Source organism: Gymnoscopelus microlampas, assembly GCF_963454915.1.
Source record: "Gymnoscopelus microlampas genome assembly, chromosome: 9".
Classification (NCBI taxonomy): domain Eukaryota; kingdom Metazoa; phylum Chordata; class Actinopteri; order Myctophiformes; family Myctophidae; genus Gymnoscopelus; species Gymnoscopelus microlampas.
Window position 1 is genome coordinate 9,914,308 of NC_139946.1, and position 71,878 is coordinate 9,986,185.

The 71,878-nt window shown below is 40.8% G+C and overlaps 5 protein-coding genes across 6 annotated transcripts in view; 1 reads left to right on the forward strand and 4 right to left on the reverse strand.

Moving 5' to 3' along the window:
- Positions 1-23,628: 23,628 nt before the first annotated feature.
- On the reverse strand, positions 23,629-37,268 carry timm44 (translocase of inner mitochondrial membrane 44 homolog (yeast)). The gene is made up of 13 exons (XM_084066370.1): positions 37,216-37,268; positions 35,993-36,094; positions 35,173-35,346; positions 34,961-35,041; positions 34,715-34,843; positions 33,662-33,798; positions 33,201-33,286; positions 31,108-31,200; positions 29,616-29,740; positions 29,132-29,182; positions 28,810-28,899; positions 28,145-28,255; positions 23,629-26,068 (listed from the first exon to the last, which is right to left on the reverse strand). Exons 1-13 carry the CDS (start codon positions 37,243-37,245, stop codon positions 25,949-25,951), a joined length of 1,329 nt encoding a protein of 442 aa, XP_083922496.1. The 5' UTR covers positions 37,246-37,268; the 3' UTR covers positions 23,629-25,948.
- Positions 37,269-38,449: 1,181 nt separating this feature from the next.
- hnrnpm (heterogeneous nuclear ribonucleoprotein M) lies at positions 38,450-47,701 on the reverse strand. 2 transcript variants are annotated; one of them, XM_084067945.1, is made up of 16 exons: positions 47,406-47,701; positions 46,094-46,275; positions 44,381-44,433; positions 43,675-43,682; positions 43,120-43,213; positions 42,646-43,005; positions 42,322-42,475; positions 41,656-41,705; positions 41,471-41,531; positions 40,783-40,911; positions 40,656-40,700; positions 40,065-40,136; positions 39,868-39,969; positions 39,160-39,740; positions 39,003-39,054; positions 38,450-38,873 (listed from the first exon to the last, which is right to left on the reverse strand). In XM_084067945.1, the coding sequence occupies exons 1-16, from the start codon at positions 47,477-47,479 to the stop codon at positions 38,710-38,712; spliced, it is 2,181 nt and encodes a 726-aa protein (XP_083924071.1). In that variant the 5' UTR covers positions 47,480-47,701; the 3' UTR covers positions 38,450-38,709. The 2 variants fall into 2 exon arrangements, with proteins under 2 accessions (XP_083924071.1, XP_083924070.1); XM_084067944.1 differs by lacking the exons at positions 40,656-40,700; positions 46,094-46,275; positions 47,406-47,701 and having other exon boundaries at positions 43,675-46,076.
- Positions 47,702-51,102: 3,401 nt separating this feature from the next.
- On the forward strand, positions 51,103-53,935 carry LOC311052073 (ras-related protein Rab-11B-like). The gene is made up of 5 exons (XM_084066876.1): positions 51,103-51,238; positions 52,479-52,674; positions 52,796-52,989; positions 53,083-53,163; positions 53,268-53,935. Exons 1-5 carry the CDS (start codon positions 51,199-51,201, stop codon positions 53,411-53,413), a joined length of 657 nt encoding a protein of 218 aa, XP_083923002.1. The 5' UTR covers positions 51,103-51,198; the 3' UTR covers positions 53,414-53,935.
- A 5,065-nt stretch (positions 53,936-59,000) lies between these two features.
- marchf2 (membrane-associated ring finger (C3HC4) 2) lies at positions 59,001-68,969 on the reverse strand. Its single transcript, XM_084067823.1, has 5 exons — positions 68,798-68,969; positions 66,677-66,989; positions 60,385-60,580; positions 59,901-60,110; positions 59,001-59,482 (listed from the first exon to the last, which is right to left on the reverse strand). Exons 2-5 carry the CDS (start codon positions 66,856-66,858, stop codon positions 59,324-59,326), a joined length of 747 nt encoding a protein of 248 aa, XP_083923949.1. The 5' UTR covers positions 66,859-66,989; positions 68,798-68,969; the 3' UTR covers positions 59,001-59,323.
- Positions 68,970-71,012: 2,043 nt separating this feature from the next.
- LOC311052690 (ras-related protein Rab-11B-like) overlaps positions 71,013-71,878 on the reverse strand; it is a 3,691-nt gene continuing 2,825 nt past the window's right edge. Inside the window, exon 5 of the mRNA XM_084067804.1 lies at positions 71,013-71,878. This exon is cut by the window's right edge and continues 511 nt beyond it. The gene's annotated coding sequence lies outside the window, so the exon portion shown is untranslated.

Genomic DNA, 71,878 nt, shown 5'->3' on the forward strand with positions numbered 1-71,878 from the left:
GAATTCCTCTGCTCTATTTGGAAGTCAATTGAAATCTCAGATGAATGAAAATTGGACTCACCATCATTTTCTATGGCTTTAATGATAACAATTAAACATATATCCGCAATTAGGATTTCTTAGGACTTTTAGTATGGTGTTCTGGTGACTTCATAGAAATAGTCTGTGAAGAAAGAAATCCTGTTACTATCATTGTAGGACTTTTTGACAGTAATTGGCGTCTATTTTGGATTGATGCCAATTAAACATATTTCCGATTTCTCTCTCTGTGTATTTGACTGTTTACTGTGTCTGCCTGCTTGTCTGTTTTCCGCCCTGCCCAGTCCCTGCTCACCCAGCTTTCAGTTCCTTGCCCCAGTCCTGTTCTGTCCTGCCCTGTCCCAACCTGTCCAGTTCCTTGCCCTGTCCTTGCCAGTCGAGTTGTTTAGTCCTGTGCCCCAGTCTTATTTCTCTAGCCCCTGGACCCTTGCCCCAGTGTCCCTCCTCCTGACCCCAGCCACCCACCCTGCTCGACGTTCCTTGTCAATGGTGTGGGCTGTCTGGAAGCCATCCCTTAAGGGGGGGCACTGTCACAATCTGTGTCCTTTCTGTATTCCTGTTGTGTTTTCTAGTGTTCCTTGTTTCCTAGTTTTAGTTAGCGTTATGCTTTTCAGTTGTGTCCCTTTAATTTTGAAGTATTGTGTATTCCTTTGTTTCTTAAGAGCTAAGCATCCTTCACATACCTGATTGGTGAACAAAAATCACAATTACAGTTAAGACACATTACATTGTAGAACTCCTGAATATGGTGTTGATGCAAATTACCCGAGTCTGAAATCACTATGTTTTGTATAGAAATTGATTTACAGGGCCATTTTACTGTGCAGGATACTTTCAGTGCTTCAATTAGTTCCCTATGGTTTCACAGAGTGCTTTGTCTCTCCTTATTGTCTGCATTCACCCTCTCTCTTTCACACTCCAGCTTCCGGCTCCAGCAATAAATCACCTTACCTGTCCGTCTCTATGACCCTGACCTTGATAACTATTGATGAACGGATGGAACTCTTTATTCACCGCCTCATCTACCTGTCACTCTGATGGGAAATGAACAGCAATCCAGCCACATTGTGCAGACAGAGGTGCAAACACACACACACACACACACACACACACACACACACACACACACACACACACACACACACACACACACCACAAATACAGTAGATTTAGGCACCCAACAGAGTGAGTGACAGAGACATGAATGGGTGATAAAGGAATAGAAATAGTTAGATGGTGACCTAACAAATAAAGACAGCTCAGGAAGAAAACAACAGGGTAGAAAGAGAGAGATAGAGGGGAATAGAGTCAGTGAGCAGGAAGAGCAGACAGAGGTGCCCTGAGGCGACCTCTAATTCCTCTCAGGACAATCATGTTTAATTTATACTCTGTCGTACAATGGTGTCGCTTGCCAAAAACAGCAGATCTGCAAGCGTGTTGCATCGCATTCGCATCGTGTTCTGAGTTTGCAGATGTGCTATTTAGTATAAATCAGGCTTAACCACTTAAATCCTATATACTTTTGTTTTGTGGGAGGACCAGTGATTGTCCCCTAGTATTGCCACAATGTCAATACAACAATATCTGGTCAAGGCTATTGTGACATAATGACCTTGTCTATATCGACCGGCCCTGAATTGTTTTGTGTTTTTGTCTGTTTAAGTACGTTTTAGACGCTTCTACAAGTGACTGTGTGTTTGGATGTATCCATGTACATCCATGTACATACCATAGCGCCACTTAACAAGACTTAAGGCAGTAGGGAGTCAGTAATAAGGCAGCATAAGGCAGTAGGGACTGGGAGTCAGTAATAAGGGAGCATAAGGCAGTAGGGAGAATAAAGCAGTAGGGAGTCACTAATTGAGGCAGTAGGAAGTAGGTAATAAGGCAGCCGTAGGGAGTCAGTAATAAAGGATAAGGCAGTAGGGAGTCAGTAATGAGGGAACATGGGCAGTAGGGAGTCAGTAATGAGGGAACATGGGTAGTAGGGAGTCAGTAATGAGGGAACATGGGCAGTAGGGAGTCAGTAATGAGGGAACATGGGCAGTAGGGAGTCAGTAATAAGGGAACATGGGCAGTAGGGAGTCAGTAATGAGGGAACATGGGCAGTAGGGAGTCAGTAATGAGGGAACATGGGCAGTAGGGAATCAGTAATAAGGGAACATGGGCAGTAGGGAATCAGTAATAAGGGAACATGGGCAGTAGGGAGTCAGTAATGAGGGAGCAAAATAAACTCATCAAAGGCAGCACTTACTTTACACTGGGTGTGATCTTTCTTTGTCTATATGCTTTGTTGTACGTCAATAGCAAAATTAGCCAATCTACAAGCTTGCAACACATTGTGAGATAGATTGCAGAGCTAACAGTGCTAACAGTTCGCATATTATGACATGCCCAGAATAGTGTCTCATAGTGATTAGTAATCCATTGCTTCCCATATGCTGACACTGTGACAACCGTTTCCTCCCTAGCATGTGTTTTCTCTGTGGCCTTTCCCAGTCCTGACTAATAGAACACTGTAGCAGTGTGTAAAGTTAATTTAACTGGGCCTCCATCATCATTAGTGTTATTGATAAGATGCTGAGAGCAGGGCAGGATGGGTGATGGGGCAGCTCTCTGGCCCCAGCTTTACTCTGATTTACCCCTATGGATTAGCTGTCACCTTAAACCATCGTTAGGGTAGTGTGTGTGTGTGTGTGTGTGTGTGTGTGTGTGTGTGTGTGTGTGTGTGTGTGTGTGTGTGTGTGTGTGTGTGTGTGTGTGTGTGTGTGTGTGTGTGTGTGTGTGCGTGCGTGCGTGCGTGCGTGCGTGCGTGTGTGCGTGTCTGCCACCGGGGGTGGGGGGGGGGGGGGGCACTGGAGGTGAGACGATCTGTCACGAAATCCATCCATGGAGGGCCGGCGAGAGAGGAACAGAGACATAAAGAAGAAACATGTATGACTCATATGATGTACAAACAGGAATTGGCTCACTTTGTTACCCTTTGAACTGTGACAAAGTCACAGTTTCACACGGTGAAATATGACCTCTCTTCTGCTCCTGTCATAAATTTCTGCCACTACACATCACTTCATGCCACGAGACAAACACACAACTCTGTCACCATATGCATACAGCAGGACATGAACTTGATGAGCAAATTGTCGGCACTGCCTAGTGCTGTCTACTACCAGTAAGTCTTAAAGTGTAACGGCCATTTACAAAACAGCATAACTTGTGAAGCCTTTGTGTCTTGCGAGGCTTCGCTTTGTTGTTTTGCTGAAACTCTTCCCTGCAGAGGCTGATATAAGCACTCAGGCCATTAAATCTTGTGACATATCAGGCCTCTGAACAGCAGCAAGAGAGCAGGCTGGAAGGGGGGCGGGGGGGCTGAGTGATCAATAGAAACAGAATTTGCTTCCATTGTTTTTCTTCCCCTCAGCAGAATCACAGATTCTCATAAAGAATCCGCCTGCGCAATTAGAGTGGGTTGGCTGACCGTGTCTGGGTTGGACGGGTGATTAGATTTAGAGAGGGAGAACATAGAGAGACTGAGAGGAGAGAGGGAAAGGGAGGGAGTCAGAAAGAGAAATGGTGATAGGGAGAGAGGGCGTGAGAGGACAGAGCAGCAGTGTGGGGGGAGAGAAATGGTGAGAGGTAACGTATGAGAGAGGAAAAAGGAGGTGGGGGTGGTAATAGTGTATAGATACTATAAATAAGAGTGAATGGAGGGAAATATCATGAAATAAACAACAGACAGAACGATAAAGGATAAGAAGAGGGAGATGCTGCCTACAAATGCTGAGAGAGAAAGAGAGGCCTGACCTGGGAGGGTGCTGACGGAGTGGGATCTCTTGAAGCTTGGTGAGAATTTCTGATGGCCATCATATGCGGACGCACAGAGCTCCACCCGTACTGTAAAGGCCTCTACCCCCATGTCGAAGCTCTAATGCTGGGCCTGGAAGTTCCAGCACGTCCGCCTGATCTCCAGGTCTCTGGGTGTACACAGCTGGGAGATAGAGAGGGGTCTGGTCAGAGCACGCTCCCAGCCTATTACTGGCTGAACAGGCGTGCTTCGACCCGCCACAAATGTACAGACAGCTCAGCTGCTCATTTACAATGCTAAACAGAACCCACAGTGAATTCAAAGTGAGTCTCCCTACGTTTCTGTTCTTATGCTCCATATTATGTCTCTCTCTCACCTATTTCTCCCTCTCTCGCCAATAGACCTTTCTCCTGGCAGACATATTGACAAACTGTAGGGCAATGTTACATACCAAATGATACTCATTGGCTCCATTCAATTCCAGGTCAGCAATTGTGCGTTCTGGCTCACTGGAAAGGCTCTGCCCAACTAAATGGAATGGAACCTAAGGTTAAATCATTGCCCTACTGTTTTTTTAATCTGACAGTTTACTGACTAGTTTCATAAAAACTCCCAAGTCATCATCTGCGCTGTATCTGATCAGGATGATATTATGGAATAAGAGAAAGAAAATGAGATAGGGATGTACTGGCCACTGACTTTAATAGGAAAACGGCAGGCAAAACACAGCTCTTTGGTATAGATACTGAAAATTGACAAACTGGCAATAACAAGAGGCGCTTTATGAAAAGATGGACATGATAACCCTTTAAAGCAAAAATGTAATTTTAATGTGAAGCAATATCCCCAAACAGCTCTATTATCCTGCCTATGCTCTATTTACCCTTGATGCCACAACCTTGACAACAAACAAAGGATGCATGTGCATTGTTCAAGAAAACAAATAAGATAGCCTGCTGCGCAAGATACAGGTCAATCATACACTAACATATAGTATCCTCACTATCCACACACAATTACCTTTGCTTTTGCCTCAGTTTGGCATGTAGTTATACATGTCACAAATTACATGGATCAACTGGAAATTAACTGTCGACTGCAGAAGGTGCAAAGCTTTAGAGAGTTGATAGTTAATGAGAATGTAGGAATCTTACAAGCCCAGACATACAAACGCTGCTGTATCCCCCTTGTGGCATCTCTCTTGTAAGTAGCAGGTTGCCTTAGTACTGGCCTGTCATACCTGGCTTTGGATTTACATAGCCAAACACAGAGAGACACAAAGTATGTCACAAAGTACACAAAAGTATAGCACTGTACATACAGGTATTAAAACATGCAAACTCCTGCCCCCTCTTGTCTCTCTCCCATGATGTCAGACACGCAATTACAATTTGCATTAACCATGTTGAGCAGCGGTTCCCCCTTTGAAGTAACATAAACGTATCCTAAAATGATCTTACTCCATCATTGTATGCAGAGACCTTGCCTAACACGTGGCCATCCCTTAGAGTTATGGGGAACGATGTCACAGCTCTCTAAGTTGTTTTGCAGTTGGCAAGCCATCGGTGGGCTTCACAGACCCCACATAAATCCCAGCACAACAAAATACATGGTTCTTTTTCACGCTAATGGACGGTACACTAGAAATGGGACTCCTATTGAAAGAGTCTCCACGTACCTGGGCATCTGGATGAATGATAAATTGTCTATTAAAACATACCTTACGGAAATTATTATAAAATTAGCATTCCTTTATGGAAACAAAGCTTGTTTCAATTTTAGCAGTAAAGCAGATCATTCAAGCCACATTTCTATCAATTTTAGATTATGGCGATAGTATTTATATGCACTCTATATCCCTCTTCACTAAAGCCACTTTATGTAGTATATCACTCAGCAGGAATGTTACTCTTTTACTGTCGCTTTATGTCTGGATAAACTCCAGTCCAATGCAATTTTAAAGACGTCATTTTTAAGTAATTAGTGGTTATTATTAAATATGGCTCTTTTATTGCTACTTTTAACTTTTTAATGGATCCTATGTAAGTAAAGGCTGATAAAAGTGTCAAACTTCCTAAATCCACTAGAATACTGGAAATGACATCTACTCTGTTAAAAATGTGTGTGTGTGTGTGTGTGTGTGTGTGTGTGTGTGTGTGTGTGTGTGTGTGTGTGTGTGTCCTGAAGAGCCGCTTTCTTCTACTGTGTGACTGGGATGTGCAGTAGGTAGTACGCACGCGAAGTTTCTCAACATGGAAACAACTCTTTGTTTTGTTTTCAAGTTCTCGATGACTACAAATTAGGCTCTAGGGTTACGGACCGCTTACGTTACTGTGGATTAGTTTTAATCACACTTAATTATCAACAGGTGAACAATTAGAGCAGGAGAAGAACGAGGCAGTTCTGAATAGACCAGTGGTTTCAAACTTTTTGTATCCGAGGCACCAAACCAAATGGGTAACGTAAAATTCTCAATCATTGCATACATTGCTGAAGGCTTTCCAAAGCGAAAACTATAAAATAAAAGATAATTCATAACTTTGTCTATAGTTGTATAATGTGTGGCACTGACTTATCTCATGGCACACCGTTTGGAGGACAGTGGTTCTCTTAAGTGGGGTCCAGGGGGTCCTAGGGTCCTCTAGGCCCTGTCAAGGACCCCCACATTGACACATATTAGCCCTCGGACCACCATTTTAAAATGTATGCCCCCCATAAGAGTTAAAAGTTGTTAAAAGTGTTAAAAGTTATAGCAGTGAAGGACCCATTTTTTTAACGTGCATTAGGCCACGGACCCCTATTTTACAATGGTGATGTCTGGGACCCCCGATCTACACTGCAGTTAATTTAACACTGAGAATTTAATTGATTAAATTTAACCCTTAACGGGTCCATTTGGTTCCATTTGTACACTCTTGAGTTACTGATAAGGGGTCCATTTGGTTCCTATAACTATCAATCACTTTAATGGGGACCCCCTGGAACCCCTTCAAGGACCCCCTGGGGGTTCCCCGGACCCCACCTTGAGAACCAACTGTTCTAGGGTTCCATGAGGGATCCCAAATGGTACAGGTCTGTAACTCTGACCTTACGCGGGTCCATTGTACACCATCAGAGTTATGGGGGTCCTTGGAAATAAGAAGTGTGAGAACCACTGCACTGACTAGACCAGTGGTTCTCAAACCTTTTCATGTCAAGGACCCCCAAAATGATATGTATTTGGCCGCGGACCCCCATCTCAAAATACTTTGTTCCAGGGACCCCAGAAGCAAAGATTTGAGTTGCAAATTTTCACAAGGACCCTCAGTTTAATGATTAAACTGATATATTTGAAGTTCACTGTACAACGCGTCAACGTAATGTTGTTTTAGTCCATGTTTTGTTCGCACTATGCTAGAAGTCCTGTTACACTCAGTTACTCGAAGGCTCTTTACTTGGAAGCATGGGGATCTGGCACAGAGGCTAACTCTTGCGTGTCTTTGGTGTGTGCAGCAGCCCCAGCAGAGCAGTACCTACAGCAGAAACTTCCTGACGAGGTGGTGTTGAAGATCTTCTCCTACCTGCTGGAGCAGGACCTCTGTCAGGCAGCCTGTGTGTGCAAGAGATTTAGCCAGCTAGCTAATGACCCCATCCTCTGGTCAGTATCAAGCAAGAGGTTCGAAAACGCCTGAAAGCCGCCTTTTTCTTTCAGCCATGAAACAAAAGGTGCATGTAATGCTTGTGTGTTTTATATTATGTTTGTATTTTCTTTAATAGGAAGCGTCTATACATGGAGGTGTTTGAGTACACACGTCCCATGATGCACCCCGAGCCGGGTAGGTTCTATCAGGTCAGCCCTGAGGAGCACGAACACCCAAATCCTTGGAAGGAGAGCTTCCAGCAGCTGGTCAGTGACCCCTCATATGGTTTAATGTTAATTAATCCTAATGTTAATTATACTTATAAATTGTTTGTGTTTTGTGTTGTAGTGCAACGGTGTTCATGTGAAACCAGACTTTGCAGTGCATTACTACAAAAACCCTGGCAGGTACAAAGGCAGAGATAATATTCTGGTAAATATAAATTCATACCAGGCAGTACCTCAAAATTAATCTCTGCATGATTTCTTTATTTTTTATTGCAGTCAACTCAAACATTTGCTTGCGTTTGCCAGCTGTGTTTCCATTAGGGCTGCATGATATGGGAAAAATAATTCTTATTGCCATATGGAGTAACACTGTAAAAAGCACTGATAGTGAAAGACCGCTCATTCAGCGCTCATTGAATGAGGTGTTGTAAGAAGTTGGCTTTCCTTGTGTTGTTGTGTGACATGTTCTAAATTAAAGGTAGAACCTGCACACTGAGCTAAGGTAAAAATGCAACTTTATTAGGGAGACAACGTTTCGATTCCTTGTGGATGTCATTTACAACACTTGTTCAGTCCATCATTATATACTGTTGCTGTTGAGTGGAAACCAAAACTATTCCCTTTCTATTATTTCTAATTTATTAAAAATAGTAAAAATAGCTGGTGTACAAACACACAACGCGTCGCAATGCGACGCTTTGTAGATCTGGTAGCGCTGCTATTTTCAGCAAAGAAATTTGCACAAAACAATGTTCACCAATATTTTTATATAAACAATATACAAAATGACACAAATAACAAAACCAAACAATACACTAACAAAACAGAAACTGACAAAAGGAAAAAAAACAACCACATACAAGACAACAAGGGCACTTGATCTAATATAACCATTTGAGTTCAAATGGCCATATGACCATTATACATCTGCAGGAGGTACAATTATCCAACTTGGTCTCATCCGCCAGATCATGATGAGATAGATCATTGTCCTTGACATACTGAATAAATCGATCCCATATTTTTGGAACAGTTCTTGTTTGTCTTTAAGAGTATAAGTAATTTCTTAGGGCATACAGTTAACTCTTTAAACCACTTACAGTAGCAATGCTTGGTTTGCCCATATTCTTCCATGATAAAGCGATAACCCTTTTTGCTTGTAATAAACAAATATCTATCATTTTTTGCTCACTACGTTTTATCGTGTGGCCCACTGGATACAGTCCTAGTAGAAAAGGTTTTGGGTCCAGCTCAAATTTAATCAATAACATCTTCTGTGCCTCCTGCCTAACTTCCCCCAGAACCCATCACTCTTGGGCATGACCACAAACAATGGAACAGTGTACCTTTATCTTCTTCACAGCTGGCACATGTATCTGGAATATTAACATTACATTTATTCAGTTTTTCTGGTGTGATATACACTCTCATCAGCCAATTATATTGCAATAATTTTAACTGTGTATTACCCGTTTGGGTTTGGGCCTCCTTAAAAGCCGTACTCCACTGTTTCATTGTTTGTTCGGCCTGTAAGTCAGATCACAACCATGTGTGTTTGCACATTAGAATTTCTGTTGTATTTTATTTGCCCTGCAGCCCTAATTTCCATGAATGAGATGCAGGTTTATCTATGCCCTGACATTGTGTGTGCATTTGTCTTGCAGTACTACGACACCATTGAGGATGCTCTGGAAATGGTACTAGAGACTCACTCTGATAGAGTGATCTTTGTCCACCCTGGCATCTATACAGATGAGTGGCTCTTAATAGACTCTCCCATCAACATGATTGGAGCAGGTAAACATCTACTGCAAAGTACACGACTGTCTCTGTAAGAGGATATCCTACCAGCTTGTGTTTGTGTTGATGCTGATGTTTTGCCTCATAGCTCCTGGTAATGTCGCTGACATGGTGGTGATCGAGAACACCAGATACTTTGCGTTGGCCTTAATGGAGGGCTCAGAGTATTCCTACGTCGGCTACATGACCATCAGGGTAAGCACTGTTCCCCGTTTTCATAGTTCTGATTCAATGTAACCCGCTTTGGGTCCGGTCTACAGTAGTTGACTAGAAATGTGCTATACGTAGATGCAGACCATTTACCATGTTCCACCTTTTAAACCAGCCTGTAGACATTTATGCATGAATCAAGTAGGCTTTCCCCTTTTGTTTTCATCCATTCAGGGCCCATGTGTACGCCGGTTTGGACAGACAAGGATCAGTGCTTTAAGGGGTGCTGAAGAAGCTACAACTGCTTTGGAAAATATGTACTTCTTGATCTTAAGTACTCAGTTAACTACTCAGTATATCAGGATAGGCCGGGATACCCCAGAGATGGAGGATAAGGATTACCGGGAGAAAAAGAAAAGTATTTTGAATATGCTGGACACATTAGCTGAAACTGGATTAATCGCTATGATGAACCACCCTGACAAGCACTTTGAATTGTAGGCATTACATTTAGTTTGACTTGGTTGCACAGATAAATATTGTGAAAATAGCCAAACTACAAGCTCAAGCTTGAGGTTATTGTCACGTTTGCCTCTTTCTTACGTAATATTTGGCGAATTTGGTATTAAAAGGGTATTACAAGTCCTCAAATTGTCACTCAAGAAATGTGCAGATACCCTGTATACACTTATACTGTATGTTAGTTTGTTTACTGTTGAGGGACCCCCCCCAAAATAATTTGCGCGTCCCGACCCCCAGTTTGGGAACCACTAAGGCAACTTCTAGGACCAAATGAGCCTGAGTGGGACATACAGGACTTGAGCAAAGCCTAATCATTTTCTAGCTGTGTGTGTATCCCCCAAATGTTATTTATTTTTTTCAGATTAAATGTTACTTGGTTAAATGTACCTGTACCTCGACATTATTTGGAGATGAAAATAAACAGAAGCTGATTGCAACAGCAAGCCTTTGGTTTGGATCAATGGGCTGCAGAATAGCCACCATTTGAAATATTACTCTGTGTATATCATTTAAAGGCATTTAAAGGCACCAACCTGCTTCCGGTCTCCTAAAAAGGCATCCGCCCACTTCACGCAGATAGCTACGCGAGACTATGCAGATACGGGAAGTAAACCGGAGATGGTGTGTCTTGCCGATTTTTGTTGCGCGAGTCTTTTTTTTTTAGGACTTTCAAAAAGCGTTAAGCCTTGGTTCTCAAAGTGGGGTCCTTGGGGGGGTTCCAAGGGGTCCCCAGCAAAATGTTATTATTAAATATGGCTGTTTTATTGCTACTTTTAACTTTTTAATGGATCCTATGTAAGTAAAGCCTGATAAAAGTGTCAAACTCCCAAAATATGTAAATTACATCTACTCTGTTAAAAAAAAATCCTGGGGGGGGACCCCCAGCATGGTCAAGAGCCCCCCCCCCCCCCAGTGGTAAAGTGCCTGCCCACCACCACAGAGTCTGGGGGTTCTAATCCACCGCGGTGCATCCGGCTTTGTTGAGCATCTATACCAGGGGTCTTCAACCTTTTCAGGCCAAGGACCCCCTAGCTGAGAGAGAGATGAAGCAGTGACCCCCTCTATATTGTATACAATTATGTTTCAGATTAACCTTTATATTTTACTTGGTCAGCTCTTTTTCCCCTCTACACAGCGCTACTCAACCCGCGGATGCGGCCGCGGCCCGCGTCTTGGCGGCCCCTTGTGGTCAAACCAAAATATATATATATATATATATATATTTTTTTTTAAGCACAGGATAAAAAATATACATTTCCGTTCAAATATGGGTTGCTAATTTTTTTTTCAAAAACAAACATCAATCGTTACAGGTATAATGCATAGTTTTCTATGCATTTCGGGCTTGAATGTTGTTAATTAACTTCAAATCTGTGGCTGATTTGTGCACCGAACTTTCGGACGTTTGTGTAGCCGGCTAGCCGCTGTTAAACCGGCCGCAGATGACAGGCCCGTCAGACCACTGTACCCCGCCTAAGAAGCCTTATTTGCGGCCAGTCCTTTTGAAAGTGTCCACTGGTTCAACTGGGTCTTCTTTGTAGAGGTTCAAATGAGATCTAATTAGTTGTGGATATATTTATTGGACTTCTATAGTCTCAGCTAATTTTGGGGAGATAGAACTGCCTCTGACTAATGTTTGATATGTGTTTATGCGAGTAGTATTAACGTTATTTTACTTCAATTGAAGGTATGCGTCCAGGGAGTTCATTCTGCGCTGAGCTGTCAACGAGACTTTTCACCAAGCTAGAGGACTTCATCCAGAGAAATATGCATGTGTTTATCATTTGTGGAAAAGGTACTCACATTTTTTACTTCAGTAAAAGTAACAATACTGCAATGTAGAAATACTCTGTTACAAGCAAAAGTCCGGAATTAAAAATGTACTTGAGTAAAAGTACAAAAGTATTGGTATAAAAATGTACTTAAATACCAAAAGTTGAAAGTAATCCTTATGCAGAATGTCCCATTTCACAAGTTTTCTAATGTATAAAATGTATAGAAATCTTTTGAAAATAGCAGACCTACAAATCCTACAAGTGAGCTTGTAGATCGGCTATTTTCTAATGGCCGAAATGTAGATATGGCTCAAGTGGTTAATGTATGTTTTGTAATAATAATCTAAATCTACAAAGTAATTAAAGTTTTCAAATAACTGTAGTGGAGTAAAAGTACAACATTTGCCTCTGAGGCGTAGTGGAGTAAGAGTAGGCTACTGAAAATTGGAAATATACCAGTAAAGTAAAACTACCTAAAAATTGGACTTATACAGTACTTAAGTAAATATACTTAGTTACTTTCCACCACTGGTGTTTATTAATATATATCAAGCTTGATTCATGTCGTACGCCTGTACAAAAAAATGAAAATGACTTGGACGATAAAATGTAAAACATCTGAGAGAAGGGGGGCTGACCTTTACCTTTGTGCGGAAAAAGGTAAGAATCATGCATAGACCGGCAATAAACATTTAAAGGGAAACGAGTACAGGCTACTAATCCTACATACTTACTGCTAGTAACCCCATTCATACTTTAAAATGTTCATCTTACTGTGGACATGTTTGCCTGAAAAGGAATCTTTGAAATGTTTAATAGTTTTAGAATTGTACTCCTTTAAAAGTTCAGAGATTTAGAATGGAGGTCGATGGACGAATTTGGGACCTAAAAAAAACACTTTCACCTACAAACTCCATTCACAGATAAAAAAATCCACCTTACTGTGGACATGCATGCTAGAGATTTTTTCTTTGAAATCATTTGTAGTTTGGGAGATATTTAACTTTAAGCGCCCAATGCATTGTCAATGTGGCAATGGACATTTAAACTTTTACCTGGGGCTTTTACCTTTATCTAATATTGTACTAAATACCACACAAGTTAACAGACAATGTCAGAATCTCTGTGGTAGAGTGGTTTAGATACAGGGCTTACAACCAGAAGGTTCCTGGTTCAAATCCAACAAGGATATCTTTCTAACTTTTATCTGACTCTTGTGGTCTGTATCTAATCTTTCAGTGAAGAGCGTACAAGAGACCAGTGAAAAAATGAACCATGGTGGAGCTGTGGTTAAATACAGGCCTTGCACACAGAAGGTCCTGAGTTCAAAACCAGCAAGGACATCTTTTCAACTTTTACCTGGCGCTTTCACCTTTATCTAATCTTTTAGTGAATACCACGCAAGTTAACAGAATGATAAGAACCTCTGTGGTGCAGTGGTTTAGATACAGGGCTTGCAACCAGAAGGTTCCCGGTTCAAATTCAACTGGGACATTTTCCAACTTTTATCTGACTCTTGTGGTCTGTATCTAATCTTTCAGTGAATATCCTGCAAGAGACCAGAGAAACTATGAACCATGGTGGAGCAGTGGATAGGATACAGGCCTTGCACACAGAATGTTCTGAGTTCAAATCCAACAAGGAATATTTTCCAACTTTTATGTGGCTGTTTCACCTTTATCTAACCTTTCAATGAAGAACATGCAAGTGAACAGAATTAGGATGAATTGGTGCAGTGATTGAGATACAGGGCTTATAACCAGAAGGTTGCTGGTTCAAATCCAACAACGACATTTTTTTGAACTTTTACCTGACTCTTGCACCTTCAAATCCCACACATGCTGATTTGCCATTTCCAGGATTTGATTTCCAGGATTTGAGTCTTGAGTCCCAAGACTCAAGACCCAAAAGAGTCTTGAGTCGAACCAATTACTCCCGCTGAGACATCAAATTTTTCTTTTGGGCCTTGAGTCCCAAGACTCAGGGACCAAAAGAGAAATTTGATGTCTCCGCGGGAGTAATCGGTTCGACTCAAGACCCAAAAGAAGGTGAACTGACTGTAATGATTCAAAATGTCATATATAGAATGGAAACCCCATTCAAGCTTTAAAATGTTCATCCTAATATGGACATGTTTGCCTGAAAAGGAATCTTTGAAATGTTTAATAGTTTTAGAATTGTACTCCTTTAAAAGTTCAGAGATTTATAATGGAGGTCGATGGACGAATTTGGGACCTCAAAAAAACACTTTCACCTAGAAACTCCATTCACAGTTCAAAAAATCCACCTTACTGTGGACATGCATGCTTGAGATTTTTTTCTTTGAAATCATTTGTAGTTTTGGAGATATTTAACTTTAAATCCGAAAAAATCACTAAGTGTGGAGGCCAAAATCGTCCCCCCAAAAACCTGTTAGGAGTACGTTTCAGGCCATTTAGAGTTGATTGGTAGTACTTTGTAGTGACTTTTTTTGGTCCCTAACAATCATCGAGCTCTGGACTTAGTACATTTATTTTTTCACCATTGTGTCACTACCGAAACAAAAGTTTGTCACTACCGAAACGAAAGTTAAATCCGAAAAAATCACTAAGTGTGGAGGCCAAAATCGTCCCCCCAAAAACCTGTTAGGAGTACGTTTCAGGCAATTTAGAGTTGATTGGTAATTTTTCGTTTCGGTAAAATTTATTTTACCGAAACGAAAGTTCAATCCGAAAAAATCACTAAGTGTGGAGGCCAAAATCGTCCCCCCAAAAACCTGTTAGGAGTACGTTTCAGGCAATTTAGAGTTGATTGGTAGTACTTTGTAGTGACTTTTTTTTGGTCCCTAACATTCATCGAGCTCTGGACTTAGTACATTTATTTTTTCACCATTGTGTCACTACCGAAACGAAAGTTTGTCACTACCAAAACGAAAGTTAAATCCGAAAAAATCACTAAGTGTGGAGGCCAAAATCGTCCCCCCAAAAACGTGTTAGGAGTACGTTTCAGGCAATTTAGAGTTGATTGGTAATTTTCGTTTCGGTAGAATTTATTTTACCGAAACGAAAGTTAAATCCGAAAAAATCACTAAGTGTGGAGTCTTGTTTGTTGTTCAAGTCAAAGCACCAGGAAGGCTGTACTTGTCAGCCATCTGTTAGCTCAATGGGTTGAGACGCAGTATTCATGATCCAGAGGCCATGAGTTCAAATCCCATTGATGTCTTTCCTATGATCCTTTCCTTTGCAGACTGGCTTCCAGAAGATCAAGTGAAAACTACCAGGAAGGCTATGTTTGTCATCCAACTGTTAGCTCAATGGGTTGAGACGCAGTATACATGATCCAGAGGCCATGAGTTCAAATCCCATTGATGTCTTTCCTATGATTCTTTCCTTTGCAGACTGGCTTCCAGAAGACCAACTGAAAACTACCAGGAAGGCTGTACTTGTCAGCCGTCTGTTAGCTCAATGGGTTGAGACGCAGTATACATGATCCAGAGGCCATGAGTTCAAATCCCACTGGTGTCTTTACTGTGATGCTTTCCTTTGCAGACTAACTTCTAGAAAAACAAGTTAAAACCACCAGGAAACCTGTAACTCTCAGCCAACAGCTTAGCTCAACTGGTAGAGCGTCTGTCCGATAACATGACTTGACTTGTCTTGAGTGGGTTCGATTCCCACTCCGAGTCATGTGTCCCCGGTAACTTGGGGCAACGGATAAATTGACTGATATCCTTAGTGATGCTTCCCTTTGCAGACTAACTTCTAGAAAAACAAGTTATAACCACCAGGAAACCTGTAACTCTCAGCCAACAGCTTAGCTCAACTGGTAGAGCGTCTGTCCAATAACATGACTTGACTTGACTTGAGTGGGTTCGATTCCCACTCCGAGTCATGTGTCCTCGGTAACTTGGGGCAACGGATAAATTGACTGATATCCTTCGTGATGCTTCCCTTTGCAGACTAACTTCTAGAAAAACAAGTTAAAACCACCAGGAAACCTGTAACTCTCAGCCTACAGCATAGCTCAACTGGTAGAGCGTCTGTCCAATAACATGACTTGACTTGACTTGAGTGGGTTCGATTCCCACTCGAGTCAAGTGTCCCCGGTATCTTGGGGCAACGGATAAATTGACTGATATCCTTAGTGATGCTTCCCTTTGCAGACTAACTTCTAGAAAACAAGTTAAAACCACCAGGAAACCTGTAACTCTCAGCCAACAGCATAGCTCGACTGGTAGAGCGTCTGTCCAATAACATGACTTGACTTGAGTGGATTCGATTCCCACTCGAGTCAAGTGTCCCAGGTAACTTGGGGCAACGGATAAATTGACTGATATCCGTAGAATAACTTGTAGGAGTGTGCTGGTTCAAATCCAGTACAACCCAGGACCGAGCGGTCCTGGGTTCGATTCCCACTAATGGCAAGTCCCCGGTAAATTGGGGCAGCGGATAAATTGACTGATATCCGTAGGAGTGTCCTGGTTCAAATCCAGTCACCACCTTAGTAACTGAAACCGAGTGCCCAGAGTAGGGGGAGAAGTAGGGATAGGGGGAGGAGTAAGGCCCAGAGTAGGAGTAGCCCTACTCCACCCCCTAGTCTGGGCCCTACTCCTCCCCCTATCCCTACTTCTCCCCCTACTCTGGGCCCTATTCCTACCCCTACTCCTCCCCCTACTCTGGGCCCTACTCCTCCCCCTACTCCTACTCTGAGCCCTACTCCTACTCCTCCCCCTACTCCTCCCCCTACTCTGGGCCCTACTCCTACTCCTCCCCCTACTCTGGGCCCTACTCCCCCCCCTATTCCTACTCCTCCTACTCTGGGCCCTTCTGGGACCTACTCCTCCCCCTACTCCCCGACTATATTCCCTCTTTACTCTACTCCGCCTACTCTACACACCCTCTATCTATCTCAGTAACTGAGACCGAATTGGCCAGATTCGGTTTCAGTTACTAAGGTGGTGACTGGATTTGAACCAGGACACTCCTACAAGTTATTCTACGGATATCAGTCAATTTATCCGCTGCCCCAATTTACCGGGGACTTGCCGTTAGTGGGAATCAAACCCAGGACCGCTCGGTCCTGGGTTGAACTGGATTTGAACCAGCACACTCCTACAAGTTATTCTACGGATATCAGTCAATTTATCCGTTGCCCCAAGTTACCGGGGACACTTGACTCGAGTGGGAATCGAACCCACTCAAGTCAAGTCAAGTCATGTTATTGGACAGACGCTCTACCAGTTGAGCTATGCTGTTGGCTGAGAGTTACAGGTTTCCTGGTGGTTTTAACTTGTTTTTCTAGAAGTTAGTCTGCAAAGGAAAGCATCACAGTAAAGACACCAGTGGGATTTGAACTCATGGCCTCTGGATCATGTATACTGCGTCTCAACCCATTGAGCTAACAGATGGCTGACAAGTACAGCCTTCCTGGTAGTTTTCAGTTGATCTTGTGGAAGCCAGTCTGCAAAGGAAAGAATCATAGGAAAGACATCAATGGGATTAGAACTCATGGCCTCTGGATCATGAATACTACGTCTCAACTCATTGAGCTAACAGATGGCTGACAAGTACAGCCTTCCTGGTAGTTTTCAGTTGATCTTCTGGAAGCCAGTCTGCAAAGGAAAGAATCATAGGAAAGACATCAATGGGATTTGAACTCATGGCCTCTGGATCATGTATACTGTGTCTCAACCCATTGAGCTAACAGTTGGATGACAAATATAGCCTTCCTGGTAGTTTTCAGTTGATCTTCTGGAAGCCAGTCTGCAAAGGAAAGAATCATAGGAAAGACATCAATGGGATTTGAACTCATGGCCTCTGGATCATGAATACTGCGTCTCAACCCATTGAGCTAACAGATGGCTGGCAAGTACAGCCTTCCTGGTAGTTTTCAGTTGATCTTCTGGAAGCCAGTCTGCAAAGGAAAGAATCATAGGAAAGACATCAATGGGATTTGAACTCATGGCCTCTGGATCATGAATACTGCATCTCAACCCATTGAGCTAACAGATGGCTGGCAAGTACAGCCTTCCTGGTAGTTTTCAGTTGATCTTCTGGAAGCCAGTCTGCAAAGGAAAGAATCATAGGAAAGACATCAATGGGATTTGAACTCATGGCCTCTGGATCATGTATACTGCGTCTCAACCCATTGAGCTAACAGTTGGATGACAAATATAGCCTTCCTGGTAGCTTTCAGTTGATCTTCTGGAAGACAGTCTGCAAAGGAAAGAATCATAGGAAAGACATCAATGGGATTTGAACTCATGGCCTCTGGATCATGAATACTGCGTCTCAACCCATTGAGCTAACAGATGGCTGACAAATACAGCCTTCCTGGTGCTTTGACTTGAACAACAAACAAGACAAATAACTTTTAAAAAATGTGTTTTACCGAAACAAATCATTTTCCTGATTTTTTTGGGTAGGCTAGAAAATTGGAAAAATGGCAAAGACATTCTTTGATTTTTATTCTGGGATGAAAGATTTGAAAAAAAAAAACTATTTGCTTTTCTCAGTGTCAGTCCCAAATCAAAAGAAGCCAAAATACTAAGCAGAATATCAGAAAAATGGAGCATTTTCCTGATTTTTTGGTGGGATAGAAAATTGAAAAAATGAAGCAATACGATACGATACAACTTTATTGTCAGCTTTCACCGAAATTTGCTTTGTGTCCATGACGTCACCGTTCAAGATACAGGCAGGACATACACAATACATTACACAAAGTACATTACAGGACATCACAGAAGCAGACAGAAACAAGCAATGTTTTATTTAGGTTCTGAAACGAAAATCAGTAAGATAGACTTGAGAAGTGAATTCGAATTGAATCTCAGATTATACTAAGATACCTTCACAGGGCCCGGGGGATCTTAGTATAATCTGAGCTTCAAATTGGAAGTGAATATTTGAAAAATTGAGCGATATCTAATTTGGGGTCTGAAAGGAAAATCAGTAAAATAATTGTTTAAAAAGTGAATTGGACTGAAATGTGAGATTATACTAAGATCCCCTGACCGACATGCATGCTTGGGATTTTTTTCTTTGAAATCATTTGTAGTTTTGGAGATATTTAACTTTAAGCAACCAATGCATTGTCAATGCGGCCAATGGACATTTAAAGGCAGGCTTACAACTACATACTTACGCCTAGTAACCTCAATCATACTTTAAAATGTTCATCTTACTGTGGACATGTTTGCCTGAAAAGGAAGCTTTGATATATTTAATAGTTTTAGAATTGTACTCCTTTAAAAGTTCAGAGATTTATAATGGAGGTCGATGGACGAATTTGGGACCTCAAAAAAACACTTTCACATAGAAACTCCATTCACAGTTCAAAAATTCCACCTTACTATGGACATGCATGCTTGAGATTTTTTCGTTGAAATCATTTGTAGTTTTGGAGATATTTAACTTTAAGCACCCAATGCATTGTCAATGCGGCCAATGGACATTTAAAGGCAGGCTTACAACTTCATACTTTAAAATGTTCATGTTACTGTGGACATGTTTGCCTGAAAAGGAATCTTTGAAATGTTTAATAGTTTTAGAATTGTACTCCTTTAAAAGTTCAGATATTTAGAATGGAGGTCGATGGACGATTTTGGGAACTATAGACTATAGACTAACTATATCAGTATTATGCCCCACACATGTGGAATTGTCTACAAAACTGGATAATTTCATTTCCCTTGATAGTGAATCAATAGCTTGTGAATAACACTTTGACATCTGTCTGTACTTGTGTCCTATGAGTTTTCTGATGTCTTTTGTAATTTGTGTATGTATTACATTTGCTGCTATGATTGTTGTTCCTGTCATCAGGGCGTCATTGAAATAGAGCGCTTGCTCTCAATCGACCTTCCCTGAATAAAAGTGAGGGGGAAAAATGTGTACACTCCGATTTAAATTAACACAAGGATTTTACTGTGCAGGGAGATGGGTGCCGGGGGAGCTCAAGGACAGCATACTTAATGGGGCATCATACAGAGGAGAGCAGGGTGAGAAGAGAGATGCAGCATATTAACTGAAAAGGAAGGATGACAGGCATCAAAGACTTAAAAAAGCATGGGTTTCCGAGGCTATCAGAGACTTGACATGTGTCGAAAAATTCCATTTGTAAAACACAAAACAAAACCTGTTTGAAATAATATCGCTCCAGTGACAAGTGGCGGGGAATTGAGCTCCACAGTCAGTTACTTTTAAGGTCATCTCTCTTAAAGCAAATTGCGATTTGACACCATTTTCTCTCATACTCTACAGAAACGATTTGTTAGAATATCTACTATTATATCTTATTATCTATATTTTCCATACCAAGCAATTCCTAGCTGAACCGCCACCCCACACCAAGCAATTCCTACCTGAAAGAACCCCATACCAGTTTGTCACACCACAGAATAATGTGTTTCTCTGTAGACATTAGCACGTTTTTTTGCCATAACTAAATATGCAAGAACGAGGAATGGTAAGCTACATGATAGAACAGAATGCTCTATCAAGCCCTTTTAGCCCACTTATTCCAGCTGGCCACCCCTGAGTGAGCACAATTCAATATACTGAGAACAAAATAAATGAAAGAAAATGTTCCATTTATGCTACGCACAGTGACATTTCTATTTACAAGATAGCAAAACGATTCACCCCTACTGCTTGTTCGTCAGTCACAAGTTATCAATCTGTAGGAACATTTTCATTATAATATTACATACCCTGTGCTACACTTTGGGATGCAGTGTGACAACTGAGAGTAGCCTACAGTACTGTTAGTAAGGACCATGTATATGAAGATAAGGTTGAAAATGGGTGAAGTGCTCCTTTAAGTTGTGTCATTTTGATCAACTAATGATCTTTGGTTTATATGTGTATTATGTCCAAGTAATTGTAAAAAGCCAAAAGAGCCAAGAGTTTAGAAAAAATTGCATTTTGAACATTGGTTGTGATTTCTTTGTCCAGGGTTTTGAAAAATGTGCACATCAACGTTCTGAAACTAGTGGTAATAAAGTGTGCGTGCGTGTGCGTGTGTGTGTGTCATGAGTTGAAGAGATTGTGTGAGAAATCAATAAACCCAAGATAAAAGTAGAAAGTGATTCTTTATTTAGCATAGGCTATTCCAGAGTGTATTGTTGTGCCGTGTTGTCTTCGTCACATAGTGTCTCTGCTAAAGGACATGGCACGCCGCATACTGCATCAGCACTCACCCTTCAAGCAAGAGCATATATGTGACGCTTCTGCCCTACTTCTGTGGGACCTGACCTGACCTGTGTGTGTGTGTGTGTGTGTGTGTGTGTGTGTGTGTGTGTGTGTGTGTGTGTGTGTGTGTGTGTGTGTGTGTGTGTGTGTGTGTGTGTGTGTGTGTGTTCATGGGAATGTGGCTTTTTCTGTCAATAAATCAACGGTTTACTATGTACAGTATGTTTGCATGTGTCAGGGTAAATTCTAAATTATATTGTCTTATTGGTGTAAGTAGAAAAATATAAAGGAGGACAGACTGTGGGATTTTAAGGCACACAGTATATACTCCATTGGTTTGAATCATACTTAAAGGTCAGGGCCTACCTTGTGCCTTTGCAATTGCACACCTGAGCCTATGATCTGAGCAGACAAAAATGGCATGGAGAGTTCCCCAATTCTGGGTCGTCATCTGTCCAACATCGACATGCTCCCACTGGCTCAGATTATGGAAAAACAAAATATTATATTTTTTCAGATGACCCAAGAATTCAGATTTTGGGTAGTTTGGGTAGTAAACACTAGCCTAAAAAGGGGAATCCCTACCCAAACTCAAAACTAAACTCCTTACCCAAATTCAAAACTAACCTAAAAGAATGGCTTAACTTAAAATACAATTGATCATAGTTTAACACCTTGAACACCTTGATTGTAGAATCCACCCTGCCCCTCATTTTCTCTGTATATACCTTATGATGCTGCTGAGTTTTATTCCAATATGTATTGTATTTGTAGTGGATTGTATGTATTGTATTGCTGATGAATTGAGTACAATGGAAACAAGCTCCCTGGGCCTATATGTATAACCTTGCATAACCTTTGACTCAATTGACTGTACTACTTGTACTGTTCACAAACGTGTTCATAAAGTATTCAATCACAATCAATTCAAAGCAGAAAAACAGGTTTGGGATCACTTTGATATCCGATCATCTGTGAATCTGTGATCATAGAATTAAATGCATTGAACAAATCAACAATTGCATGTACCAGTTTTCTTCACTTAAACAAAGACAAAACTGAATTAATTGTTTTTGGAGCCAAAGTCAATGCTCCATTTCAATCAGCAATGTTAAAAACCACAAACCAAGCTACAAATCCTGGTGTAGTCATGGACTCAGACCTGAATTTCAACAGCCACATTAAGTCAACCTACTATCACCTTGAGAATATATCTAGGATTAAATGGCTTATGATTCAGAATGCTGCTTCTTTCCTTATACCAAGAAGGTGGATCAAGTGGATATCACTCCAGTTGTCAGATCTTTACATTTACTGGCTCCCTGATTGAAAAAAAAAGGATTTAAAAATACTATGGTTTATAAAACATTCAATGGTTTAGGGTTAAATACATTTCTGATCTTGTGATGCATCATGAACAATGCAATTTTCACTACTTCTCTTTTTTTTAACATTTATGGTATTTCTTATATTTTATGAAAATATATTAAATTATTTTGAAAAATTATACAAATACAAAATTCTTAATTTCTGATATATATTTTTTATAATTTGAGATAATCTAAAAATGAATACATAGGAAACATAAAAAGGGTGATATTTACTTGCGACCCATGGGGTCCCAACCCAGTGTTTGTGAAACAGTGCTGTATAAGCTCAATATATGCCTGCCAATGAGTGTGTGTGTGTGTGTGTGTGTGTGTGTGTTGAGGGGGTGCATCCTGAGCAGTGGGGAGCCACCCTGAGGAGCTGCTGCCTCAGCGTAGCTTACCAATACCAGCCGAGGGGATCCATCATTCTTGACAACCCTGGAATCGTATTCTACACAAACAGGCATGCATACGCATATAGTACACACGACACATACACACCTTCAATGTACAGGCTTGCTCATCAGGCACTCCACATGCCCCTTACTGTTACAAGGCCAGCATAATCAATCCTGCCATGCAAGAGAAGGCCCATCTGAATTCATAGAGCACTGTTTGTGAATTCTACCTTCTGTACCTCTGTAACCTCGATTTGTCTAGCAGCTTAGGAGAGTCATACTAGATCCATTGTGAGTGCAAGGAGTGATTTGATTGAATTGTGGCTCTAGGGGAAGACAGAAATGCACATCTGACAGATTCAATTTCCTGTTATGAACACTTTCAGGTAACAAGTGAGGGGTTTAGTTTAGGGGGAAAATGTTACATATTAATTTGTCATTTAAATGCTGAAAGTTTTTTTTTAAAATATATTTAATACTTGCAGTACCATTCAGTAATGAGTTTTACTTTCATGCCAGAAATTAGTCACAGTAGCAGGCAGCACATTTTCCAAATGGTGGTACCTCTTCCTTAATTGGGGGGAAGGGGGGTACTCATAATTTCAAGTATAACATTACTTTTTGTTTCTTACTTGGTACTTTGAGAATTAGATCATGTATCTTAAATATTCAGTAGAGTATAAATAACAGAATTGCCATTCTGGTTGAAATTCTTGCATTTTAATCAGAAGTGTTGACTCTCCACACCTTTGATATGGATGATGTAGATTGTAGAGGAAAAAATACAGGATTTGCAAGATAATTATTCACTGTTCCCCGATGTTGACTTGACAGAATAGGGCTTGTGTACAATCAGTGAGTTGTAATAGTGCGGTCTGAGTATCTGTATATGTTGTGACTCTTACCTCATTCATAACTTACAGTATATTTGTTAGAAAGCCCACATCAGACAGTCCTTTCAGAGGTGTAGTGGCAGGCTATTTAAGCACACACACACCCGTGTTTATTTAAGAACCTGCAGATGTGTCCCCATCACAGTGGACCACTGGTTCTATGGTTCCAGGTGGTCCCCAGCTAAATGAGGAACAACAATTATTGACCACATTTCATTATTTGCCTATTTGAAAATAGCTGATCTACGAGCTTGTAGATCTATTTTTGAAACATGTTGACAAATCTTCTATGGGGGTCCCTGGCACAAAATAATTTCAATTTGGGGGTCCTTAAAATCAAAAAAGTTTGAGAACCATTGCACTGGACCACATAGTTGACAAAGCTGAAACGAGAAATTGGTACATAACATGATCAAATTACTTCTTCAGTTACAGTAGAAACGGGGACCATTAATAAGTCACTACACAGTCAAATCTAGTGTAATCATTAGCCCCCCATGTTAAACATAACATTTTGTGAATGCAAAATCCAGTGTTAAAATGACTGGTGTAAAAATGGACCACGTAAGAGTCCATTTAGAGTTAAAAGGACCCATTTCATTGTTAAATGTACATCTCTACTCTGTATTTTACAGTGTACGATATCTGCGCAGGCATGGCACAAGTAGGAATGTCAGTGTTATGATAATTTGATGAGTTGCACCAAATCAGGGCGCACTGTCTTCACATTGACAAGACTAGTCACACTACAGGTGAATTGAGTTCAGGTGAATTGAGTTCAACTTGCAACTAAAGATTAGTTGACACAGGCTTATTTGAAAGCCAAGGTGACCCAGAGCAGTGATCCTCTTATTGTTGGTTGTTCATGCCAACCTCTACAGAAAGTGATAAAAGAGAATCCAAAAGAAAAAAGTCCAAATCACAATTTCATCCATTATGTGCCACTATTACAGTCACAGAGGCCATTGTATTTCACTCAAAGCAAATTGAATGTTACCTGAATGTTATTCAATATTCATTACTAAAATTAAGTGTTCTATTTCTGCTATGAAAAAAAGAAGAAAAGCAAATCATCTGCAGATTAGCATTTTCCCATAGGAAAGGATGTAGGTCACATTGAACCCCCACTTAATTGAGCATTTAATGAAACAATTTGAGCGTGCCCTTCATGTTATATTCCCAGGTTCCTTTTAAGATGAGCTTAAATACTTGAAGGGGCATGGTTTCATTCAAATGTTCCAACAATGTCTTAAAAGCTGGAAAAAGGGATCCATTTTATTTCATAATAAATATAAACTTTGTTAAGTTTTAACAATTACACTGGACTATTATCATACAAACATGGGTCACAAGGCCACTATTATCCAAGATAATTTCCCAACAGAGAAAGATAAGGGTTTGACAGAGAGGGAGTTAAATTAAAGTTCATCACTTCATTGTGAAACTAACACCATTGCAGCCTGCTTCAACCATGTCAGGGGCTTAGTTATGTACTAATTTTGCACTTCGCATCTTTTGAAAGCCATCAGAAATGTGCAAGACAGAAATCCCTGATATTATCCAAGGAAGTAAATTAAGAGTAGAAATGGGGTACAAAGGAATCTTCAACCTCATGACTGAAACAAACACTTTGGACTGTTCTGCACCAGAATAAGTAAACGGGTAAACAGACAAGTAAGGGAGGAACTGAAGATGGAGACGAGTAATCTATCACCCCCTTGTGTCAAACAGTGGAATGACTGGGGTATCTATACTGGGGAACAGCAGCTTGCAATCTGCCCATATCAGCCTGTCCGGCTGTCCAGAAGAGGAGTAATAAGTTGGGCAGCTGATAATTAGCAGCAACACTACATTTTGATGCTTCTGTAGCAATTGAGCCCATGACCCGCTGGTCCTTCATGCTCCATCCATCCACTGACTTCCTCATTCCAAGCCTTGGACAGATCCGTTTCCAGATAATCGCTGGGGTCTGCATGTTTGGTGTCCCAAGGTGTGTCTGTGTTTTATTGTCTTTCTTTTTTTATTAATAAGAGTCTTATGCCTAATTTAAACTCCATCGCACAATGGTGTTGCTTGCCAAACAGAACCGATCAACAAGCTAACGACACGTTGTTAGCTTATAGATCCGTTATTTTCGGCAAGCGTCACTGTCGTACGATGAAGTATAAATTGAGCTTTAGAGGATCTGCTCAGTGCTGGATGCAGAGATGTCTAGTAGTCTCCACGCAGCGTTGGGGTTGAGTTCCTCCTGGTCTCGACACAGAGCCCACACATACATCATCCTCAGCACCTTGTCCTGAGAAGAAACAGATTTCGCTCTTCAATTCTACGTAATCACTATAAATTATATACTGGTGAAGAAAGCAACACAATTTAGGCATTCAGTAGACACCATTATCCAGAGCTAAGTGCAATGAACTGAATCAACCAACAACAGGTTTAATTGGACATGGAATTAAAGGGTCTACACCATGAATTTTAACTTTTTCTTCTTTTTTGTGTGTTTTTGGTCTCCCCTACCTCTCTTCTATCCTCAAAAATACCCCAGTTTGAACACTCAGGCTTTCACAGCAAATCTGGGGTTTTCTGTAAATTGGTCAAAAAACAGGCCAAACTGATTTGGTCCCAAAAGTGATGTCACTAGCGCGAACAATTTAAAAAAAAAATATATATATATATTTTTCTTTTTTTTACTTTTTCCACACAGAACCAGGAGATAACATGCATACAAACTGGCTCAATAGCGCCCCGTGCCAAACAGGACAATGTGGTATTGCAGGTGAAAGTGCTTTATAAGCCAGAGAGAAGTTAGTTGGACTGAGTATATCTGAGGCTTGATTTAGGCTCAAACCTTTTGAAAAACGTTCGAGGGACATAAACAATATGATATTAAATATATATATATTTTTTTTAATTCATGGTGTAGACCCTTTAAGCTGCTAAGAAAACAACAATGCTGACAAGTAGAAAAATGCTACAAAGTAACTCGGTTCAACCTAGACAAGTAGACTTCAACCTGGGTAGTAGTATACAACATACATACAGCATCTACTGTGTAACATTACCATACAGTAAAGTCAACAACTGCAGATGCAGAGATAACAAGTAGAATCAAAAACAGTTCTGTTGATGTAAAGGGTCTCTTGAAAGGCACTATACAAGTTAAAGTTATTATTATTAAGTACTGTATATGCTAGGAGATGAGGTGGAGTTGGACATGCATTTTCAGACTACGGTTGAAGATGAGGAGTGACTTTGCCGTCCTGACTGACAGCAGGAGGTAATTCCACACTAAACAAGACAGCTAACACAAGCCTTGTAAATTCAACCCAACTGTGTGGTTTTGGACTGACAGTGTACAATGAAATTGTTCCCCAACAGTGTCTTCCCCCCCAGCATCATCAACTTTAACATGGTTGGCTGTCTTTGCCGTCAACAGCCTTAAGAATAGCAAGGATATCTCTGTAATACCGACAGGTATAAACTAATACTGAATTACCTGGACCGTACAAGTACCCAGATGGCCCATGAGCATCCATAATCAAAAGAGTTTGAAAAGAAACTGATTTATGTGTCAGTGGTGAGGCGAGGAGAAGGACAGAGAGGGGAGGAGTGGCATTGTGCATAGGAGAAACAACTCTGTCCTTAAAGGCAGAGTCTGTAGTTTCAGTCTGGACATTACGATCCAGCTCATAAAGCACTGAGGCAGGGTACATAGACCATTAATCCACACAGCCTTTTCATCTTACTACTGAGCCGGGGACAACTGCATGGTGCTGAACACATACCTCAAAACCGCCACAAATCTCTGGTGTCCCTCAGGTGCCCCCAATGGACACTGTCTGATTGGGGTCTTAAAAGGACCATGCCAGTGTAATTTGTACTTCTAGCTATTATCAGAGATAGCCAGAGGTCATCTTTAAAAATGTTTTGTGTACATAAGTGTATACAGTAGTGATGCGCAGGTCGGTCTGTTCCTCAACCCACTCTAAAGAAGCAAGAAATAAATACAAGGAGGGAGAGAAATGGAGGGAGCGGCAGAGACAACGAATGAAACAAGGTACCATGCATGCGCGCGCGCGCGCATGCACGCACACACACACACACACACACACACACACACACACACACACACACACACACACACACACACACACACACACACACACACACACACACACACACACACACACACACACACACACACACACACACACACACACACACACACACACACACACACACACACACACACACACACACAGAGCTGTGGGAAGGGAAATGACCCAAATTGTAAAAATGTGTAAACATCTTTTTACACACTCAAGAGTCAAATTAAGACTCTGGATTTTACAGTGCAGTTGTAACGTACCGGGTCTCCCTCCACCACCTCTCCTTTAGGGTTGCGGATCACCATGACAAGCTGGGCTTGGAACGTGATGATCAATACTGGACCCTGCTCCATCATCTTCCCCATGGCCAACTGGAAAGAGACAGTGATTTTCAAAACATTTTTATTTCAAGGACACCCAGTTTCATATGCATTACCCCACAAAACCCCATTTGATACAAAAAAAGAATATCTCTGGAACCCTAATCTACACAGTAAAATCCTCAGTGTTCCATTTTGTACTTTCTCAGAGTTACAGACCCATTAGGGTCCATTTGATTGTAAACTCTAAAACAAAATATAGCTGAAGACCCCTTGGCACCCCCTCAAGGTCCACTGGACTGCATGTTGAAAACCACTGTTTCATTAAATTCAAACATTTAAAGCAGCTTATAATTGCATTCAGTTCAAATGGTGCATTAGTTTAACATGGCTAAAGGACATGTAAAAACATCGCCCCCTTGGCACAGCTGTCTATTACTGCAGACAGCTTTAAAAAGTTCAACAACCATTCTTTAGCAAAAGACATGGTGCTGTGGACTGCAAAATCACAGAGCTGAGAAACGGCAGTCTCCTTCCGCAAGTACACGTCTTTACACACCAAGGGATATGTGTTAAGACCTTAAGAATAGGCTTGGTTAACTCACATCAATATTGTCAATGTCCAGAATCTTAGAGTGGAACTGTAGCCCCATGGCCTTAGCTTGCTGGATTGGGTGGGCTAACTGGCTGTAAGTCTAGAGGCCCACCAAGGACAGGCAGGGAGGGAAAGAGAAATGAGAGAGGGAAACATTACTAATGACAAGAAAAAACACCCATGGATGGAAATTCTGTATTTGCAACAGTACTCCAGGGAACAATAGCATTATCCTGAGATTCCAGTTACTTTATTTTTGCAGTCTGTATGAAAATCTGTCTGTTTCTTCTCCGTTATGAGCAGAGATAGACAGTGGATTAAAGAGGTCGTACCGCCTCATAGCTCCAGTCCTTCAGTACCTCCAGCTCCCCTCTGATCATGGCCTGCAGACAGAGCAAAGCACACAGTCGCAGTAAAAGTTAGAGAAGAGACAAAGGGCTAATGGAAAGCACATCAAATATCTTAGTAGTGCTGGGAAGGTGCTCTTTGGTAATGGGATCGTGACATTTAAATGGAAATGCCTTCATTTATTTATTTAATATTGATTAGTTTTGAGTCCAGATTTTCATGGGCTTGGAGTGGTACAAACTAAATGCTAAACTAAATCAATTGCGTATCAAGTTACAGACATACAGACAGACAGGCAACATTATCTGCAATGCAGTGATTTGAACGCAAATCACATGAAAGTCAGTCTATGACTTTACCTTGACCACTTGCTCCTGATTTCTAAAAGGAAAAGACAAATGATACCTGACCCTACAGCACATACATTTATGTAATGTATTGTAATGTTAGCAGCAAAGCGGCACATACCTCCAGTACATTAGGGATTATGTCGTGTTCACACTGTTTGAGGAAGGAATCTTTATCAAAGGACGGGTCTATTTTCAGAATCTCAGTCAGAACCTCAGACATCTCCGTCTTGGAGAACAGTCCACCTAATCACACATCCACACAGATGAAGAAAATATATTTTTAGGTTTCATTTAAGCAGGACTGTGAAGAATTACATTAAAACAAGTATAGAGAATGACATGCTACACAGCTACACAAACTGGAATGGAACGGGCAACGTTGCAGTTACTTGACTGACACTCTCACTGGTTGAGCCAAGTTTTTCTTTTCACAGTGCATTAAAGGAGCACTCGTCACTGGCATAGGCAGGTTTCTTGACTGTCGACAGCACTCCTCTGAGACACAGAGTGTGAGTAGGCAGAAACATAGTGAGTACCAATTATATGACGTCAGCTTGAAAAATAGTGAAGGAGTCCAACAACATTTCAGTTCAGCCAAATCCATGTTTGTTTTTGAGAGTTTGTTAGGAGTTATTTTTATAGTATTTATCAATACGCCTCCCGGGGAGCAGTTAGAGATTAAGTGTCTTGATCAGGGACAATTCAACAAATAGACAGGATGGTGACCTTCTGATTCCCAGACAGCATCTCTATCCACTCAGCTATGGCCACCGTATAGTCTTCAAATATACCTTGTTGTAAAGGTGACTAATCAACGATAACAACAATATAAAATACAATACCAATTGGTATTATTGAAGGGGAGAAATAATCGACCGAAGTTACATTTCCAAACATTTCTAGAGTTTAGCTCTGGAGAAAATCAAGAGAGCCTCTCCAAATGTAACTTCTCTATGTATGGTAGCAATTCCCTTCCAGTGTCTGTTGTTACAGCATCAATTTGGTTTTGGGATATTGGGGTTATTCCACACACTATTGACTTCTGAAGTATTCCTACGTTAAAACAGTTGTTTAAAAATGAATACGCACAATTCGAGGTCTTTAAGCACTGTAATTTTGACTAGTTGTCATTTTCTGCAAATAAATGCGAAATGAAAATAGTGTCATTCACTCTCAACATGTATAAAGGTATAATAGACATTCTTTTAGGTGGGGGAAGATTCTCTATTTGACTTTACAGCCTACTGTATAATAACTGTCAGTCAGATATTGCTAATTATTTATCAAATAATTTGCCAGTCCAGATATTACTGCAGGTGGACCAGTGGTAGCCCACGGGCCGACTGTTGCCTTGCCCAGTGTTGCCGGGGTTATTGCGCTGACAAGTCGTTGCGCATGACCAGCATTGCCTGGATATTGCGTGGGTGAATTAGGCTCTCTTCCCCTCTCACTGTCCCCCGTTCTCCCTAGCTGATGGAGCTCTCCTTGTGCCCTGTCCCTCACTCCGTGTGTTTTGTGGAAGACCTTTACTGAACTGAAGTAAGTTCAGTGCTCTCAAGTGTGATTGGAAATGCCTGGAAATGAGTGGAACAGCAGAATTGTGTTGTTACCTATGATGTCAGTCATCTTATCAGTGACAGCACGTGATGCTCTGACGAGGGCGTTGTCACTCTCATCATATTTCATCTTCATCTCAAAGAACCCTGAATGGGGCAGACAGAAATAAAGACACAAAGAGTGATTGAGAGAGAACAGGAGAGAGAGGAAAAATAAAACAGACAGAGTGTAACTACAGTAATGCTGGGCTCACACTACATGACTTTTCGGGCTGAAAATGATCAGATGGCCCTGATCCTCTGTGAAAATGAGTTTTAGGTAGGGTTGTCCGATATTGGCTTTTTTACCGATAACCGATATACCGATATTGTCCAACTCTTAATTACCGATACCGATATCAACCGATACCGATATATGCGGGGATTATTGTGATTAGGGTAAGCTTAAATTTCATATCACACACACCATATACAGTAAGAACTCCTGTAACTTATTTATAAAGCAAAAAAAAAAAAAAAAAAAAAAAAATTCTCAAAAACCGATACCGATATTTTCCCGATATCAATTTTTATGCTAATATCGGCCGATAATATCGGACATCCCTAGTTTTAGGTTGGATCTTTGGACCACTCACACTACAGGATAATCAAGTCTGTGATCTGTAACATGGTCAAACTGCAACAGACCCCTTTTCTTGTGAACCCAAACATAAAACAAAACAGCAGACCCTATCCATGGCCACTACCCTGATTCATAGCGAGTGCTTAAAAACACTGATGTTACACATTTCTTTCCTGTCCAACACGCTTATTCCCACAGGCCCCGATGGCCAACTGAATGAATGGACTAAACACTGAGGCTCCGAACAACATCATTGCTTCTCTCTAGAGTGATGGATGACGAACAGTACGTTTCTGACATTTGCCCTGACAAATAAACACCAACATAAAAAGCACACCCACCTACTCACACGCTTTCCACAGAACTAGAATCCACAATGTATTCAAGACTAGAGTTAAGTGCTGATGCTGCCATGACAGCAGTGGAACTAATATTGTGGCAATTGTGTTGACTTTGCGCAATGTCATTGCTATGTCCAAAAATGACTCATCTTTAACAGTCTTTTTAAGTAATGCATAATTGCTTGGCTTGCCCCACTGCACAACACTTGCCAGAGTGGGATAAAACACATCATCATTCTGAGGGATCGGTTTCAAAACGGCCTCCCTGTTCCTCGCCTCCAGTCCCAGGAGGAACCCCGTGGCCTGACTCTTGTTAGCTGCTACTCATTAGTCAAGTCTCTCAAACTCCAAGGTTACAAAGTCCTTATTAAAACAGTCTTTATACAGGCATTGCCTCGGTACACTGTAAAATCTGTGTTCATCTAACTCAGAGAGTGTACAATTATAATGGGTACGTTTGTACACTCTCAGATTACAAATAGATAAATTCACACAGATGATTCTACTGTTCATAAATACTGTATACTGTATATATGAACATGCATGGTTTTAAAACCATGTTTTAAAATAAATAAGCTAAACTTATGCTATAACCCAAATCAGCCCGGTTTTTGACTGTACATTGTCAGATACTTGTGTATCTGACTTGTGAATGTGTCCTTATATTATCATCACTTTACCCAAATGCAGCTCAAGTGGATCAATCAATGATGGAAAAAACAACTATCTCCAAAGTTGGAGTTAGGTGGTTTGACCGACAGTTTGAGGATCCAATGCAGTTAGGTTGAAGCACGTTTTAATACTTTTCATTGGATTAATATTAGTAAAACCCACACACAGACGTAAAGGGTGTTCATAGCACTGTTTTATGGAGATATGGAGGTTTCTGCCTGACAGCGATGATGTTCAACATCTCCAAATTCAGCCATCTATATGCGGAGGGATTCCCATGTTGCATACACCTGCTTATTTCCCTACAACACTGACTGATGACAAGTCTGTGATATTACCACACATACACACTATATTCCACAGCACCATCTATTGGTCAAATCTATAACTGCAGCATGAAAAATATACAATACAAAACATAAAATCTACCTTTATGGCACATTAATACTTAATAAATACTCCCATAAGTAGACAATGTAAACACACAAGACAGAATAGTCACAGTTGCTTACTGTTGAAGACAGCATTGTTGTCTTTGAAGTCCTTCCACTGCTGATACCATTTAGAGTCTTTGTGGAGCACAACACCCATGGCTTCCCTGGAGTACAAGTATACATACACACACACACACACACACACACACACACACACACACACACACACACACACACACACACACACACACACACACACACACACACACACACACACAGTGTCATTATTAACACACAGTTTATACACTGTAGCTCTAACATGGCAACGACCTCATCCTCAGCTAAAAATCATGTAGTCAGTGCCGTGTTAAAATCAGTTCATATTGCAGTTCGCCCCAGTTATAATGGTAATAACAGAACACTAACATTACAAAAACAACTCTAACATCAAACTTTTCTAGGCCCTGTGATCATACTTTTACATAATGGTGCGGTTTAGTGGTGGAAAAGCGCCTTGAGAATGGAGGGTGTTCACATACTCGTTGGCTTCAAAGACTCTACTGCTGTCGTCTGCACCCTTGGAGGAGAACTCACTCCTCTTTCTGAGTCTGGAAGGGGGTCGGTAGGGACCAGTATGACCAAGGTCATCTATCTCTTTCTGCACACTCTCCATGCCCTGTGGGAAAAAACAAAACACATATTATATATATATACAGTACTTTAAAGACAAAGACGTTGCAGTGTTCAGCAGTGTGAGGCCCTGTCCACACATACACAAGTATTTCTTTTAAACAATACGTTTTGGGGGGATTTGTCCACACACAAACACGTTTTTGGCCCCTAAAAAAAGATTTTTTTAGCTATTTATTTTCAAACACTGGACACTGGCGCTTGTTATCAACCCCGTCAGTCACTCGTCCTCCTACGGACAATAAATAGTATTGTTCTAAAATTAATACCAGGCCGTTTTAGATATTTATAAATATATAAATAAATGTTACTATTCCACCATATGGAGTAACAGGAGTCACTGGTTTTATAATCGGTAGAAGACGTGGAGAGATAACGTTACCTTTACACACTGTGAGGCAAATTGGAGCCCTGACAGAATGCATTGAATTCAATGAGAGCCCGGCGGTATGAGTAAACACTATATTTGAATGATATAACTTTGTCAAATAATCAGCTCAGTAAAATAAAAGGAGACGTAATACACATTGTTCTCTGATCTCTTGTTTTTCGATATGCACGTTGTATAATTTTATTGAGGTATCCAAGTACAGACCGGGCTGTATGGGCTGCCTGTCAACGCGAGACAGCAGTTGTCACTCGACAGGCTGTCAACAAACACATAAGAGGGAGTAATTGATCCATGCGGACCTCCATGGCGTGTGTCTTTGGTCCCCTAGCAAAGTAAGAGGCTATGATTGCTAAAGGAGGGCGCCCATAACCCCTCTACACTTTAATATCTATGCATGGTATAAATGTCCATATTTTAATGTGTTACAATTTCATGTTGTCTAAAGCTTCACGGTTTCATTTTTGTTTTGTAAGCAGGGCAACTATATTACAACCTTAAAACAGTGACCTACTTGTGATATTGCTTTAAATGCCCCAGTCTTTCCAAACATCTCTCCACTCTTGGACATAGACCCTGCTGTGCTCTTGGCCCCTTCCTTGAGCTTCCTTCCAATGTCTGAACGACCAACCTCCTCAAAACCCTGAAAACACATACATACACACAAACCACTGAACTCAGATAATGGTAGGAAGCACATAAACAAATGTATGAACTGGATACATAAGATGATGATTTGAACTTAAATGTTTCCACGTACCTCTTTGACAGTCTCTGAGAAGGTCCCCAATGTTTTCTTCAGGACCTCAGAGGTCTTCACAGTTTCTGACTCAATAGATTTCTGACATTAAAAAAGGGGTTGGAAGATAAGAAAGAAAGATGAACACAACACGGCACAAATAATGCATCTCATATTTAAAACATAGCACAACTGACTGCTACAGAGGTTCTGGAATGTAGCCAAACACTAACATATTTCTTCCGAGCTTGTGTCAGTGCATCCGATTCATCTAGTTTTTTGGCCTCTTCCCGGAACTTCTTGATGTTCTCCTTCATCTCCTTGTTCTTGTTAAGCCCCTCCTTCAGGTTATCCAGAAACTCTCCCAGGAAACCTTTCCTGCCTCCACCTCCTGACGCATACCGTACCTACGTGTACATGAATACGAGTTAAGGACACCTTTTTACTGTGTTGAAGCACATATAACTCTCAGCTTGTATTTATCTGGCAGTGGGTCTCTGAAAGCTATGCAAATCATGGTTTCATGAAACGTAATTATATTAATTCATTCGTGTGTTCAAGAAGTATTTCACTCCCCAAATGACTTAATCAATTACTCACCCCATGATGGCTTGAACACAAGGATAATTTTAAAGGATCCAAAAACAGTGAATAGTTGGAAAAAGAGAATTGTTTAAAAAACAAATGGGGGTCCAGGATTAACAGCAAAACTCCAAAACAACACTCAGTGTAATCCCAATTTCAGTGTTATGTGTCCAGTAAGTTATATGCTCTGTCTGCTTCCAAAGCTTTGCTTTATAAAATATATTTTAATTCAGTTTCTTCCAGTGCAAACCGTTTCTGACAGTATCCAGGATACCGTCATCCCAAACACAAAAAAGGTATAAAGGGTTCCAAAAAAGGGGCTATTCATTCCCCATACATTCACATATGTTACACAAATGAAGATTATCCTTGTACTCAAGCCATTACAGGATGAGTAATTGATAGGGGAAAGGTAATTTTAGGAGTGAACTACTCTAAGAAAAAGGAGACAATGTAATCAGTGACTACCTGTGAAGAATTTGTAAGGGACCCACATATCCTGTAGACATGAGGTCTGTTGTGAAGGAGCAAGTAGGGGCTGGATACCAGCAAACCTCTTCTGATACATATCTAGTGAAGAAAATAGATTAAACCTCACTCAAATACTGTAGACCAGTCAACTTCAGACGACTTAACACTTTTCAGTTGTTTGTTACGAGGAAAAATATGTATATGCATTCAATTCAACTACATACTAGATTTATACATTTAGAAAAGCAATATGGAAACAAGTCCCCAATACTTTTTTGTGATGTGCTTTTAGCCCAAGTGTGTTACTGCACTTCCATGCTGGTCACATTTTCGACTAATAAAGTATTCAATCAATCAACATAATCTGGTCCAATTGGTTATTCAGTCTGCATTGTACTGTACGCGACAAGTATAAGACCAGGAATCCAGGATTAGTAGACTCCAACATGAACACGCATAAGCAGTGGTGTACAGTAACTAAGTACATTTACTCAAGTACTGTACTTCAGTACAATTTTGAGATATTTTTACTTTCTTCAGTATTTCCAATTTCCAATACTTTTACTTCTACTCCACTACTTCTCAGAGGCAAATATTGTATTTTTACTCCACTACAATTATTTGACAGCTTACTAGTTACTTTGTAGACTTTGATTATTATTACAAAACATACATTAACCACTTCAGCCCTATATATATTTCGGCCATTTGAAAATAGCCGATCACAAATGCCAAAGCATTGTGAGCTTGTAGATCTGCTACTTTCAAAAGATTTTTTATATATTTTGAACTTGTGAAACGCGACATTATGCTTAATGAGTAATTTTACTTTTGGTACTTTAAGTACATTTTGATACCAATACTTATGGACTTTAACTCAGGGTAAATTTTGAATTCCGGACTTTTATTTGTAACAGTATTTCTACATTGCAGTATTGATACTTTTACCTGAGTAAAACATTTGAATACTTTTTCCACCACTGAGCATAATTGACATTTCATTTAGCTGGTTGTGATTTCCATGCATCAGGTCGGCTTGGAGCTCCTTCCATTCAGACGTTAGCAAGGCTAGCTTAGCATTTAGCTCGGAAAAGGCTCATATCAACATTGGTGAACAAGAGGTTTGACGTACGCACGTTTCTCCACAGTCAATGCCAAACGTGCATTAGCAGTAAAAGGTGTTTGGAGTCATTATTTGACAGTGGTTACTGTAAACTCACCTGGTAACACTGGCACAAGGAGGTCGCCATCTTGCTCGATGAAATATGTGACCTTTTCCGGTGATGACCTTCTGACGTACGAGTGGGAGGGGCTTGGGCAGTGTTGCCTGGTTTTGCGAGAGTAAATAAGCAACCAATTCTATGAAAACAACCCCAAAAGAAGCGACTTCAGGCCACATGAGCACATGAGCGTCGGCTATTTGAAAACAGCCGATCTACAAGCTCACCACGCGTCGCGATGCGACGCGTTGTGAGCTTGTAGGTCGGCTATTTTCAAAACTATCTTGACAAGTGACAAATGTGAAACATTTTTAACACCACCATGATCCCTGGCACACAACATTTTCAGATAGGGTCCGCAGAATACATATTAATTTGGGGAGGACATGAAAATGTTTGAGAAACACTGGCTTAAATATTTAGGAAGGAACCCATAATAAGCACCTACACCTTAGAAACAAGCCCAAAAAACTGCAACCCGCAATTACCAATATTTAAAAGCAACTATACAGAAAAACAAGCCCAAAGTTGCTTATAATACAAGGACATGGCAACTCCGAGCTTGGCATGAAAAGCCTATCGTTGCGTAAAAAGGGCGCCCCCAATCGGCCATGTTCATATTCCCTAGCTTCCAAGTCCAGCCGTAATTAATGTACAGAAATAAAGAGTAAAAATGACTGTCCAACATTTTATTAAGTGGTAAAATATAAGGCACCACATCGGGTAAACCCTTCTGCACGAGAAACAATTTATTCACACTAGGCCGATGCATGCCCCTATCCAGTTATGCCACAGCTAACCGCTCAAGACAGATTCTGCAAACATCAGAATCTGTCAGCACCACTGCCTTGAACATGTAGTGTTGTTAGTAAGAATAAACACAGAAAAATCTTTTCCGTTATCACCATATGGGTTCCCAGATTGTGCCACAGCCTACCCACTGCCAGATCAATTAGTGCATACTTGGTATCATAGTTCTTGGGGGCATCAGGGATCTTCATATGGGTATAAATGGGACACACTGATCTGTAGATTTTTCGTTTTGGACAACCACTGATCCAACAGACTTCTCAAACGGTAAGGGCAACACACCCTCAGGTCCTCTGGAGTGGGATACACATACCAAGTTTAAAGTTTATTGGTCAGCCAGTTCCAAGATAAATTATAGATTTAACATTTTGCTGCTTGTACCAAATAAACCCCTCTTCATTCTTGAAATAACAGAAAAGAAGAATTTCCAGATTTTCAAAATTTATTTATCAAAAACACCTTACAGGTCAAACCCAATGATAGGTGAAGCATGATGTAAAAGAAATAAGTCAACTAAAACTTTGACTAAAAAAATTAAACATTGAACAATATCTAAAATAACACAACTGCACTGTTACAAATGCCTAATAAAGTAACAAAATAATTATAAAGGTCATTCAACAGACAGGGCGTTAGGATATCAAAGCCATGACGACACGTCAAATGTTGTACAGACAAGATAGCTTATGCATTCCTATCAATCCTAACGTCAATCTCTCTCCCATTCAGCCTATAGCCGTTCATACTCCGGCAGGCACGCTCAGCGGTCTCGGGGCAATCAAAGCGGACCACACCACAGCCCTTGGACTTCCCGTTCTCCATCTTGATGTCGGCATACTGGACCATTCCTGTAGTAGGTAGATATCAGATAATGTGAGGTAAAAGGTATTTTAGTTTGATAAAAATACATACGAATAAATGTTATTCTATTGTTAAATTAACAATAAAATAAAAAAAGTTTTCAGCACATGTCTTACCACATGTGTTGAAGGTATCCTTCAGCATCTTCCAGGTGAAGTCAAAGGGCAGCTGAAAAACAACGTACATTCAGGTCAATTTGAATCCCATCTGTTAAGTTATTGTAAAACCCAATCAAAAGATTGAAATGATCGATATCTCGTATGAGACACTCACATTTCTGACAAAGATCTGGCAGCCCTTCCTAGGGTTGCCAGCTCCAGGGCCTCCAGCTGCAGCTCCTCCAAAGGAATTGCCCCCAAAGCCTCCACGGTCTAAATCAGCGGGACGATCGAACTGACCACCAACACCGCCGCCGCCTCCCATCCGGTCCATGTTAGAACCCATCCGGTCGAGTCCTCCAGTTGGGAATCGGTCGAGGCCGCCAGCAGATCCCATGCGGTCGAAGTTGTTGCCCATCCTGTCGAGGCCACTGTTGCCCATGCGGTCCATGCCCACGGGGGAGCTGAAGTCGAGGCCGCCACTCATACGCTCCAAACTGGACGGGCCTAGGCGGTCAAACCCAGTTGGGCCGAGGCGGTCCATGCTGGAGCCCATACGGTCCAGGCCAGAACCAAGCCTGTCCATACTGGGCCCCAGCCGGTCCATCCCCGAGCCCATTCGGTCAAAGCCAGAACCCAGCCTGTCCAGCTCGGACACGCGGTCCATCCTATCCATGCCCATCCCTGCTATGCGGTCCATGCCAGCTCCCAGGCGGTCCATTCCAGAATTCATGCGGTCCACACCCATGGAGTTTCCTACAAGATTTTAGCGAGAGACAAGCAAATATGTCACATAATGGGACCAAGTCACAATAAACACCAGACCTTATGAGACACGGCAGGGGAATTTTTTTTAAATTATCAAAATCCTGAAAGTACTAACCCATTCCTCTTTCAAAGGACTCTCCAAAATTATTGCGAGACATGCCCATTTCATTTCGACCAAACTCCCTGTCAAAAGCACCACCAATTCCACGGTCCATCTCTGACAATGCAAGAGATTAAACCATTAGAAGAGATCAGCAAAACGTGAAAATGTTCCACGCTCGCTGTAGAATACGTTATGTGCCTTCTTCTTACCATTTGCTCTGCCCATTCCAGAGGGTCCGAAACGGTTGTCCATGTTGTTCATCCCGCCAAAATTGTCCATGCCTGAAGAGTGGATGGACTAAGTATTAACAAAAGCAAACAGAAACTACTACCACCATTAAGCTTTATTATTTATGCAACACTGCTTCATGCATAAGAATGCAACTCAAAGTGCTACACAATACAGCAAAAGAAAGATAAATACACAAACAAAAACATCGGCGGAGTTCAAAATAAAATTGTTCATGAAATAAAACAAAGAATCATAGATAAAATGCTCATTAAAAGCTATCCATTTGCCTTTGAAGACAAGTGGAGGCTTTTAACTGGTGCTTAACCCATTTAGACCTGCTGCCACCTATACGTTGTTATACCTTTGAATCCGGGAGCCACCTTTGTGTCTCATTAGTTGTTGCTATACAAATAGCAACATCATTTTGTATACATTTCTTTAGTAAGAATTTGAACATTTTCAGAAATCTTATGTTAGGTTTCAGAAGGCGTCTTTAGAATCGGCCTCAGGTCTAAATGGGTTAAAGATGTTTAATGAGACCTATGGATAACGCATAAAACCACACACACCTCCCATGCGGCCTCCCATGTTTCCAAAGCCAAGTCCATCCATTCCTACAAGTCAAAACAGCCAACCGATTAGCCATTGCCATAGCAAAACAAGGTTTTATCATTCAAAAACATGCCATGCCATTACCTCCAGGGCCCATGTTGCCCATGCCTGCTGCTCCTCCACCACCACCCCCTGCTCCTCCTCTGTTGAGTTGTGTAGCATCAATGGGCTGGCCTCCAGGCCCCAGGCCCAGACCAATACCACTCAGGCCACCTGGAAGAGAGAACATTGGGGAGTAGAATAACACATTTCAGATTTGTCAGTCATAGCAATGGATCTCTAGTAGGGGTGTGCCGATACACTAATTTCACCAAACGATACGATACGATATTTGGCTCACAACTTCGATACGATTTCGATACGATACGATACGCACTTTTTTTATTATGAAAATATATGGGGGTGTAAAAAAGTAAATGCAAACAAATAATTCTGTTTTTGCATTATTCAGACATGCAAACTTGTAGCTTTTCAGCTACAATAGCCGTTTTCAATCCAAATAGGGCAATAGTGTGACACCTGACCCCCCCCAAAAAAAACATGTTGTCACCCTTTTCACCTCGGGGCTGTTTGCATGCCTGATTATAATGATTGTAAAAAAAAAAAAAAAGTAAAAAAAAAAAAAAAAATTCAAAACGATATTTTTTTTTTCCAAAACGATACATATCGTCACGAAAACGTATCGCGATATATCGTGGGACGATATATCGGCACACCCCTAATCTCTAGGATTTTGATCCTGATGAAGTCGTTTTTTGTTTATTTTACTTACGGGGAAGGGCAGCTGGTCTCTCAGGTGGTCCAAAGTCTGCCTTGGGCATGGACTTCTCATCCTGAAAATGACAAAACAGTTGACATTTCATTTAGTCAAAAGTATTCAAATAATGCTCAGATCATGTCATTTGTTCTAAACATAGCTTTAAAAAGGTACATATAGTATAGGCTTAAGCAACTTACCAGCTTAACATGCATGACCCTGTTGAACAGCAGCTGACCATTGAACATGGCTAAGAACAAGAAGTTAAGGAAACGCACAAGACATTTAAAAAAGGTCCCACTATAAACCATCCATCCAGTGATGCAAACAAGTAACGGTAAAAAGGGTGAGAACATTCTGTGGATACATAAAAGTGCCTGCATGCTATCAATGTCAAACGAAAGTTTTCTTCTTCAATCAAAACCACGGTGGCTCTTGACAGATTCAAGCAAATCCGTGATGCGAACACTTTTCTAGTGAACTTGGAGTAAAAGTCAGGAAGGGCTCTTGTGCATCATAGCGCCTACTGTCATTGTACACTGAATTGTCATATACTGAATTGTCATATAGAACTGCTGCTGAATAGTATTTGACTAAGCACAATGCTTAACCCATTAAGACCGGGAAAGCATCTCATTTACATTTTTAACCACTTTAACCATCATCTTATACTTTGGCTATTTTTGAATAAAAATATAAAGTGAAAAGTATAACATAATGGTTAAAGTGGTTACACAGATGCGTTCCCGGTTTTGATTTGGGTTCAAATCAACAAATTCTGCAAGCGACCGATGAGGTGACCTAGCTTGCATCTTAGAGTCACTTAAGATGACCACCACTATATTACATTTTTCAAAAAAGGATACAGACAGCCTGGACCGCTTCGATGGGCATGTCGAAGGTGACTGTACCCATGCCTCTGCTCTTCCCATCCTTGTCCTCCAGGATGTCCGTCCTCACCACCATGCCTGCCATGCTGAACACCTCCTTCAGTTTCTTCCAGCCCACTTTGTAGTCCAGCTATAAACAATAGGCCAAACAGGTCTGGTTAGTTAGATGTTCACATTACAAGCAAGGCTTAAAGCTGGAACATATATTGTAGATCAAAATTTGAACATTTACAATATAAAATCATATATCTTATATTAAATAATATTCCACATTTAAATTTAAAATATAGGGCCCCTCACATTAGCCACGAAGACTGTGCTGCCGATCTTGCCAGCCTGCAGGCCATGGATGATCTCGTTGGGAATGTTGGGGTTGTTCATCAGGCTGGGAGGGATATTGACCGTTGGGCCACCTGGGCCAGGGCCCATGCGGTCCATGTTCATGCCGCCGCCACCGCCGCCCATGCGGTCCATGTTCATGCCGCCACCCATCCGATCCATGTTCATGCCCCCCATACGTTCCATACCTCCCATGCCACCCATACCGCCACCCATGCCTCCACCCATACCCCCCATGCCGCCATGGCCTCCTGCGGGTCCGCCACCTCCTCCTCCCTGGGCCTTGTGCACTTCCCTCTGAGCAATGATACCATCAGGGTCCTGTGGCACATGGGAAAAGAATTTAGTGGAATTCTCACTCCAGTTTTTAACAGTAGTCCAAAATCACATTCCACGGTAGTTTCATAGCTCATTATGACCCATGGCTTAGTCTACCTCTTTGACTTTCAAAGGACGTCCATTGCAGTTATGTTTGTTGACCTTCTCCACAGCTTTCTTCATCAGCTCCTCAGTCCTAAACTCAACAACACTGTAAAGGATAGAAAAGTCCAAAGTTAACAGGTATGTTGTAATGAACAACCAGAGTTTATGTTTCGGATTCTCTGTTCAATGTTTTTGTGTACTGTGAGGAGGACTATATAAGCTGCTGGAATCAGTACAGAACCATATAGTAGGTTGTAGTGATGCGCTGGTCAGGTTTTTTCATGACCCGCCCCACCACGGAACCCAACCCGCCCCGCGAACCCATATATAAATCTATGGCTCAACCCGCCCCTGTTAAAATCATGGTTAGAAAATAATGCCCAAGTGTATTCAAACTGTTTTATTGTTATTATTCTTATTCTTATTGGGAATAAAGACAAAACAAGAGCATGTGATTTTTTAAATTAAATGTAATATTAAAATGTGACCGTAAACAAACATGCATTCCTAGTATGTCCAGACTTGTCTAATGTACAGGGCTTCAGATAGTGATGAAAAGGTACTTACGCACATCCCTTTATTGATTGAAGACAAGGTAATAGCCCAAAGATGATGTGAAGAGAAAAGAAAATTAGTAAAAGCTAGACATTGAGAGATGGAACACTTCAATTGGCAGTTGAGTATTTTTGAATAATTGAGGATCATGCACACTCAAACACTCATTTGTAAGGCCTTGAATTTTAGCCTTCAATAATATACACATTTTCAGATCTCACAATCCTCATCACCAGACACTTACAAATTCCAGAGAGCGTGGTGATTCTTGAACCACTAAAAGTATTTTCCAACCTCAAAAGTCAGAAAATCCACAAACAAAAAGGGGATTCCCTACAACAAAGATATTGGAAAGATCTAGCCCATTAAACCAATTCTAAAAAGGAAGGCATTACATTTAACAACAATCTAACAGCCATGTTTCAACCGCTTGCGGACTGTACCACATTTATACTATACGTTCCTAATGAACAAATCCAGCAACCACAGGGACATTATCAGCTACAGCAATCCCACAGGACTGGCTACTAGGAAACCTGAAAACCTGTATAATTAAGCACCGACCCATCAGTCGGTGCCAAGGACGACACCGAACACTCCTCAGTGTCACCATCTGACACACTCCCCCCAACAATGAAAGTAAATAAAGAAACCCAAGCAGACAAAGGTTTGTCTAGCTTAATTCATAGTGTTTTTATTATGCATTTTTTGCACTTACCCTTGATTTGCCTTCTGCGTCCGTTAAGTGTTCCACGTACGTTACCTCACCCACTACAAATCAGATCCCAGAGACGACACACACCAAGGGAGAGAAGCCGAGAGAACAATGGGGATTTAGAGCAGAAACACAAGTGGGGCTGGCCGGTGACAGTGAGCTCGGACTGACAGTCCTGAGCCTTCCCCCAGCACCTCAGCGGCAGCACAATCTGATACAGGTCTACAAAATGCAAGCTTGCATCTTATAGAACAAAATGAAGACTTCTTACCCTGTCCCTGTTGGAATCCAGAAACACCATAAGCAATAGATTGAGGACAACAACTCTTAAGTAGCTATTAGCCCTCCCATTTGGATATTGCCATCAAAAACCATATATCTTCTGGCAATAGATTGAGGACAACAACTCTTAAGTAGCCATCAGCCCTCCTATTTGGATATTGCCATCAAAAACCATCTCCTATGCAAGTATAATTAACCTGTTGGCAATTTCAAGATAGCAAAGCTCATTCAATGCTTCAACTCATAGCAACCCTCTTTTTGTCAAATATTGCCATTGGAAACCACAGGCTAATGCACCAATACATTTGCCCATTGTCTGTATCTAGGAGTTCATCTACACTAGCAAAGGGTAGACTATGATATCTACAAAAAGCTGTTTATCTCTGAAATACAGTGAATCTGATTTTTTATCCCACGTCGACAATAGCCACGCCTTAGCTCTAGATGATGTGTCTGTTCAATGAAAATGGACATCACTGGCCAAACCTCTAGCTACAAGGACAGGACGCAAGAAGCTGCTTCATTTTGTAGACCTGTACCCCAAGAATTCCCGAACACACATCAGTTTGGCACAACATGGAGATCTGCTGAGAAAACATTTGCCACGTCAAGGTTCAAACCTAAAAAAGAAAATGCAATTTAACTCCACAATGAATTATTATAAATTCAGTACGAAGTACTGAAAATGGATTGGTAACCTCTTAACACATGCTTCATCACATTAAAGCAGATGCCAATTTGATGCATTGCTTTTGATACATCTGAAGCTTGCCCAAGCCATTTAGCTGTGCAACTTCTAACAAAGAATTCAGATTAAACAACACATAATCATAAATTCTACATTTTATCCAAGTTGATGGACACATACGCAACTCCATACTGAAATTCAATTGTGTTACATGAAGGTCTCAAAACAGTCTCCAATTGGCACATCTCCAAGATAGGGATCAGAGTTTTGCTAAATGCTGGCATAATGCACCTGACTACAATTCTCAGGGCAAAATCACATCGATGAGGATGTAGGCCTATTCTTTCATTAGTTTCACCATTCAGTGTCACAAGCTATTGAATTTGTACATTTGTGTAATATCTTGTACAACTTCAACGTCATATGAACCATATGGGCTTTGGTAATTATGAGAGGAAATAGATGTCTAAAATCCACGTTCACAGCACTACTAATCTTAAAACTATGGTAAGATGACCAGACACATGCCTCTCGAACTTGAGGACTCCTCCCATTCTTTTTCTCTACAGCCAATTCCCATAGAACTCATGCCACATTGTACAACAAGAGTCCATGAGCAAATTTCCCAAACCCCTTCAAAAGCAAGCCAAAGTGATCCTTCACAATGACCAATGAAGATGTATCTTTTACCAAGACCATAGTTGTACAACTGTACAAGAAGTCAAATTCCTATGTTGAGACGTTACCTTTCTCTTTCATCAGGTCTTTGAGTGCTTGCCATTTCACATCGTAGGGGATGTTGCTGACAAACACCCTGTATCTTTTGTTCACGTTTCCATAGGGTTCAAAGCGCCCGCCACCCCCTCTCTTCTGGGGCCTTTCCTTCCGCCCCCCCGTGGACTCGTGCTTGGGCTTTCCATTCATCTCGCTGTGGGAAAAAAAACAGTGGGATTAAGTCAATATCGACAACAAAGTTATTAAATAATGTAGTATTGCATTTTTTCTGTTCTGAACATTGGTCACATAGAGGTTTAGAATGTATTTTTAAACTTAGTAGTTTAAAAAAAAAAAATACCCCATGGACTATTTGTGACCGAGTAAAAATTGTTCATTGACCCTAAATGCACATCAAAAAAGGCCAATAAAAATAATTTACAAAAAAAGACAATGTAATTTTGCAAGGATTAGTCAACCTAAACTAGGACCATAGTCATAGATTTATATCGTATTATTAAAATGCAGAGTGGATTACTTTGTCCAACAAATAGGCGGGCCCCGAACATGAACTAGGAATTAAAAGAACGTAAACCTTTATTCCCATTAGTATCAACAGCACGTTATAGCAATTAAGATGTACTAAAATGTAGGGTATATAAATTAAATGTTGGGACAGCTTTTTTTATGTCCAATTACAGTACTTAAGTTAATCCTCCTCGTAGCCAATATATGACTAACGTGAATTCCAATTCCAAAGTACGACCAACGCCTCGATAGGTCGTGATTTCAAACTAAAATGGCGCATTTTCTAAATCAAAAGAAATTTTGGGAAAGGGTCATCTGTAGCGTGAAATGTTCGTGAAATGTATTAATTATGATTTTTTTTAAATATAGCCAATGCAGCTAGCTAGCTGATGAGCTAAGCTAGCTAAAAGGCTAACAAAGAAAGGTTGAATGAATGGATGTGTCGTTGCCAGGTTTTGAGAGAGAAATAAGCAACCGGGTCTAGGAAAACTATTAAAGGCCACATGAGCAACCTGTATATAGTCCAAATATATATAATTCTTGAAATAAAATGTGTAACACACCACAAATCTAGCACCAAACATTTTCAGATGGGGGTTAGGGGACAAATTAATATTAAATGTGGGGGTCCATGGCATGTATGAAAATTAAAATATTGAAAATATTTGAGAGCCACTGGTTTAAATTCGAATCAGCCCAAATAAGCCCACGTAAGCAACTACACTTTAGAAACAAGACCCAAAATCCAAGCAAAATCATAGAAAAATAAGCCCAAAGTCACTTATGATAAGCGGACATGGCAGCCCTGGTCGTTACCCTTGCTGCTTGGCTGGCTGCACCAGGGCCGGGCCTGTCTTCTCTGGAGCGCCATCGGCCTTTTCAGTCGACATCTTCCTGCGCAGTTTCTTTCTGTTGGCTTCTTCTTGTTTAAAATGCGAGCTTGAAATTGCCTTTCACACTCTCCCCGTTTCCGTCGATAGCAACTTGCGTAGGGCCTAACTTAACTTTAAAACAGATAATGTATACTATACAACAATTAATACCGTTCACAGGACGACAGAAGAGCGCGGCGTTTCCCTGAAGCTAACGAAATGGCGGAGAGAAAAAAATGTCGCTAGGGTTTGTTATCTCGGCTTGGAAGATGATTGGAGGAGAGCAGCCAGAGAGGATTCTGGGAACCGCCTTAGTAGCTATAGAAATACGCCTTCTCCACCACCACTCTGCTTCTCAGTGTTGCCATGTCCGCTTATTATAAGCGACTTTGGGCTTATTTTAAGTCGCTTGTAAATATTGCGGGTTGCGGTTTTTTGGGCTTGTTTCTTAAGTGTAGTTTCTTATTTTGGCTTGTTTCACAATTTTTGCGAAATGGTGGTTCTCAAATATATTTTCATGTCGTGGTCGTCCCCCAAATGTTTATGTATTTGTCCTCCCTAGTAGTCCCTAACCCCCATCCGAAAATGTTTTGTGCCAGGGAACTACCAGATTTGTGTTGTTGGAATGTTTTAAGAAAATATTCCAAATATTCCACATTTTATTTCAAGATTTTAAAAAAAAGCAGATCTACAAGCTCACATCGCGACGCTTGTATATTGGCTATTTTCAATGTGCACAGTATGTATATAGGTTTAAAGTGCTCAGCCTCATAATAGCTGATAAGTGCCCTAGGCCTAGTTGCTTCTTTTGGGCTTGTTTTCCTAGACCTGGTTACTTATTTCTCTCACAAAATATGGCAACGCTGGCCTTCTCCAATCTCCACTATTGAGTCTCCTAAAAAGAAGAAACACAAACCCCACAAAGATAACCATGGCATCATTATGATTAGGATTTATTTGTATTGTGTAATCAAAATAAAAAGTAAATTCTTATTTATAACATTTCTGCTGCTACTAGCTAGGCTACTACTACTATTGTCTGCTACTACTACTACTTAGTACTACTGCTACTACAGTGCTATAGACCCCTTAACAGACGACGTTATAGACGGATTTCCGCGCGACGTCATCACAGAGCAGAATGCGCAATCTGCGCATGCCTGGGGGTCAGTGGGGGAAAGGCGCGTTCGAAAATACAGCCCTGAGCGGCAGTGAGCGCACTGGCCAATACAAACTAATAGGCGAGTGTGCTCCGGTGCGTAATTTCCAAACGCACCCATAGGCTTCCCCCCGCAGCTGCGCGGTCATATTCCTCTCATGTTTACTAACAGGAAACCTCCCTATACTGGCTGCGGGCAGCCAGTATGCGCGCAACGAAACCCATTATATCAGGTCTCGTTAGGACGCGTCTCACTAGCCAACACACACAAGAGGGGGTTGGGGTGTGCTGAAACCAGTGCACCCCGAAACAGGTTGGGAATTGATTGCGTGAAACAATCACCTGTGCGTCCAGGCTCAATGTTAGTAAACAAATACTTGGTCTATACTGTTGTTGTTGTTGTTGTTGTTGTTGTTGTTGTTGTTGTTGTTGTAGTAGCAGCAGTACTACTACAGTTGTTACTAATAACAATAATAATGTACTTTCATCGTCCGTACTGGGTTGTACGGTAATTGTTTAGAAACAAATTATAATCGTTTCATAAACGTTTCAACCGCACCGAGTCAATACTTTGGTGAAAGTAAAGGATTTTTAAAAGATTATTGATTCATTAATAATCCGTAGAACGAGGGTGTCGCGTTTCCAAAAATAAACGATCTACAATGTACAATGTGTCACGATCGCAACGCATTCAGTCACAACATTGTTAGTTAGCCTCTGAGTCTGTAGATCAGTTCTTTTTGGCACGCTGCTACGGCACCGTGTGACTACTCCCCCTCTGCGGAGCCAGGAAGAACCCGGCCTCTCCCCTACAGTGTTGCCATGTACGCTTATTATAAGCGACTTTGGGCTTCCCTTTTCTGTATGGTTGCTTGTAACATCGCGCCAAACATCCCAAAACAAACTTGTAAGGCTACTTCTTGGCCTCAATTACAAAACCCATCTAACCCCTGATCATTTTGATAGGATTGGATGGCTTAGGGTTGAGGACAGAGTACAGCAACTTGCTATGGGCCTGGTCTTCAAGATATACCACAACATTGGGATCCCCCTGTATTTGTCAAAATACTTCCAAAATGTTAATGATGTCCATGATCACAATACCAGAGGCAGCTCCACAAACCTTGTCCAACCCCTTTTTGGCTCAACAAAGGGAAGTAACCTCGTTCTCATGCTATTCCTCAAAAATGTGGAACGCCCTACCAAAAGGAGTAAAGGAGTGTAAAACCCTACTCTCCTTCAAAACTGCCCTAAAGATACACCTTCAGGAGGCTGCAACTGGAAAATGGCCCCTGTCTAAGTCCTAACCTTACCTACTCCCCCCCCCCCCCCTCTCCTTCTTCTTTTGTACATATTTCTCACTCTTTATACCAGTAACCTGTAAACTGATTGTATGACATTCTATAGTAGTTGTGTATAACTGTCTGTCTCTTATATGTCACCATGATTTGTGTGCATGGGGAACTCATTTGAAACAAGCTCAGTGCTTTTATGAGTCTTCCAGTTTAGTAGACCTCGTATTGTGAATTTGTACTTCCATGTACTGTTGTTCTCATGTCTTACTAAATAAAGTACATCAATCAATCAATCAGTCACCAGTCTTTCCACCTCGGAGGAAAAGGTTGCTTGTAGTAAAATATTGTATGGCCACCGGTACTACGTCATTGGTAGCTAGACCCCTCCCTACGCCCGCTCTCTATATATTGGGCTTGTTTCTAAAGTGTAGTTGCTTATTTGGGCTTCCTAATGTTGTTTAAACGAGTGGGTTTCAAACATTTTCATGTCTATGACCCCGACATTAATATTTATTTGTCCGCAGACCCCACTATCTATTTTGTGCCAGCCCCCCCCCCCCCCCCCCCCCGCCTATTTAAAAAAAAATGGCAGATCTAAAAGTTCACATGCAACGCGGTGTGAGCTTCAGAGCTTGTAGATCGGCTCTTTTCCAAGCGCTCATGTGGCCCCATGTGACTTCTTTTTAGGCTTGTTTTCATAGACCTGGTTGCTTATTTCTCTCACAACATCTGGCAACACTGTCCCCCCTCCTTTGGTATCGGTTCGTGTGTGTGTGTGTGTGTGTGTGTGTGTGTGTGTGTGTGTGTGTGTGTGTGTGTGTGCGTGCGTGCGTGCGTGCGTGCGTGCGTGCGTGCGTGCGTGCGTGCGTGTGTGTGTGGCACAAGTATGCCAACATAATAACTATTGTATGTAACAATGTTCTGCCTTTAATATATGCACTTCATAACTGTCTGTTTTTCCATTATCTGACTGCACTGGCAGTGTTTATGTCCTTTGTACAAGGCATTCTTGTACTTCTGTTTATGTGGACAGTGGACATATAAAATATTTCAAGTGTGTGTGTGTGTGTGTGTGTGTGTGTGTGTGTGTGTGTGTGTGTGTGTGTGTGTGTGTGTGTGTGTGTGTGTGTGTGTGCGCGCGTGTGTGCGTGTGCGTGTGCGTGTGTGTGTGTGTGTGTGTGTGTGCGCGCGCGCGCGCGTGTGCGCGGACGTGTGTCAGGCAGCCCACAACGGACCTTTGCATAGTAGCCGCAGTCACACAGACGACATTGTTATAAACCACCATGGGAAACAGAGACGACGAGTACGACTTCTTGTTCAAAGGTAAGGTAGAATATCAGCCCACATTTAAAAGAATGACGTTTGAAAACAACCTCAACTAGGCGAACTTAGCTCTTTTTTTTAGCCGAGCTAGCCTGCGTTGTTAACATTGAGTGCTCTGTCAGTGTCAGGATATCACTATCAGCTGCTGCTGGTCATTACAACAACCTATCGTCTCTACATATTGTGTGGTTCTCAACCTTTTCAGACCGTAACCCCCCGAAATAATCATATTTAAGCACTTGGAATGTAGGCGTATTGGCATTACATCTTGTTTGACTCTATAATACTAGAATAATAGCAGATCTACCTAATAGCAGATCTACAAGCTCACAATGCCTCGCAATGCGAGACGTTGTGAGCATGTAGATCAGCTAGTTTCACAGCGTTTGCCTCTTATATTATTTATTATTTATAATATTATTTTTTGCTATTAAAAAGGACGGTCCTTAAATTTTCACTTCTCTGTCATCTGGGGAGCCCCCCAAAATCATGTGGGGGTCTCGACCCACAGGTTGAGAACGTACCTTTTCGTGTTTCTATTAACTGCATGGCTGTAAATTCAACTAACCTGCAACCAGGCAAGCTGTTTAAAACGAGTTGTTAATTTTGGAGTTGTTTGCTAGCTAACATTTCAAAAACAAGATAAAAAAATAAATGTCAACATAGGGAAAAATATATTATTTTTTTATTTTTTTATAATATTGGTTCTATACTTAACATAATAGAACATGGATGGACATTCATTTGCCCTTGCGTTTTTCTGCTGGCATTATGACATTGCTTTGTTTTGTTTTTCTTGACTATACTTTTCTGTCATTTTATATTTTCATATTTCGTTTTAAAGAAAGAAAACAAAACCATAGATAACTCTAGATGACCTGCTTAAAATAATAGTGTGCGTTAAGTGAAGAGAAGCCATTCAGGGACAGGAAAAGAGGCTTCGAGAAACTGTTGAGTCAGATTTCCCAGTTTGCAGCTTCCTGCTGCATGACTCCTGGCAGGGCAAACTTGGATAAGATTTTTATGAACAAGCATAAACCAGCAAGCAATCCATACAACTCATCAGTTTCACATCTGTTAAAACAACGCTTTTACTTGTATTGTGTATTGTGTATCGTGAACACAACTGGATGACTTAAAACTTTATTGGAGATATTCATTTCAAGTAAAATTTTAGGTGAAACTATTTCAGTAAAAATTCTGTGATCTTAATTGAAGCTCAAATTTGTTTTGGCTCTAGTTGTTCTGATAGGAGACTCTGGAGTGGGGAAGAGTAACTTGCTGTCCCGTTTCACGAGAAATGAATTCAATCTGGAGAGTAAGAGCACCATCGGGGTGGAGTTTGCCACCCGCAGCATCCAGGTAGATGGCAAGACAATAAAGGCCCAGATCTGGGACACAGCTGGACAGGAGCGCTACAGAGCCATCACCTCAGCGTAAGTTTACTTTTTTCTGTGTTTCCCTTTAAGGTAAGGTGCTGCCTGCGTATATTGTTCTGTTAGATTGAGAGGATGTACCTTCCTGCACTTATGTCTGTTCTTACTCCTTTGTAACCAGGTACTACCGAGGGGCGGTTGGTGCTCTCCTTGTTTATGATATAGCCAAACACCTGACGTATGAGAACGTGGAACGCTGGTTGAAAGAGTTGAGGGACCATGCCGACAACAACATTATGATCATGCTGGTTGGTAACAAGAGTGACCTGCGCCACCTCAGGGCAGTGCCCACCGATGAGGCTCGAGCCTTCTCAGGTAAAACCTAGACCGCTGTCGTGGACAACATAGTGGCGTACATAAAAATGTAAGGCATGCTCATCATCTCTAAAATTAACTTTTCTTTCTCAGAAAAAAATACTCTATCATTCATTGAAACATCAGCCTTGGACTCTACTAATGTAGAGGAAGCATTTAAGAACATTCTAACAGGTATGAAGAGTGTGGGACAGTATTGTACAGATCATTGTATTATATTATTAATCAGGTAATGACATTTGAACCCAATAAAAAAAACAAATCACTTTCTTCCACAGAAATCTACCGTATTGTATCACAGAAGCAGATAGCTGACAGATCTGCACATGATGAATCTCCAGGCAACAATGTAGTGGACATCAGTGTCCCCCCCACCACTGATGGGCAGAAAGGCAACAAACTACAGTGCTGCCAAAGCCTGTGACACTTACCTCCTTGCCTTTCTCTGCCTGCTCCATCCCGATACACCACACCTCCCTTTTTGCCCCCCCAACATGTTTCGTTCCCATAACACTGCTCAAAGCCAATGCCCTCTAGTATGTCTGTCCTTTTTTTCTCTTTTTTTTTCATTCTTTCTTGTACAGTACTACATTTTTGTTATCTTTTAACTCACTTGTGCTCTTCTTTTCAGCCATCAAACAAAACGTTAAAAAGCCTTTGTCACTTGGTTTGTCATTCAATGTGAATGTCGTTCCTGCAATGTAGGAACGAGTCTGTGAAAACGGTTTGAACTGCAGTCACATACTGTATTTGGTGTTCTGGAACATTTCAATGGTTACCACTAGATGGTGCTGTGTAAATAAACCACTGACAGTTGCTCCATCAGATGAAGCAGTTATTGCAATGGTATGCATTTGTAAGTGTGTTATTTTTTTTTTTCATTTGTGCATTAAGTTATGCCAAAAATACCCAAATTGTGTATTTATTAAAAGTCTATTTGGCTGGACCTGTCGTTGTTTTACTTTAAATATAAGCACTGTAAAAAGATTTACAATAAAGTCCTTGCAAAAATATGAGTTTATTAATCTTTGTCAAACTGTTAGTGAATAGATACTATTACTCAGTACGCTTTGCTAAACTGAAACTGTGCTATTATTCTTGGGTTGTATTATCATAAACAAGTTGAAGGCAGCAAATGATACCATTTACTATTGTCTCACGTTTATTCAATACATATGGAAACATTAGAAAGTATAATGAATGGCATGTGGTGCGATCCCCTATGGCTCTTAGCTGTTCCATTAGGCAAAAAAAAGACGAATCTTTGACATAATGAGTGATCAAAATGTCCAAAACATGTCTCCTACATGCTGGGAAGAAAAGCCCCCTATCAGAGTAAACCCAGTGGTGTCACAACCTTTGCTAATGCAACATATGGAAGATGGTGTTTATTCCAACTAAGCTTCTTATGTTTGCCCAATGTAATGGGTGGGGTGAGGACATTCTCTGACTCCACACCCACACAGTATCAAACTGTTGACAGATTTGCTTCCAAATAGGGCTATCCTTGCCTGAATTGCATCAGTTGTTTATGTGGGTGTTATAATGGGCATATAGAGCTGTGGTGAAAAACAGTCTAATAATGATGACACTTCATTTGTTCGTCAAAGAGAATAATCCTTGAATTATACAATAGAACGTGCTGTAGTGGAAATATTAACATGGCTCAGTTGTACATAGTAATACATCAAAGTTACAATTTAAGCAAGGAAACCAATACGCCAATGTGTTTACCCACACAGTTGCTTCATGTTTTATTTGCTTTGCAAACATTTCTTGGCTGATTTGCAAGTACCAATATTTTGGTGAAGACATCTTTCTTTTTCCACTGCACAACATAAACATCATAATATTTAAAAACTAAAGGAATTGAAAACATAAATTACAAATAATATACATTAATATGTCCACACAAACACACATCAAAACAGTGGTAAAGTTCTGATTAAAAAAACATTTTACCAACAAAACAGGTCTGCACACCATGTTGCTTTTTATTTAATGAAATAAGAAAAAAAAAAAAAAAATCCCTTTCTGGATTAGCATGATGAGGAAGCTATATAAACAAACTAATCCCATTATATTATGATCAAAGTGCCACATGATGCTTAAAAACAAAGACTTAATGCTTCTTTGGAGAAAACAGGACCTGTTACGGTTTTAGATAGCTGCAATAACACTGAAAGGAGTAAGCAGGTCTGTTGTCCACTCACAGAGCAGTGTTGCATATTTTGTAGGCAACTTGTACAGACTTCCAATATAAATAGAAAAACTACTGTCACAGCTCTCTCAGCTTGTATTAGTTGAGAGACAATTTCCTGGTCCATACAATCTCCTATATTTAATTACAATTTTTTTTTTCTTTTAAGGTTTACTGTAAGCAAACACAATTTGTTATTTAACTGCACACTAACTACTGTAGTTATACTGTCACACTGCGGTCGCGCAACAATTCTGCGGGTAAGAGCCAGTTACAAATGGCAAACACATGGTCAGTCAGAGATGACTAATAAGCTTACAATGCAGACAAGCTCTCTGGGTGCATCTCAATACTGTCATCCTTTCGTTTGTCTTTTTCAGCTGATTTCAGGACATTATTGGTTAAAGCAATAGATGCTAACTAGCTTTTCCACTAATTGGTCACAGTGGCTGATGGATCCAAGACTTCTCTATTTACGTTCACCAGCTAAATAGCTATAAAAACAAGACTAAGAGACTAAAAACCACACTAGCAGCCCCTATAGTCCGTACTGCTCCTTACACCCAAATGTAAATTGTATGGAGGGTGGCAATAGAGTAAAGGGCATGGGGTCACCAAAATCAGTTGGGTTCATTGTGGAAGTTGAGGGTGGCGTTATAGGGTCACTCAAATAGTTGGGGTTCATCTTCCAGGGAGCATGAATATTTTCAGCAAGTTTCCTTGGCAATGCCTACTAGACAAGTAGAAAGTGTTGCCCAAGGGTGGCGCTAAAGCAAAGGTCATGGCATCACCAAATTCATTAGGTTGCAAGTTTATGGCAATCTACCCATTAGATGATTCAATTTTGAGATTATCTTGTGTGCACATTTTGGCCTATTGGCGGTGCTACAGGAAAGGTCATCCTTTGGAGAAAATGAACATGCACAACAAAATACGTGTTAATGTAGCCAGTAGTTTATAATATCTTGTTTGGGACCAAAGAGGTGAACAGCCCAAAACGGCTATCCTTAGAGCCCCGTCACTTGTGGGGATAAAAATTATTGACTCGCAGGTGATTGTTAATTTCCCACCCGGAAGAACACAATTGAATATGAACCCTGCTTCCATGACTGACCAAATTCCTACCACACCACACCTTACTGGGTCAAAGCAGTGACATGAACATGATAATAACTGGCTTTACCATACCAAGTATGTATGTACATAATTTGACCTATTCTTGCAAAATAAAAAACATTTTAGACCACAGGATTTATTTAGAGTGAAAATCAACACTTGCAGTAGGCGGGGATAATGTGTTGACAAGTCAACAAAATAATCAGAAGATGGAGTCAACAACTCAGTGAACTGGTCTGGCTGGTATACTCGTTATTTCTGCAGAGCCACAGTTACATATATCACTGACACATTTCCCAACGTTTTACTACAAGCATAAGTTATCAGTTAGTACTATTACTTACACACACACACACACGCGCACGCACACACACACACAGCCTATTTATCCACAATTAAAATATTGTTCAAGCATGATTTCTATAAAATAAAATGAAAATTCAAAATAAAACATACAATCATAGAAAAGTGTGCATAAAATCCAGACCTTTGGCCTCTGTACACCACAGTTAAGGTTCCCAACTGAATATTTCAATTCACAATTAATATGGACCTGCAGAAAATGTATCAATCTAATTTGAAAGTACAATGAAGACAAAGAGAGGAGTGAGTACACTGCAAAATCTAGAGTGTAAAAATGTACCTATATTTTGCAGTGTAAGGGCGGGTCACACATCTAGAAGGAAAACAAGAGTGGCACCTCTTTGAGAGGAACTGAAACCCAACAGCCATAATACATATCAAGGAACTGAAATTGTAAAAACTGACCCGTTTCTTTCCTAAATTTTTCTACTTGCTCTCCTTCTCTCTGCACCCTTTTCTTTCCTGAAAACTACGAATGATGGAGCCGGAACAAAAACGTATTTCACCCACTTCTTTACACCTGTAAACCTGTGATGTGACAAAATAAATTTGATTAAAAAAAAGAAAAAAGATTTGGCCTTGGTGGAGGTTTTTGCATTTGCATAAGGTATCCAACATGAAATGAATTAATAGTGGCTTAAGTTCAGAATAGTCTGGCACCAAACACTGGTACTAAAATAATCTAAAATCACCTCGACTTCTATTAGAATACTTATGACTTGATTGGTCATAGCTGAAACAGAGAGCTGGCTTTGATTGGTCAAAACACGACAACAAAACAGAATACACATTAAAAGTAGCTGAGTGTATTGTCAAGATAGGAGCAACTGTTACTACAAAATCTGGACAGGCTTGTATGAATCTCCTGTATGCTCCTTCATCACTGAACCACACACAAACCACATGCACACACATTCACACAGACGTCACGTCATTATAGAAAAGGAAACAAAGAATTTAATAAATCACCCTACGGTTATTCACTTCATTTTCCTTTTAAAAGTATGTTTTTACTTCTTCGCATCAGCCACCAAATTACATCTAATGCTTGTGTAAACTGTTCCCTTAAAGGCATGTACATTTGTACTTTCTTTTAAACTTGACCCTATACATACACACATCTGCTCATTAAGGCTGTGTGTCAACCGAATACCTGTAAAAAAGAAAAAAAAAAAAGAAAAGAAAAGCACAGATGTTGTTTTGTCATTCATTTCCTATGGAAACATTACGGTTTCAGCACTCCTCTTTTTTAGTAGCTAGTGGCAACCTGTTAAGTTGAAACAATATCAACTTTGTCTGAAGTACAGTGCCCATCAATGTCACTTGAGAGCTCTACCAAAGGAGTGAAGCAGAGGCAGGAATAAAGCGCTTGGCACAGCGCTTCAACTGCTCACCTGGATTTTCGGTGGAAACACAACCTAAATGCTGATAATACATGAGGATGCTGTATAACACTAGTTCACAGGGAGTTGTATATTGTTTGTTCATTCTTCAGTGGTTTAAAAAACAAAATAAAAAAGCAAAAAATAAAACCGCTTTACATCACAAAAGGGGGACAAGAAAAGAAATTTTCTTTCCAGAGTAGTTTTAAACAGTGCATGCATGCAAAATTGTGCATGTTGTTAGCAGTTCTTTCATGTATCGTGACGCACACTGTCCATAGTGTTTTATTGCACAATCTCAGGCGTTACCATTGTCGCACCACCATCGTTGCTTGGATGATAAGAGGGGAAAATGAATGAAAAAGAAGGTCAAAAGAAAATATGATGGAGTACATTATAGTGCTGGGAGTTTTTACACTCCCAGCTATGACTTGTGTCTTAAACCCTCAGACACCCTCAGACAAGTATCAACCAGTCCAAAGAGATCAAAAGATCCATGTCCATTTTTTCCTTCATGGCTTAAAGCTACAATCCAGAACTAATATTAACGATTAAAATTGTATTCTAACCAATCTGTATGTTAGCACATCTTAAGTGCTAATTGAGACATTCTTCTACCTGGTGTCAGGCAGGACATCTACTAGTTGACTATGTCAAGGTTATTTGTTTGTTATAGTTTGTTGCAATTAGCCCTCTCTGCTGGGAGAAAGAAGGCAGACATAAAAGGTACAGATTGCAGCTTTAATATAGGCCTGATGGAAAACTAACAGAATAAAAAATGTAACACTTGGATTTCTGTTAAAATTCCAAGACTGATGCTGCTGCTAGACTTTGTATTCTATTGTGAACGACCAATGGCAGGACCGCTTTCTGAACAAAAGTAGGATGATAATATGAAGACGACAATAATCCACTTGACACTTCAGGGTTTGGTCTTCTTTTCATCATCATCATCATCATTACTGTCTTTAGACACCTTCCCCAGATCTTTTGGCATTACCATACGCTGTTCCCTTCCCGTTTGACAAACATCAGAGGCTAGAGAGACTTCATCTAAATTGAATCATTTCTGCACCAGTATGCTGGCAACGCTGAAGATGTCAAAACAAAACGTGAATAAATAAGTGCTGATGGGAGGGGGAAAAATTCATCCACAAGCGCTTCTTTCAAGTCTAACTGGGAGGCAAGGTTGAATGAAGAAAGCCCCTGTCCATTAATGATACCGTTCATCATCATTATGAACTCTCTCCACCGTGACCATCTTCATCTCACCTCATACTATACTTTCATCTGCAGACTTCTTCATCAGTTTGGTGGCTAGCAAGGAATGCTGGGTAGAGTGAGCCCCCTTGCCATCAGGAATGAGCAGACGTACTTTCTGATTGGTTCTTCTCCATTCAGAGTAAAGCTGACAGTGGTAACGGAACGATACCTGTAGATGAAAGAGGGAGACGGGTCAATGCAACTTTTTCCAAGTGTTGAAATCTAGTCTGCCATGGTCAATATAAAACTAAACAAGCACAAAGGACACTTATGGCTTTCTGAAGCAAGGGCTGCTGTCATGCTATTATGGCTAGTCCTTTTAGTTTCACTTCTGATACAGAACAGTGTGGTATAGCAGCAATGTTGTATTTTTCCTGCCAAAATGTGTGAATAGACAGATTTTCACCCAGTGTGTGGTGTTTTTTCCTGACCATCATTATAAAAGCTCTGATTGACTGATCAAGTAACCCTCATATTAAGACATATTACATCAGATAGAAAGTCATTAACCTGGTAACTACTTAAAAACAAAATGTAAATGTTTTAAATTCAAAGCAGCATTTACAGCATTGTCTGATTGACTTTACCAGGGTCCAGAGGACGTAGATAGTGAAAAGGGCAATAGTAAGGGCAATGAGGCCCACAGCCTCCAGCCTGCTCTTCAACTGAAGATGGTCCTGGGCGCCCCTCAGACACAGCCAGCCTGAGATTGCTGCTAAGGGTGTGATGAACAGGAAACACACCATGTCGCAGAACAGTGTCCTCTTCTCATTACGAGGGCCTGGGTCTCGTAGCCACTGTGGAAGGATGAGAGAGACATCGCAAGGGACAGAAGGTGAATGTGTAAGAGGGGATGTGAAGAGCGAGGGGTGACAAGCCATGACACAGATGCGGGGAAAACAAGGAAGAGACGGAAAGAGCAAAAGGTCACTGTAAAGTGTAAAAACACAGCATACTATGATGAGGCACTGAGAATCAGCGAGCAACAGAAAAAGAACATAAGATGATGTAACTAAGGAAAAGAAAGTAAAGAGAAAAGCAGACAAGGCGAAAGACATTGAACTTTGTTACCTCTGTGAGAGGCCGTGGTCGGCGCTCAATAGTGAACTCTGTGTGGCAGAGCTCACAGTAGCTGGTGTTGGAGGAAGAGAGCCACTTCTCCAGGCAGCTCTTGTGAACTTTTCCCAGGGTACCTGTACAGTCGCAGGGGGATAGGAGTCCCTCTCCATTAGCTCCTTCATGGCAAATTCTGCAGATGGGACCATCGCTGAGAGAAAGACAGAATCAGAAGCTGTGTTTACACTTACTGTTACATAGACGGTAAATAAATTAACATGAATTGCCTGCATAGGCACATGCCCTTCTTAACACTGTTACCGCCAAGCCCGTAGTCCTACGGGCCGTTAAATCCAACCGTTAACCGCCAATCCCGTAGTCCTACGGGGCGGGTGTTTTCCCATGTTAAATCGTGCAGGTGCAGATTCCGGATTTTTTTTGCACTTCCGGTTTCGAAGGGGGCGGACCGGAAACAAAATAATACTGTTTCCGGTTTTTGTCCCGCCTCCGTTTCCTGTCTAGCGATCAACTTTGGAAGCCATTATCTCGGTTTGTTGTTTTGCTCTCCGCATCCCCCATTGTAACGTTTTGTTCTCGTTCTCCAAAATGGCTGGTCGGATCGCGTCGCCGTCTTCGGCGTTTTGTAATGTCGGATCCCGTGTTTGTGTCGAACCAAATGAACGCGGATTTTAAACGGATTTAGCGGGGCCTATGACGGAATCAAAAAAACAAAAAAGGTAGGAAAAAGCTTGGCACTACGATGGACGTTCTGAGATTAGCCGTTGGCGGGGGATGTGTTAATAGTTAAGCATCGTTGTGTGACCGGGTTCATTTCCTGGAAAAAAAACAAGAACCTTACATGTGCTGCCCGACAACGATGTCATAGCGAGCACCATGTGACACTGCCACATAAAATGTGTGAAAAAGTAAATTTCCTGTCCAGGAAAGAGTAACGAAAGAAACATGACATACAGTACATGGCGAAAATAATGGGACAAAGTCAAGTTTTCCAGTCCGCCTACTAATATGCTATGGTTCACTCACTGTGTATAATGTAGCTCTGAGATCCAGTAATAGTAAAACTTAAACTCTGCCAGTGTATGTTAAAGTTAGTGGATGTCATTCAAGACTTTAAGAGCAGTATCTGTGCTCTGGTGTGGTCGAATTCCTGACTGGAAGCCATTTAAAGCAGTTGTTTTGTGCCAAGAAGACAGTATTTTCAATGATTTTGTATAAAAATGGGAGGCTTAACATGGGCCTGTGATTTGTTCATTAGTGAGGTGTCTACTAGTGAGGTGTCTAGATCATCATTTTTTTTAAGTGTGGCTTGATAATGGCAATTTTCAGGGCCTGTGGGAAGAAACCTGATAAAAGAAACGTGTTGACAATTTGTGTTGACAAAAGGTCTGAGGCCATGCAATTTGTTTTCATGGTTGATGGGATACAAATGTGTTATGTTATAGGAATTCAAGTGGACATATATACTGTATCCGATATGGAAGCACTGACTGTCAAATTTTCTGAATTTTGTGAGTGAAGAACGAGTTAGTTGCAGTTAGTTGAAATAATCTCCAAGCTCACTGACTGAGACCCAAAGAATGGATGAGAAAGCCAGAATAAGTATTACACTGGTGTTTTCAGTGATATACCGTTTTCTGATTACCTCTAAACATTTGTGAGCACGGAGGTAGCACTCTCAAAGTAAACACAGGAATGTTCAGAGAGAGCAACATCAGTCAACACGCAGTCTGTGGAACATTAGAGACCATGGTGATGAAATCGATGGAGTCTGCCAGTCTATTTTGCAGAAACACTCCCTCAGCTCCTGCTCCTCCTCCACCTCCTCTGACCAGTGTTGACCCTCCTTGGTGGTGACTGGTTGTCTCCCAACCACAGGCATGGATGTGGTTACAAGCCTGATTAGGTTATGGTCTGATGGACCAGGGTGTTATTTCCTCTAGTTTTACAGGACACACACACTGTGACTGGGTGAATTTTGTCAGGGTTTTTGGAGACCTTAACATATAGCTCAAGTCTCTGTTGATCATGATGAATGCGCTGGGGTTCCTCAACTCAAATGCTGCGACAGCGGAGTAGATTACATCACTTGCATGTGCCGCTTTGGTGCTAGGTGTAATGTACACAGTAAGGGCGAAGGCATATGAGAATTCCCTCAGCAAATACTATAAAATGGCCTAAATTCCACAGACAACAGTTCTATACCCGAGTTACAGATCTTTTCTTTAGCAGTTACATGCGCAGGTTTACACAATCTGAAGTTAACGAAAACAGCAATCCTGCCCCACTTGGCCTTAGTTACCACTGTGTTTGTCCCTGTCGGACCACACCACTGTGAAGCCTTCTGATTCAACAATTCAACCTGGAATATTATCTTGTAGCCATGTTTTCGTGAAGCACAACAAACTGGAGTCCTTTGTTGCATTCATGTTGCTCCTTCACCAGCGCGAAGAGTTTGTCTGTCCTTTTGATCAGCGACCAAACATTCCCCATGACTTCAGATGGGAGGTAGAGTTTAAATCTATTCCGGATCTTCTCACATTTCTCCATTAAGCATGCTCCAGCTCTTGAACCTCACCTCCTTATCCTGATTTTGGGTAACGGAATTAGATGGAGCGGGTCTGTTTTTTTGGGGTAAAAGTTGCTTGCACGTGACTCGCAAAGACACAGTCGCATCCAACTGGATTTGACAGTCTATGACAAAAAAAATACTATAACCACTACACATGTAAAGAATATCTCTTAGACTAGAACTAAGCATAGCGGAAACACTAGAAGTCAAAAAAGTAAAAAGAATAAAGATAAAGAGGGGAGATTGGCACAACCAGCCTGTTCCCTGTTAAACACTGCAAACAGTAGTCAGGGGGTTACCGGCATATTTTTCTTGGAACATGACTAGGGGTGCTTTGTTTCAAAAACTGTTTGTCATCTGTACTTTAGCCTACTGCACGCTGTAAGACAGAGGTGGAGAGACATAGGGTTGGCGAGAGACGCTTGAACCAAACACACATTTTCACTAATTTGAAAAGCACACCAGTGCAACCTTAAATTAAGGAAATTAATTGACACGTCTGTAAAAAAAGGTGCAAAATGTGACCAAACATCTGTTGCTGTCATTGTCTGTTACAGTTGGTGGTTTCAGTTAAGTAATGCCTCACGTTTTGCTTTTCACATCAAGCTGTTCTGCTTATTGTCTGTTACTTTTGAAGAACAAGTAAGACTGCCCTTTTGTGGTCGGGAATGTTGCAGGTCGTTATGCAAGGTTCGGGGCAGCAAAATGATTGTCCTCCTTCACTTCGGGTAATGTGAATCCCATGCACTCGTAGGAAAGCGATACGGTGACATTTTAACTCACACTCTCAAAGAATGGTTGCACATATGCTACCATCATGGTTGCAGCCTGGATCCCTGATACTTTATGTCGACAGTATCTAACTGTTTATATCGTAAGATTCGTAATGTCAAACAGCAAATATTGGACACTTAACTTTTTTATCTAATCTAACTATTATAATTAAAATGGCCACGCCATGGTGTTCATCAGGGGTCTGCAAGTACACGAGCACTCCAACTCGCTCCAAACTTGGCACAAAATATCGCTCAGTGGTCTGGCTATTGACTAGGCTTCTTTCCCCACCATGAATGTAATTGCACGTTGTACGGTTTACATTTTTGTATTCTTTTTTTGCCCGATATTTTGTCCAATAGGTGGCACACAAGCAGCGCCCCCTCTCATTCACTTCCCCAACTTTTCCTCCCATTCATTCATGGCTCCAGGAGTTCCCAGACTGCTCAAACACATGTGTTTAATAAGTGAAACTTACATCTACTACGTAGCCTACTATTTTAACTCATTGACTCACAGAGTTAAAACATCATCTATAGCTGCCCTTGCCAGCAATTCTGAGCGCTTTTACTAACCTTGAAACCTGAAAAATCATAGAATATCATTCTTCAAACAATCCATCCACCGATTGTTTTGTGCCGTAAACCACTTAAAACACCAAATGACGAGTGACTCGTCAATGGCAGTCAATGAGTTAATAAAAACTGCTGAATTAATTAACATATTCAACTCCTTTGAACACTGTTTTTCAGACATTTACTCAATTTAATCTAATTTGGGGCGCATCAGTGCGGCTGCAGAGTTCATTAATCCAATAATGTAATTTAATAATTTAACTTTTGTATCGACCGCTGACATCATCGGGAGGCGGGTAAACTGTGTAGTTTGGGCCTTTCATCAATCAAATAAACATGTTTACATTACTTAACTGACACACATTTGCACGGATAGTAAAATGCTGCCAAGTGCCCAAAGTTGTTCCCAATAGCCTGACAGGACGTTGCGTGCACTCAACTACCTCTGGGGGAACTGAATGAGAGGGAGCGAGGGAGGCTTGACAAGCACGACTACCACTCAAGAAGCAGGGACGCGGACCAGACTAGGGTTACACATGCACCTGTGTAATACAGAGCGCACACACATGTGTGTGTGTGCGCTCTGTATGGACATTTTCATTGGACTTTGTGACCCTCCCGTTTCCGAGCCTGTGACAGCTGTGGGACATACAAAGGTATCAGTAATTTGTCGCAACGCTCTGCATATCGCTGTGTTGCACCGCATTTGGTTACCTATCAAATTATGTTCTCTCCTGTCACCACTGCCATGACGACAGGTCACAGAATCGGATGAATACATGCGGTGTAATAGTGTACCATTATATGCCCCGGCCGTGACAACATAAACAAACTATATTGGACAGCATTTTCTTGCTATGCTGTACATACAGGAGAACAGAACAGTTGAAAAACTGGTCGCTGCAAAGGGCTTCAGACCCAGTTGAATTTGTAAACCCTGTTAATGAATGAACATAATGTTAGGTCAGACTTTTATTTTATCACATCAGTGGCCGGGTCAAGCCATTAAATGCCAGGCCCGCATTTTTGTCCCAGTCCAGCCCTGCTGAAAGACATGCAATATATAGACCAATTAATTGTTTACTAACATTGAGACTGGATGCGCAGGTGATTGTTTCACGCAATTAATTCCCAACTGTTGTTTCGGGGTGCTCTGGTTTCAGCACACCCCAACCCCCTCTTGTGTGTTGGCTAGTGACGCGCGTCCTAGCGAGACCTGACAGAATGGGTTTCATTTAGCGCATACTGGTTGCACGCATACTGGTTCTTATCAGTGTGACGTCGTCTGTTAAAGGGGAAATCCACCCATTTTCAATATTTAACTATGTCATTAATATAGCATAAAGGAGTTGTGTGGAAATAAGAAAAAAGTTCCCCCCTTTCTGTGTTGCCTTGAACTGGAGGATTGATTGTGGGTTTAACATTGCAAATTACAACATGATGAGTCATCACGTTGTAATTTGCAATGTCAGAAAGGGGGGAACTTTTTTCTTATTTCCACACAACTCCTTTATGCTATATTAATGACATAGTTAAATATTGAAAATGGGTGGATTTCCCCTTTAAGGGGTCTATACACTGCATCTTAAAATGATGTACACTTTACATTAGACCTATTTACAACCACTTTCCACGGCATACATTTCTAATTTACTTTACTTAATTCATCTGCTACTCAGGGGCCTTTCACGTAGTAAGGAGCCAAGCCCCAAAAGGGGGCTTTTTTTCTAGTTTAATTAATGGAATCGCACTGCCACTGTTTGTCGGAAAAATCTAATTCAGATTTTCCCCAAATCATTCAGCCCTACTTTAGTGTTAATCTTCCCATTCCCCTTCTATGGTCATAACTTAGAAATGTACTCTAACTGAAGAAGGACAATAATACAAGGATATAACCTTGAACCCAGTGATTGAACTATCACACCATTTTATAATAACTGTTAATTAGACATGGCTGTGACTAAGGCACGTCAAATACCTCCATCAACATTTGCTAGGACAAAGAGGAACATGCAAATAGAATAGTAGGGTGGGTTAACTGGGTTAACTGTCATCATCAACTGTCCTTATACACAAAGCACTTAACAGCCACAGTCGACAGTGAAGCTATTGCAAGTTTAGCGTTGTCCAGCAGCTAAGGAGTGCATAGGACAATGTATTGGGCCTCTACCACAAAGATCAGATTGTATTCTCAGTCACAAGACAACACCCTCTCTGATGAAAGATGTCAGTAGATGTCAGTGAATATTGTGCCCTTTATCAACAAGGTCAATACTATGCCTTTCTGGCCAACAGATATATTAATATTAATGCCCTCGCCTAAGCAGAAATCCTGAAATCCAGATGCCCGAAAGAAAATAGGACTTACCTCTGTGTGCCAATTGGTTTGAGGACAGAGGACAACAGCCGTCCATCTTTGGCTGTGACCTGGGTGACATACTGCGCCTGGCACCCATCACTGCCCGCTTCCTCCACACTCTTTGACAGGGCTGCATTGCCAGCACAGTCACACAGTGAGCCAGGCAGGTGGCAACACTCTCCTGTTGTCATGGTTACAATGTCCAGAGAGTGGCCGTGGGGGTGAGGCTGATGGTGTTGTTGAGGTTCAAGGGCGAGGGATGAATGGGTGAGCAGAATGTACAGGCTCTGCCCTCCCACAGGTTGGAACAGGTTAGGCCCAACTGAGAGGAAGAAAGAGAGATTCAAGGCTGTGCTTTGTTGTTACATCTTGTGTACAGGTACATACGAGTAAAACTTATTTAAGTTTGGCTTCCTTAGGACAAATCAGCAGCATAGGTAAATAATATATGATAAGCAAGTAAGCATACAATAGGCAGAAAAAGTTCTGACAGCACATATAGCTGAACAGAAAGATCCACACACACCAAACCTTAATAGCTAACGTTTATAGGATTTTGACTTTCTGCTGTGACATTTCGAGCGCAAGGCTCTCCCTCAGACTTCAAGAGAAGACTAAGGCTACCAGATAAGTCTGAGGAAGAGCTTTTTGCTCAAAATGAATTGTCAAATACAAACCATTTCACAATTTTAACTGAATTGGGTAATTTACAAGGAAAGGATGAGGTGCACTGTTGTCATTAGCATGGAAAGTGTCCGTTTGCTGATGAGGCAACTTGCTCTCTCTTCCTCAAAATAAGTCAGTGTCTGTGGCAGTCCAAGTAATGCACAGCAGAGCACAGCCAACTGATAAACAGCTGTCTCCCCTCAGATAACACATCATCAAGATAAAGCCATTGACACACAGCAAATGTGTCAACTTTCTGAATTTTGTTTACTTGTAGCCACACACAATAATGTAAACCAATCAGAATTATATAGCAGAGTTAAACAATGTCCTTTGAGTAAAAAAGTGTATTTACTGCTAGTACGATACAAGATAAAAAATGACATGACAGGCTCTTAACAAGCAAATGTACATTATCTACGCATGTACGCTATTTGCCTGTCTTTAAAGGTGAAAAGATACTAAAGGCAGCACCTTGGAGTATTTAGAAAACCCAGCAAAGTTAACTGATTACTTTCTAATATAAAAATGGAGCAAGTCTATTTTATCTATTAGTTTCCCCTTCTCTCTCTCTCTCTCTCTCACACACTGAGTGAGTATGTAAAGCGACTTTGAATAGGTGTTATTATTATTCTATTATGCTATAAATCAACAATTAAATGTGTGATTACTATTAGTTAATGAGTATTTTCTGCCTTTACTTCCAAAGAGAGACATGTGAAAATCATTGTAGCACAGTGTTAGAAAATAAAGACACCAGCTGAAGAGACATTTAATGTATGCCATGGGTCCATTTCATTAACGTGCCAGTCAGCTGATACTAAGCTTGAACTCAGACCATTGTCTGGCACATACACTGTGCCATAATACTACACATAATAATAACACACAAAACGAATACGAAGCTTTCTGGGTTTAAGTTAATTTGTGTGGTGACGTAAAATCATATACGATAATGACAATTCTGAGAAAAAAATCAAAACGAATTAAATTGGTTCATGAGCATTTTCTGCTTTTACTTCCAAAGAGACATGTGAAAATCATTGTAGCACACAGTGTTAAAAACTAAAGACACCAGCTGAAGGGACATGCATGCCATTGTGGGTCCATTTCATTAACGTGCCAGTCAGCTGTTATTAAGCTTGAACTCAGACTATTGTCTGACTGGCACAAATACATACACTGTACCATAATAATACTACAAAAACTAACGCGAAGCTTTCTGGGTTTAAGTAAATTAGGTAAAATCATAATATTATACGATAAAGCGAGATTACCATAGCACTGAAAGCAAGCTACCCAAGTTAATTCTCATAACCATCAGCAAATAGCATGCATGCCATAGATAGTTGTTGTCACAGCTGTGTGTTTTTGAGCTAGCAACTAGCCACAATGGGCTAGCGTGCTAGGCTAGCCAACGCAGCTGGTGTCCATAAAATCATACAATAAAGGCGTCTGGCTCACCTCGTGTTCGTTCGCTTTGTCATTTTAGCAAGACGTTGTATCCGAGTAAAACTGGCTATCATCTGTCCAAATAAGTGTGGGGTCTGTCTTCTGAAAGCCTACGTTATTGTGTTATCATTATCAAGCCTTTGTGCTAAGCTAACAACATATTGCTATCTCGCACTCAGCTGACAACACAACGCACACAAGTCAGGTTTCCTTTCCGCTTCATTATGTTACTCAGGGGAGCCACTGGCTGTGTGCAGTGTTGCCAGGTTTTGTGAGAGAAACAAGCAACCAGGTCTATGAAAACAAGCCCAAAAGAGGCAACTAGGGCATTATGACTTATGAGCGCTTTAAACCCATATACTCAATGTATACATTGAAAATGGTAGATCTACAAGTTCACAACGATACGCTGTGAGCTTGTAAAAATCTTAGGAAAAAAGTGGAAAATGTAGAATATGTTTTAAACATTTTAACAACACACATCTTGTATGGCCCGGGGGATCCAGCTCACACAAGTATTTTCAGATGGGTGGTTCTTGGATAATTCATTTACATATGAATTTGGGGGGCCTTGTCATGAGCATCTTTTAGAACCACTGGTTTAAACAACATTAGGAAACAAGACCAAAATAAGCAACAGCACTTTTAAAAGAAAGCCCAAAAAATGCAACCCGCGACTACCAAAATATTCACAAGCAACTTAACCGAAAAAGAAGCCCAACGTCGCTTATAATAAGCAGACATGGCAACACTGGTTATGGGAGTCTTTTGAGGGTGGATACATTTTGTCGCCTATGAGATGATGATAACACTTCACTTCTATGCATCCCATGTCTATGATGCACTATAGACATACATACTTGTAATGCATTATAATCTGCTTATAACACTGTATAAGTATAGTTATAAGAACTCATAAATATTGATATTGCTTCATGACAATAATAATCATAACACATTTAAGCATTTTATAATGACTTATAAGTTCAAGCATTATACTATATTCCATGAATGCTGGACAGTAGACTACCCCCCCCCCCCCCCCGCCCAAAGCATCTTAATGTATTATAATTGCCATAGTAATACATTATGTTATAATGTATTATAATCACTGTTATAATGTATTATGGTGTGATTATAAGTCATTGGGGGCTTTAAGAAATTACATTCCTGAAGGTGTTGGCAGACACCTTTTGTTTTTGCATGCATTTTATAATAACAGTGATTAATAATAATCACTTAGTGACTTATTAAACTAAAATACGATATATTAGCGATTATAATGCATTCTATAATGACTATAATGTATTACAACTATGAGAATAATAATACAACTATGATCCTTGCACATAAAAACTTCATTAGGCAAGAAGTGAATGAAGATCACCTGTATGTTAAATAAATTCAGCAGTAAGTGATATTTTACTTTTTAGATGTTTTGAATAACTGACATAAATGATATTTATGATATTTATGATTTATGATAAATTATATGACATAAATGATATTCAGATCACTGAAAGATTTTTTTTTGCGCTCAGGTGGCGCAGTGGTAAAGTCCCTGCCCACCACCACGGAGGTTGTGGGTTCAAATCCACCGTGGTGCATCCGGCCTTGTCGAGCGTCTACACTAACACAATTGGCCCGTGTTCAGGGGAGGGAAGCCGGGCGGAGGGGGTGATATCGGTCATTGCACGTACTCCTACGGGCTGGGGCGGCACCTGTCAGCGGGGAGTGTTGGGCGGGAGGAGTAGGACAGGGCTCTACGTCCTCCTGGTGGGGGCTCCTCACTGGCAGGTGAGTCAGTAGGTTACGACAGCAGTGTCAACACAGAAATGTGTGTGGGGAGGAAATACTTGGCATAATGACTAAATTGGGGAGAGAAAAGGGGTAAAAAAAATAATAATTGGCTATTAAGGAAAACATATACATCTATTTCTTTTTAATATTCGGAACATTTTAAAATATGTTCTCTTAAATATACAACTGTGTTATTTATTTGGGATACAAACAGCCATGGTCTAGTTTTTTCTTGGTGAAAAGTGCTGTTTACAAACAATAGTAAATCTACTTAACTAGATCCCAAATGCATTCTGAATGTAAACTTCAGTGACTGAAATACCATTACCATTCTTCAGTTGCTGGCTGGCACATAAATAAGCCTTATAAACCACAACAGTAAATACAAAGCACATTTGTAGTACAAAGAATAATGGTTGACACCTGGTCAGATGGATAGGGTTTATTTATATTTAAGTATTCCTTTTTGCCAAGGCAAAAAAAAGTTATATATTTTGAACAAATGGGAAATGTCAAGACATGTACAATATGCATCACTCAAAAATGACATTTCTGCCATATAACAAACATAAGGCATTTATACCAACAATAAAGAACTTTCTTTTAACTGTAGCTCCTCCATTCCAATTAACAAACTAAAATAATAGCAGTTTAAATGGCTTTGTGAGAGTGTAGAGCATAATCCAGTAAATCCACTATGGGAGTCGGAGAATATTCCCATCCTTACAAGTTCTTCTCTCTCATGTAAACCAACACATTCTCCTTGAACAGACTATGGTGTAAACAAAAAAACAAACAAGATGGGACTTGGGTGCAAGGTATGCAACCATTCTCTAAAAAGCAAATAATCCAGGGTAGTGTCTTTTTATGCCGGTGTTTCCTTTTAATTAAGCACAGAGTGTTGTAAAACAGATAATAGTTTACTGAAAGTTCTGGACACAAGTGCAAAAATCATTTCTTATTTTCTTTTTAGGCAGATTGGTAAAAGATATCACAGTATAAGCCAACTGTACAGAGGAACTAACAAAGAGGCTTGCTCCATCCAGACTGACACCAATTACGGCTTACCACATCACCACCTACCAAATGAATCATACAATTGCTATATTAGTTGCTGTGGTTGTGTAAATTGCTTACATTGATTTATGAGATCACCTGGAACATCAGTAAGAAGGTGTAAGATTGAGTTTGATTGCATTCTTTCTCCTTTGGTATCTCTGTGCAGTTAGCTTGTCAATAAAATAGAAAATGTCAACTCAGCTTGTCTCACTCTTGTTCTTGTAACCTCAGACA

Excerpts from the sequence above, each read along its gene's own strand:
- timm44 (XM_084066370.1), bottom strand. The coding sequence starts at position 37,245 with ATGGCGACCTCCTTGTGCCAGTGTTACCAG. Across the intron at positions 33,287-33,661 it reads AGAGTCTTTGAAGCCAACGA|GGAAGCCATGGGTGTTGTGC; the intron begins GTATGTGAACAC and ends CTTGTACTCCAG. Across the intron at positions 26,069-28,144 it reads AGGTGGTGGAGGGAGACCCG|GACAAGGTGCTGAGGATGAT; the intron begins GTACGTTACAAC and ends GTTTCTTCTCAG.
- marchf2 (XM_084067823.1), bottom strand. The coding sequence starts at position 66,858 with ATGACAACAGGAGAGTGTTGCCACCTGCCTGGCTCACTGTGTGACTGT. Across the intron at positions 60,581-66,676 it reads AAACCAATTGGCACACAGAG|CGATGGTCCCATCTGCAGAA; the intron begins GTAAGTCCTATT and ends TCTTTCTCTCAG. Across the intron at positions 59,483-59,900 it reads TCTACGTCCTCTGGACCCTG|GTATCGTTCCGTTACCACTG; the intron begins GTAAAGTCAATC and ends TTTCATCTACAG.
- hnrnpm (XM_084067945.1), bottom strand. The coding sequence starts at position 47,479 with ATGTCGACTGAAAAGGCCGATGGCGCTCCAGAGAAGACAGGCCCGGCC. Across the intron at positions 44,434-46,093 it reads AGACCTGATGAAAGAGAAAG|TGGGTGAGGTAACGTACGTG; the intron begins GTAACGTCTCAA and ends TCTGATTTGTAG. Across the intron at positions 39,741-39,867 it reads GTCCTTTGAAAGAGGAATGG|GAAACTCCATGGGTGTGGAC; the intron begins GTTAGTACTTTC and ends AAAATCTTGTAG.
- LOC311052073 (XM_084066876.1), top strand. The coding sequence starts at position 51,199 with ATGGGAAACAGAGACGACGAGTACGACTTCTTGTTCAAAG. Across the intron at positions 52,675-52,795 it reads TACAGAGCCATCACCTCAGC|GTACTACCGAGGGGCGGTTG; the intron begins GTAAGTTTACTT and ends CTTTGTAACCAG. Across the intron at positions 53,164-53,267 it reads ATTTAAGAACATTCTAACAG|AAATCTACCGTATTGTATCA; the intron begins GTATGAAGAGTG and ends TTTCTTCCACAG.